This window comes from Anabrus simplex, chromosome 3 (genome assembly GCF_040414725.1).
Source record: "Anabrus simplex isolate iqAnaSimp1 chromosome 3, ASM4041472v1, whole genome shotgun sequence".
In the NCBI taxonomy this organism is placed as follows: Eukaryota; Metazoa; Arthropoda; class Insecta; order Orthoptera; family Tettigoniidae; genus Anabrus; species Anabrus simplex.
Window position 1 is genome coordinate 14,260,372 of NC_090267.1, and position 72,089 is coordinate 14,332,460.

Consider the following 72,089-nt stretch of genomic DNA (forward strand, 5'->3'; position numbering starts at 1 on the left):
ACTTAGTGTTATTTCCCCCTTAATCAAAATCCTCAGTTCTGGTGCAAAACTGAATTAAGTTGTTGGGTACTGCTGTCAAACTAAACCTAAAATGTTTGTTTTAGAAAATCTGTATAAACTTTGCCATCATATAGGTTGGACTAATTCTAAAATTTACTATTGAACTTACGGATGTGTTTATTTGATGAATTATGTATTATGAATAGTGTAGTCTTAGTATTCTTTCATGACATTTATGATATACAGTAAAACCGTGTTAGGATGTTTCTACAGGGGACAACAAAAAAAGAACATGTAAAGCAAGAAAACATACTATGGAATATACGAACAAAAACTATCCAACAGGGATATAGAAATACTAAATAGACTTTCCGATAAGAGGGCATTATTTTTAACAGAAAATAAAAATTAAGATGTCCACCTTTTCAATACAAAATAGCGTTGAAGTAATTGAGTTACAATATTTACTTGGGACTAGTTTCAACGCGGTTATGCGTCATCTTCAGCCACTATTGAGAACAGGTAATTGTACATAAATGAATCAAAACATCCTTCATTAAAGCGTTGCACTTTCAAAACATTCTTGAAATTGAGCTAATGATGTCCATAAGAAAAGAAAAACAACTTATAATCACAAGATAAAAGTCTAGTCAGCCACTATTTGAAGAACACCCAACACCTTTGGTCTCTTGGTTCTATTGCACTTCGTTTGCCATTCGGAGTTTGATGATTGTGCATAATTCCTCTGAATATTTAGGTCCTTCCTATTTTTCCTCAGGTCATATTATCTGTGAGCAGGGTGCTTAGGTCTAGGAAGAATATAAATAGGAATTGTGTGAATTCATATACTCTTTCTGCAAACTTATCATCATCCATATTTTCCTCGAATTCCCTTTTCCATTCTGCAATTCCTGATTTCAATAGATTGACATTTGAGTCTGAACTGGGAAAATTGATGAGAGAGAGAACATTGACAATTCAAAAGCATTGGCAGAAAAGTTCATCTGATGAGATACAAGTCTCAGTCATTGAACACCAGGATGATATTTGCTTATGTGAATACTACTGCCTTTTTCTCACTGAAAATTCTTCAACAAAACTGATGCTGAACTGATTGGGACATTGTGCAGTGTGCTTATTATAAGAAATACTGAACTAAAATTCTAGGCAAACGGTATAAGACTGAATGCATTTCATTCATCAGTGCCTAAAACAGATTTTTTGCAGAGTAAGCTCATTACTAATGTATAGATCCACTGATGTAAACCTCTATGCAGTGACTGATTTGATAAATGCATTTACTGTCTTAGTGAAAATCTTTGGATCTAAGAAGGGAAAATAGCAGCAACCAAATGGTATGGTTCAACGATGTGTAATTGCTATGCTAACTGTATGTACTGTGGATATAGCATGCTTTGGATCTAGGAAGGGAAAATGGCTGCCTTGTAAACATCCTCTTCTATAATATTGTAAGTAGATGTTTCCTTACTTCTTGTAGTTGAGTACGCTGGACAACACCTCACTGTATGATACCAGCTTTCACTGGTGGAATGTTTGTATTTAAAAACAAGCACCCAGCATTCAATCTATCTTACTACAATTTCAATTGAAATATCTAATATTGTAAGAATTGAAGGAAGGTCCACCTTTTCAGTTCAAATTAATATTTGATATGAGTTATACTTCATTAAATACATCATGGGATTTGTTTTGATATTTTAAGGGCCATCTTCAGTCATTACAACTTAAACTGATATTTTTCACAGTAGGAATATAATAACTATGTGCTTAAAACTGACAGCATAAAATAAAGATAATAACATGTAAACTAATTATTATAACATAAATAGTACTAGTACATCAACAAGCGTAAATAGTTATAACCCATATAGTCGCATAAAGGACATGTAAAGGGTAGTTATGTTTATAAAATTTCAGTATAATATCAATCATTAACCCATTAAGGACCAAGCACTGAAATAAACATAGTTATCTGAATATTATAGTATATTTCTCATGAAATTAGATCAGAAAGATCAGAAAATGTGGGAATAAATAGTATTTACAAATATTTTATATTCAGCATAATGTTGCGTTTATGCAGCTTTGGGCCTAGTAAACATCTTCATTTAGCGAGAGCAAAATTGTTGGAAACAGTTTAAATGAAGATGAATATCACAATTTTTGCACTTGTATTGTGCTCTTGCAAAGTCAGCATCATCTTCTAGCTTTGTTTTCCTCTTGGATTATGAAATGTACTATTTGATTACAATGCACTTCCGTGGGTAAAGCTGCCTTTGACGGTCGTCCATAATTAGAATAGTCTCTCCATTCTATGTAAGTTTCTTTATTGCCTTCCCTGTCATCACCACACACTTCATCATCTGTAGTGTCATCACCATCAGATTTCATCAGGGCCAGAGTTATGTATGATCTAAACTGCAGCTGACAGGTTTTTTCATTGTTTGCTAGTCTATGAATTTTCCAAGAATTGATGATGAAACTGTCAATCAAATTTATAAATGGAGGGCACCACCAATTTTTACTCCTAACTCGAATCCTGAAATTGGCAATGCCATTATCGTGCAGATGATTGTATTCACGATTCTCCTCAAATGTTGAAGTTGCTCCAGTATGAAGCAGTATGGTGCAAAGTTTTTGACACAGGTAGTAATAACTCTATAGTAGCTGCTTCATCATTTTCAGAACTTGTGAATTGAAGTGCAGTGAAAATACTTTGAAAGGTGACTTACCACCAGCACTGATTTTTATTTCTTCAATTTTAGCCAATTCTTCTGAGGTGGGTGAAGAAGTTTAGACAGGAGCAACATTTCTCCAGTTTGAGAGCTGCTCCTTCCTTTCTGCTTGCTTTTTAGGTTTCCTTACAACTGACCCTCCAGGTTCATACTCTGGTTCTTGTTCACTACTTACATGTATTTAAAAGGTACAAGCGACATCACATAATTGTTCCTCTTCCACAAGGCAAAGTCTTCTTCATCCGTTACTTCATCAATATCAGGTGAAATATAGACAGCGTCAGTGTTATCTGCATTCACCAAGTCATCGTTATCATCAACATTATCTTCTACTTCTAAGATATCAAAGAGTTCTGCCACAGTCAGTTTTTCTGGCAGATGTGACACATGTAATTAATCTCATAATAGAACCGTATTGAGGACAATATATTAAAATTATAAAATCCTTTTATTAACAACCACCTACTCAATACAATACATTACTCATTGAATTATAAAATAATCATGAGGTGTCTTAAATAATGGAACATGTTTCGTTCGACATAGCGAACATCATCAGCCATTAATTTACAAAGATTAGGTCAGGGCCCTGAGCTGAAATGATAAAAAATGTTAAAAGAGTGACAATGCCGTAATAAAAAGTAAAATGATAACATTAGACTTGAAATTATAACAATATGTACAGATTAACAGCAAATATTTGTAGTGGAATACATTGAACGATGGTAGTCTGTAAAGTTAAAACAATCATGAGGTTGTTAAAGTAAAAAAAAATAGAAATAGTGGATCTTAAAATATATGTCAATGCGTGAAGCGTGGATTAATTATTGACGATGGAGTTCTTTAAATTGAGCAAAAACAAAAGTTGAAATAGAGTTTATTGAATAGTATGAGTCAAACTGAACTAGTTAAAAGGCACATGGCGACAAAACTAAGGTTGATATGACGTGAACTCCAGTAGTTAGGAATTCTGTAGGAGAGCCAAACACAATGCCAGAAGGAAATACAAGTTGAACTAGTCCGTATTTACACGCTAGCAGTAAAATTAATCGTATACAACGCAAGACACCAATGGTGGACTCGTTATAGAGTAACGATAATCTTGAAAGTAGGGAGAGTTCCAGCAAACCAGAGATGGATGGAGCAGATTATGGCACATTTCGAGTTAGAAATCTTTGGGACTAGTGTGAGGTGTTCGCTAGCGTTGGCTGCGTGAAGCAACTGTCACTCTTTTAACATTTTTTATCATTTCAGCTCAGGGCCCTGACCTAAACTTTGTAAATTAACGGCTGATGATGTTCGCTATGTCGAACGAAACATGTTCCATTATTTAAGACACCTCATGATTATTTTATAATTCAATGAGTAATGTATTGTATTGAGTAGGTGGTTGTTAATAAAAGGAATTTATAATTTTAATAAGATGTGACACATGTCGGAAAACAATGAAATCCTAATATAAATACGAAATACGCTATACATAATTCCACAGCAAACAGAAAATGTCTTACTTATAAAATCATTTATTTTTAATACAGGTTAGCATACGGTACATTTCTTTCGATATCGTGTCTTTATCAGCACACAATTACAGCTTCATGCTTCCTCAATGCACACTTCAACAATGAAGGAAGGAACAGAATTGCAAGTACAGTCAAGTGAGCCGTCTATGAATCAGGAAAACATCCTTGTTAGTCCCAAAGTTGCATAAATGCAAATTTCAAACAGAGGCTTCATGTGACTGATTCATTGTCTTACATGTATGTCTATAAAATTTGAATATATAAAAGCAGACAAAATACCTACTCTGTCTCTGAAAAAAGAATTCAGAACTGTGACTGTTTCAATCTTAAGAAATTCAGAAATAAAATGCCATTACATGTATTCAGCATGGACAAATGGTTCAACAATATTTCTAGGATGTTCCTTGAATATATCAATGCTTCAAATTAAAGTTCACTGAACCCTTAAGTCGGGGCAAAGACAGAAATAAAATGTTGCATTAACGCAACGTTGGGCCTTAATGGGTTAATAACATGTGTCAGCATGATTTGATAATAATAATAATAATAATGAATACTGAAGCTAATACTTTTGCAAAAGGTGTTTTATATCACAGCGTGTAAATAGTTACATGATACCCTGTCCTACTTCAATTTTAGATATTTGTTAGACAAATCATCAGGACAGACCACCTCTCTACCCATTGCCTAGCCAGGCAAACGAAGAGGACATTAAGTATTGTACAACATGAACTATGATAAGCTATAAAAGTGTTTCACTTTGGCTGCTTTTACACATACTGCTCTGCATCTAGACTTCATGATGTTGATGACAGTCATTTGTATAGCCTTCGCCTGATCATAATATATACAAGAGATACGCTGATACTATGAGAACTTGGTCTCTCATAACTACAACTTTGAAACTGGATTCCAGTAGATCTAGTATTTGTCTTCCATCCCTGCATGCAAGTACTTGCTTTCTTTATGTACAAAACTCTCTAACAAATATTATTGCTTGACCGATTACCTAGAAGTTAGACCCTTTAAACAACAAGATCTTACTGCTTCTTAAAGGTATGGGTGAAAGAGTGAGCCATTAATATTCCATCTAGATAGATATATATATCCACAAATAAAACAAGGGAAAGACAAAATTTGCGGGTGTGCATCCTCACGGCCTCCAAGATTTGACAACTATATTACGAAGGTTCAACAAATTTAACAACAGAAGGTAATATCCTAAACTTATTTCTCCAAGCAATGAGTTTTCTGGTGTTTCTTCAGGACAAATGATAGCCTGAAAGCCCTTCCGCAGGTAGAACACAAAAATGGTCTTACGTCTGAATGAGTTTTAATATGAGTTCTCAGATCACCTTTTCGAACAAAGGCTTTATTACATACTGAACAGGGATACGGTCTCTCTTCAGAATGAGTTAACATGTGGTTCTTAAGCGAGCACTTCGTAGAAAATGCACTACTGCACAAGGTGCAAGCAAAAGGCCTCTCTCCAGAGTGAGTCATCAGGTGGGTTTGGAGGTGAACTTGTTGGACAAACGTACGATTGCATACAGTACAACAAAGCGGCCGATTTTGAGAGTGGGTTAACATGTGTGTTTTCAAGTGACTGCGCAAAATAAACGTACGATTACATATTCTACACAAATGTGGCCTGCTTCCGGAGTGGGTTAACATGTGTCTTTTAAGACAAGACTTCACTAAAAATGTTTTCTTGCACGTTATACAGTTGTAGGGCCGTTTCATAGTATGAGTTTGAAGGTGGTACTTCAGAGTACCTTTCGTCTTGAATATTCTGCGGCAAACATCACACGAAAACCCCGGTCCTCTTTGCAATACTGCAACATGCTCCAGACTGAAATATACAATAGGAAACATTTACAATTTTTTCGAGAGCAGCACATAAGCGATTACTGAGGCAGAAGGAAAACAAAGACAGGTACCAATTCATCTCTGATCATATTACAACAGTGTTATTTCTTTAATGCTAATTTTCCACCTTCGTAATGTAACGGATAGTGTTATTAGCTGTCGCCCTCGGTGGCCGGGTTCGATTCCCGGTACTGCCATAAATATAAGAATGGCTGGTATGTGGATGAAATGGTTAATGCAGCTCACCTCCAAACGGGGTGTGCTACGCCATATCGGAGTGAGAACAGGACATTTTTTTAATGCTAATGAATGCATGTATGCAAAGGATAATCAGGTGTTTACTATACATTCTGATAGGCTATCCAGCATTGTTTTTATTACTGGCTTAATAGTTTTGCAAATATGTGCATATACTCCTGTCTTGTACATGAACGCTCCAGGTGAGGGTTGTGAATCAAAAGCATATAATCTGCCATGAGCATGCTTTTAACTAAAGACATATAGTAATAGTATATGTAGCTTATTCCACAGTTTTTCTGTGTGCGAGGTATTCAAAGCCTTATTTTAGCTCTGAACAGACACATATTTCAAAAATGTTTAGCTGGCAATTCTAAATTACACTAGTTGAGAGTTAAACTGGAAAGAAATAATGGATTTGGCACTTAAGAGATACCACCTGCAGCATATGCAGTTTGCACCAGAGACAAAGAGAACATGAAGAGATGTGGTTTTGCACACTATTCAGAAATATATATTTTTAATCTGTGGCAGAAATATATCAAATGCATGGTTCTGAACATATACAAGAGCACCATTATGGCACATATGCTTATGACAGCTGCGTCAAATTACACTGTTGATTGCAATCGATTTAAAATAAACATTTCAATCACGATTGCACTCAGCTAATAGAAAATTAACAATGGTCAGTAAAAAGAATCTTTTAGACTCACAAATTTGCTGTCTGGTCTTCAAGAATCTCAGACTACGTGAGTCGATAAGAAGAGGTGGCTTTATTGAGACATAAACCTGTCCATAGTTATTGAAATTAGTGAGACCCTTCACCACTCCACAGTTACAGAATCTGTTCTCCTCCATGGCATTGGCCATTTTTACACTTTCAGATGACCATGCTGTTGGGAACTGTAGGCTGGATGGACTTGGGTTATCTTATTCAAGAGTTAGATGTAACACACATGAAAGTAGCAAGTTTTGTTTGCAGGAAGAATGGCGGAAGCGATGGCTGGAGGACATTTTAAATGAGATAGAGATACCATGTCAGGAATAACATTGATAAACCAGCTTCAGTGGTTGTCAAATGAGGCAAAAGGATGAGGGCAAATTACCCAACACAGCAATGAATTCAGTTCAGCATGATGAGAATGAGAAGTACAGAGTGGCAAAGGGCAGTCTTAATTTTTTAATGATAAAGGTGTGCAGAACCAGAAAAAGTCACAGTGCTAATTCTAAATAGAGGACAATGGAAGCAATTAGTTGGTTTACAGAGGCCTGCAGACTGAAGTCTATTATCCTGGTGTATGTACATTTTCTTCTTTAAAAGATAACACATTATTTACAATTCACCCTTCCTTGGTGTTTTGTCTTCTCTTCCTTCCAGTATCCATCATGTTTATTCTTCACTCCTCAGATCAGCTGTCATTCTCATTCTTCCTTTCAATCTTTTCATCTTTTAAAATCTCTTTCTATAGTTTGCACCTCTCTTATTATACTTCTGTCTAAATCTTCCTTGAACACTTCTTAAAAGCTCATTGTTTAATTTTCTCCCAAAGATAAGTAAATATCCATTTTTACAACCTTTTATCATCCATTCCATAGACATGACCTAAGAATTACAATCACTTTTCTTCTTGTAGTGCTTATATTTTCTATGTTGTGATATATTTCCATATAACTTGTACATTTCTACTGTTCTGTTGTTTTCAATCCATGGTCTAGGGGCAACATGCCTGCTCCCTTACCCAGAAGTCCCACGTTCAACTTCTAGCATGGTCAGGGATTTTTATATGCATTTGAGGGCTGGTTCGATGCCAACTCAGGCTATGATTACAACTACAGAGCCACCTAATGGTGAGATGGTAGAGGTCTAGAAAGCCTACAATACAATAATGGCTGAGAGGTTTCAATTTACCAACCTCACACCTTGTAATCTGCAGGCCTTCAGGCTGAGCAGTGGTTGCCTGGTAGGCCATGGTCCTTTGGAGCTGTTGAACCACAGGGTTCGATTTCATGTTATTTCCTTGGACCTAAGAATATTTGAATGATTCTTGTTCCTAGTACTTCCAGCTTATCTAAACTATAGTTCAAAACTAGACATTCACTTGCATAAAGATATTCTTGTTTCACCACTGTATAGTTGTGCCTTAATTTAAGAGTGTTACGTAAACATTTCTTGTTGTAAAAGTGCTTAGTGAGCCATATGCTTTTTCCACATTGCGTAAACATTCTCGTACAGCACATTCTTATAAACCATTTCCTTGAATTATTTTTGCCAGGTATTTGAATTTCCTTACTTACATTATTCGACCCATATGTGTTATCAAAAATTTTAGAGCATTCTTTATGTTTGTAATACATTTATTTTTTCTATAGAGATTCTCAAACTTGTTTTTGTTGGCTATTTCTTTCAAGAAATTGATTTGTGCTGTTGCATCTATCAGGCTCTCTGAAGGTATAGCAAAATCATATGCAAATGCCAGGCAATTAATTTGAACACCATTTTATTTCTCCCCAATGTTATTGGCAAAATTTAATGTTTTTTTAATTTTTCATTCCAAATTCTTACAATATTTTCTAGCATACAGAATTGGCAATAAGCCATCACTCTGCCATACATCGTGATACTTTGGAACAGTGCCAGTGTTTCCTATATTAAGTTTGGTAATTTAGATTTTGCTCCAAATTCCCATATTGTATTATCTAAAGTTTCTCTATAAACAGAAGGAGGCCTTTTTAAAATCCACAAATGTCAGTACTATCTCAAAGGAGTTCAGTATTCTATGTCAAATCACTGACTTTAAATTTAATATTTATTCTGAGCAAGATCCAGCTGTCTGAAATCCACCTAATTGCTTGTCAAGTACTGTTTCAAATCTGTTCAGCAAGGTTTTTGAGAATACCTTGTAAGTGATTTGCAGCAGACTTGCTCCCATACCATTATCAACATTTTGCTTGTCACTTCTGTTATGCAATGGGTTTTTGAGGGTCACTTTCTATTCTTCCAGAATCTTCTCATCTCATCAAATATTTTCGGAAGATTAACTATAGCTCTTGAATGATTTTCAGTTGAGTCCATTTCCAAAGTTCAGCTTTTATGGAGCCCTCACCATTAGCTTTTTTAGGCTGCTAATTATTTCTTTAATTTCTTCAACACTGGGTGGCCATATATTCTACACTGACTTAGCAAATGTCATGGGATAGTCACCTAATAGCATGTGGGGCCTCCTCTGGCCCTGCAAACTGCAGTGAGATGCCATGGAAGTGAGTCAACAAGTCCCTGGTAGTCCTCTGGACGCAGCTGACACCAGATTGTTTGCAGAGCGACCACGTATGCTGGTCTGTTCATGGGTGCAGCATCCGCGACACAGAGCATGTGTTCCAGTACATCCCAGATATGCTCGATAGGGTTCATATCGGGGCTCCAGGGTGGCCATAGCAGTCGTTGGAACTCCGCTGCATGTTCCTGGAACCAATCCTGGGCGACGTGGGAGTGATGTGGTGGCGCGCTATCATCTTCAAACAGCGCAGAACCGTCTGCACACTGGAAGGCCAAAAATGGGTGGAGATGGTCTCTGAGCAGCCAACATACCGTGTACCATTCAAAGTCTCTTCCAGAACAACTAGAGGGCCCATTCCATACCAGGAAAATGCACCCTAGACCATAACAGAGACACCAGCGCCCTGGAACACACCTTCAAGACAGGCGGGATCCATCGCTTCATGTGGTCTGCGCCATAATGGTGCCTCCCATTGGCAGGGTGCAGTTTAAATTGTGATTCATCTGACCATATCACGTTATGCCATTGTTCCAGTTTTCCATCCCTGGTGAATGGCGACAAATGCACATCGTTGTGCCCGATGACGTTGGGTTAACAGTGGCACCCGTGTGCAGCGCCAGCTTCCATACCCCATAGAACCCATGTTCGTATGGACTATTCACTGGGAGACGTGTCTAGCACGGCCTGTGTTGAACTGAGCTGTGATTAGTTGCACGGTTGCCCGTTTGTCACTATTGACAATCCATCTCAGATTTCACTGGTCACGGTCATCGAGGGTGGCTGGACGGCCAGTCGTTCAACTGTTGTGGACGGCAACACCCACATTCAACCATTCAGGATATACCCTGGACACGGTTGATCGTGTGAAGCCGAATTCCAACACCACTTCCGAAATCCCACTTCCCATCCATCGTGCACCGAGCAGCATACAGCTCACCTGTCACATGCACAGCCACTGCTCACAAGGTCTCCTATACACAGTGCTCCGCTATCCCATCACATTAGCTCAGTCAGTGTATTTTTTCATTTATTTCTGAGAATTCCAACTTATGGTTTGGTTCAGGGCAGTTTAATAGTATTTTACAGTTGTCAATATTGTTTAGGCCAATTCTATCATTTTCATTTTTAAAGCATATACTGGGGGCTTTATAGGTCTTTAATTTACTCTTTAAAATGTGATTGAAGTTTCAGGTATCATTTTTAACTGGACTGTCTTGCATTCAGAAAGTTGTGATTTTTGAAAGGACTTTTAACTCCCATTATTATTATTATTATTATTATTATTATTATTATTATTATTATTATTATTAATATTATTATTATTATTGCAGTGTCTTTCCATTGTTCTTTGAATTGTTCATAGATGTCCTCCTTCTAGAGCATTCCCACTTCTTTCTTGATTCATTCTTTCAATTAATGCATCTTCATGTATTTCATTCCACCATGGTTTCATTTTAGGTTTTGCTAGCCCAAATGTTTTCTGAGCTGCAGCAGTTGTTTCTAGAGGCAGATCTCACAACTTTCCATGTTCAGTTACTTTTAATTCTTGCTGAAATACACCTAATGTTTCTTGAATGATTTGTAGCCTGTAATTTTATTCTGAACTGGAGAATTTGAGTTAAATGAAGATGTCTACTTGAATGAATGAAATACATGCCATTTTCTTTTCAATAATATTTTAATATCTTTTCATTTTTAGTTTATTTTAAGAGGCTGCCTACTGCAAATATTGTGTCCTGCAGAATTTGTTGGATATTCTGCAAGCCAATGACATGAAATTATTGAATATTAATCTTTAAATCCCTTGAATACTAGTTCCACATCTATGGGCACAGGGAAAACTGCATAAGAATCTGTTCAGCGATTCTCGAGTTATGGAATGCTATTCCCATGCCCAGCACTTGATTCCTACTGTAAAAAAATGTGAGAAATTATTGTGATCGAAATTTTAAAGATAGCTATGTGATCTCGGGGAACATTTTTGTAATCTTTTACTGTATAATTCATACTCACATCTTGCGGTTTAGGCAGTGTAAGCCAGTAAAATGATCACCTTGCATCAACTTCTTCCTCTGTGGGACAGTAAAAATCTCATAAAATCCGTTTAGTGGTTCTTGAGTTGTGACACAGACAAATGTTGGGTTTTATATGTGTAGAGGTTATATAGAATGAATTATGGTTCGTCCCTCATGTACTCCATGTTCCTGGTTATTTGTAATATTGAAACCTGTCATATCCTATAAACTGGTTGACGCGATCGTACATGTTGAATTTCACAGAGATCAGTCAAGGTGTTTTCAGACCCTAAACAGAGGAATGTCATGTTATTTGAAGAGGGCAGACCTCCCTCCAAAGGGGAGTTATGGTAAACAATAGAACTTTTTGGGCCTAGAGAGGCGCGTTCTAAAATTTCAAACTTCCAGAATCTAGAATTGACCAGTTTGCTGCAAGGGGCAAATAAGAAGTTTTGCATTTTTGTCATTTTATAAACTAATTTAAATATTTTAAATAGTACCGAGCATGTTGGCCATGTATATAACTGCACGCAGCTGTGAGCATGCATTTGAGAAATAGTGGTTTCAGACCCCAAAGTCGGCAGCCCTGAATATGGTTTTCCTTATATAATTAAGTGTTTTTATGTTCTTGTCAATTGAAACTGTATGCTGCGCAGGGAAAAAGCATTTGTGGGACTCAGCTTACCACTGTCTAAACCATCATAACTCAGCAATTGCTGAACAGGCTTTTGAGCAGTTCTCACTGAAAGATCTCCCAATGCAAGTTTTCATAGATGAAAGACTGAAATGTGGTAAGAGGAAGCTAAGAAGCAACGGTTTTTGCGAAAGAACTTTAAGAAAGTAACTGCAGAAAAACTCTTTCTTGGTTTACTCTGCATGAACCATTTGTACAGCGCAAACTATTCTACAAACAAAATCTCAGCGACCCCATACCGATCATTAAAAGTTCAACCACAAATGCAGTTTTCATGTCCAATTAAGTAAAAAACCTGTGCTACATATGAAAGAGAGCATTGTATTATTCGAGAACCACTTTGGAGATTTTCATGCAGTTTTTGCTCTTAAATAGGGATCTTCAGAGGAAAGTTGTGTGTGGTGAAAGGAAGCCAAGCAGTGATGATTTCTGAGGAACATCTCGAAGGAAATGACACCAGGCAAGTTTTTTATCGGCTTCCACTGCCAAAACCACTAATGATACCTACAAATTACACACCTCAAAAAGTTTGGAATATTGTGGGATGAGGCACATTACATGGTAAGGTGAGTGTAAGTGGTAGAGAACACTGAATACACAAACAATTCAATTGCTTGTTTGAAACATGGCAGAAGTCTGTACTGAGACTGAGGTGAAGACTGGTGGTAGAATATACACTGCAGAACAAGCCTCAGCTAGTGTTTACATTTCATGTGAAATGATAATTTCCCAGTCTGACAGCTGAATTTGTGGCACTGATTCAGGTTAGACACACACAAAAAGCAGTATCACGCTCGTATGGATTACCCATACTGCAGAGCCAGAAATGTGGAAAAGGTACCAAAGATATTGCTGAAAGGCCAAGGGCAATAATGCAATGTCAAGATTGATACATCCGTTTAACAGAGCAGAGGAAACCAGCTACAACCCCTCAACAATTACGAGATGACCTTTTGAGGGCAACTGGAGTCCGTGTATCTGCATAAACTGTATGTAATTGGCTGTATAGTGCCCACTGAAGGTAATTTCAACTGATTCAACAAGGGAGAGGAGATCATGGGCCATCAAATATCTTATCTGGAGATTGGTTGAATGGCCTAATGTCGTGTTTGCAGATGTAACACTACATACACGATGGCAAAGGGTGTGAAAGACGTGGTGTGTTCAAGAGGTGTAATGTTTTGGACTGGGATTATGCATGGCCGTACTATCTTTTATACCAACTGCCCAGCAGTATAACAATGAAATTCTTCGATCAATTGCACAAACCTATAGAGATGAATATGGTGCTCATCATGGTGCATCAGTGAGGAACTTCATGAGGGAGGCGGGTATCAACCAAATTTATTGGCCAGCTAATTCACCAGATGTGAACTGCCTTAAGCATGCATGAGACAAGTTGAAAACACCTGTGTTTGATCATCCATAACCTCTAAAGGCACTACTTGACTTCATTAGAGCTGCTCACATGAAATGGGGACATTCTTTCACAAGACGATGCCAATATACTGATCACAAGCATACCGCACTGTGTCAGAGACCTGAACAATACGAGAGGAGGCTGTATACAGTACTAAGGCACAGTAAAGAAAGAAGAACCTTCCCAAAAATCACAACTTGTAACTCTTCTTCATTATTACTATTTATTTACATTAGATATAGAAAGGAAAAGATTTGAATAGTTTAAAATTCCACGTTGTGTTACACAAAAACCAACATTTCTAAAACTTTACTAATGCATTGCTAACTTGATATTTGAAGCTTTCTTGTGGTTTACTGAAGAGAATAAAAGCTTACAACAGAAAAGTCCAGGAACCACATAGACATTTTTGAAATTTTGACTACAACTGCAGTTTTTGTGTTAGTTAACAGTAGGCATCCTGCACTACATATGGGAAGAGAATTATATAACTCAAGAACCACTGAAAAGATATTTATGCGGTTTTCGCTGCTACCTACAAGATCTATCAGGATTTATCAACAAAGGTTTCTATGTATTAAATATTGAACTGTGGTGAACGGAAGTAGTTCCTGCACAACAAATGGAAGAAAGTAATGTCACAAGAACAGCTTCTCAATTAGAATTAAAGAAGGTTCAACCTATTCAATGCAAAGTGTGTTGTACAAGGTGTTCACAACATATTATTTATTATTACTAGTACCGGTTTCGATGCTTAATGGCGTCATCATCAGCTAGAAATCACAAAGTGGGCAGGGTACATATCATAAGAATTGTATAAGTGATACATGTATTGCAAAGTACAAATGATTGACTGTTTTTACATTAACAGCTAGATGAATAATGAGTAAAATATGATGGCATAATATAACACATAGAGGCGTTATAGTATAATGAGGCAGGTGGGTGTTGTACAATACAATTGGTCTGATGAATGAGAGTAAAAGTCTTATTATAATAATAAAACGATGCGGTAAAATTGTCCACTCTTCTATTGTTGTCAGTGGAGATACATAAGTCCAGGTCGAGTGTTGTGTGTGGTTGGCAAGACCATAAAATATATGTTTAAGGCCGGAATACCTGATGTTGAGTGGTTGAATAAGGTTGAATTTTTTAGGTCGTCTCAGCACAACATAGATGATGAAGCTTAAAAGGAAAAGCTAAGTTAATGAAATGGATAGATAAATATAGGTTTGCGGCCGAATATGATGGAATACGGGACTCGCCTTGTTCAGCGTGCTGGTTGTGTGTTGTGAGTAGAGTTGTGGACTAGTGAGGTGGATGTGAATAAGTTAAGTTTGAGTGGAGGTGGGGTGGGGTGGCAGGGGCAGGAAGAGGAGAGGGGGGAAGGAAAGGAGAGAGGAAGGCAGTGGAAGGGATGGGAAGGCGGAGTTTTAAGCGGGTCAGGGGGGTGGAGTGATAGTTCTGTGCGACATAGGAGAGTGTTGTGCAAAGCGTAAAAGATCAATTTCTTCTTCGTGATTTTGATGCCTCTAAAGACTTCGATTAGAAAGTCGAAAAGGATATTAGGTCTTTCTGAAATTTCATTGAGGTTTAGGCTGAAATTGAAAAATTGGTCTAAATGAATAAAACAGTTTTCTGTAACATAAAGTAAAGGGCCTTTGTTTATGTTCTTGAGAATTTCTAGGTCTTGTTCTATGGTAGTGAAATTATGCTTTGAGTCATGTATGTGCTGGCCTATTGCAGAAAACCTGTTATACTTAATGGCATTGACGTGTTCTAGGTATCTAACTTTGAAACTTCTTCCGGTCTGTCCAATGTATGAGGAAAAACAATTATTGCATTTGAAACGATAAACACCTGACTTTGCGTGGATGTCAGATTTGTTTATTGACTTGGAATTGTGCACTATTTCTATATTTTTATTGTTGGTTCTGTACGAAATTTTAATATTATGTTTCTTGAAGATGTTAGTTACACTGTGTATGTTTTCATTGAAAGTGAAGCTGGCGTATAGGGTGGGGTTAGGTCTGTCTTTGGTTAATGTTGACTTTAGTCTGTGTTTACATTTGTTGATAATGCATTCTATGAATGAGGAATTATATATGTTATATTTAGCGAAGGCACATATGGTATTCAGTTCTTTCTTTAGATTTTCCTTAGAAAACGGTATTTTTAGTGCTCGGTGTACCATACTGTAGCAAGTGGCGCACTTATGTGTGCATGGGTGTGTGGAGTCTCTTCTGATAGTTGTCCCTGTTTGTGTTGGTTTTCTGTAGATATTATATTCTAGTGAGGAAGGCAGTCTCTTAATTGTAAGGTCTAAAAAATTTATTGAGTTATTGGACTCGGACTCCAAAGTAAATTTTATAATAGAATCTATCTTGTTTAAATTGTTGAGGCTGGTAGGTGCATTTACCGTTCTGTCATCTAGAATAACCAGATTGTCATCGACATATCTTGACCAGAAAGGTATGTTTGAGAAGATATTGTTATTAATTGCCATGTCTTCTAGGGAATCTATGTATATCTCCGCCAAAATTCCTGAGGCCGGCGACCCTATAGCCAGTCCATCTTGTTGGTATATACATTTGTCAAATGTGAAATCGTTGTTGTGAATCACTAGTTTTAGGACCTGCATAAAATCCTGGATCTCGAGTTTACTTAGCCCACTATGTGCTTTTAGGTTATTTTGAATTATGGGATACATATTGTTGACATCAAATGAATGAAGGGTGTTAAATGGTTGTATTTTAAATTTGTTCAGTTTTTTGATTAATTCAATAGTGTTTATGACAGATTTTTTGACTGAAATTATAATTTTTACTAAGGAATTTCTGAATGAATTGGGCCAATTTGTATAATGGGCTAGGTCTGTAGTTAATGATTGGGCATACGGGGACGCCTGTCTTATCGATTTTGGGGAAAGCTTTGGCGGTAGGCAGACTGGGATTCATATAAAGTAATCACGCTTTTTCTTGTTCTGTAAAATGGAATGATGTATTTTTTTAAAGTTTGTTTTAGGAGACGTTGGATTTGCTGAGTCAGATCTCTTTTAACTCTGGAGAAGGAGCCATTATTGAAAAAAGTTTCGTTTTTTCAATATAATTGGTTTTATCCATGACAACGGTCGTATTGCCCTTATCGGCTTTTGTAATGATAAGGTCGTCATCTTTAATTTTCTTTGTGAGTTTAGTGATATGTTCTCGTTCTGCAAAGGTTTCTTTGTATACACTATTATTAGTGGGTGTTGTTTTGTTTTTTATGTTATGGATTTTGTTTAATTTCCATTTAACATCCAATCTGACCTCATCTTGTAAGTCTGAAGGCATTTTGTTTATGGCTGTTTCAGATTCTATGACTAGTGTGGTAGCGATATTAACTTTATTTGGATTTGGCCAATTGTGCTTTGGTCCTTTTTCAAGGATCTCGTCTTCCTTGTCTGATAGTTTTATTTTTGTTAAGTTAACTACTGGGGGGGGGGTTAAAATGTTCTATTAAAGACCCTTGGTTACAGGTACTCGGTTTATTAGAAACTTTTGTGGTTGGTCAACATTAACCAAAGAAAGACCTAACCCCACCCTATACGCCACCTTCACTTTCAATGAAAACATACGCAGTGTAACTAACATCTTCAAGAAACATAATGTTAAAATTTCGTACAGAACCAACAATAGAAATATAGAAATAGCGCACAATTCCAAGTCAATAAAAAAATCAGACATTCACGCAAAGTCAGGTGTTTATCATTTCAAATGCAATAACTGTGTTTCCTCATACATTGGACAGACCGGAAGAAGTTTCAAAGTTAGATACCTAGAACACATCAATGCCATTAAGTATAACAGGTTTTCTGCAATAGGCCAACACATACATGACTCAAAGCATAATTTCACTACCATAGAACAAGACCTAGAAATTCTCAAGAACATAAACAAAGGCCCTTTACTTTATGTTACGGAAAACTGTTTTATTCATTTAGACCAATTTTTCAATTCCAATCTAAACCTCAATGAAATTTCAGAAAAATCTAATATCCTTTTCGACTTTCTAATCAAAGTCTTTAGAGGCATCAAAATCACGAAGAAGAAATTGATCTTTTACACTCTGCACAACACTCTCCTATGTCGCACAGAACTATCACTCCACCCCCCTGACCCGCCTAAAACTCCGCCTTCCCATCCCTTCCACTGCCTTCCTCTCTCCTTTCCTTCCCCCCTCTCCTCTTCCTGCCCCTGCCACCCCACCCCACCAACACTCAAACTTAACTTATTCACATCCATCTCACTAGTCCACAACTCTCCTCACAACACACAACCAGCATGCTGAAAAAGGTGAGTCCCATATTCCATCATATTCGGCCGCAAACCTATATTTAGCTATCCATTTCATTAACTTAGCTTTTCCTTTTAAGCTTCATCATCTATGTTGAGCTGAGACGACCTAAAAAATTCAACCTTATTCAACCACTCAACATCAGGTGTTCCGGCCTTAAACATATATTTTATGGTCTTGCCAACCACACACAACACTCGACCTGGACTTATATATCTCCACTGACAACAATAGAAAAGTGGACAATTTTACCGCATCGTTTTATTATTATACTAAGACTTTTACTCTCATTCATCAGACCAATTGTATTGTACAACACCCACCTGCCTCATTATACTATAACGCCTCTATGTGTTATATTATGCCATCATATTTTACTCATTATTCATCTAGCTGTTAATGTAAAAACAGTCAATCATTTGTACTTTGCAATACATGTATCACTTATACAATTCTTATGATATGTACCCTGCCCACTTTGTGATTTCTAGCTGATGATGACGCCATTAAGCGTCGAAACCGGTACTAGTAATAATAAATGATATGTTGTGAACACCTTGTACAACATACTTTGTATTGAATAGGTTGAACCTTCTTTAATTCTAATTGTGAATCTCAGTTCAATATGGAAAATGTTCTTAACTTATAACGAGAACAGCTTCTTGGTTTATGCTGCCTGAACTGTTTAAGATATCTACAAACTACATGTGTAGTAGGAATTTTAAAGCCTAAAAATGTTTACACAAAAAGAAGATTTTTTTTTTGCTAGGGGCTTTACGTCGCTCCGACACAGATAGGTCTTATGGCGACGATGGGACAGGAAAGGCCTAGGAGTTGGAAGGAATCGGTCGTGGCCTTAATTAAGGTACAGCCGCAGCATTTGCCTGGTGTGAAAATGGGAAACCACGGAAAACCATCTTCAAGGCTGCCGATAGTGGGATTCGAACCTACTATCTCCCGCATGCAAGCTCACAGCCGCGCGCCTCAACGCGCACGGCCAACTCGCCCGGTCAAAAAGAAGATAATGGCCAGTTGTTCACTACAACAGCTTTTACATTCAATAATAATGTTATTGGCTTTATGTCTTACTAACTACTCTTTTCAGTTTTCAGAGACACCGAGGTGCCAGAATTTTATCCCCCAGGAGTTATTTTATGTGCCAGTAAATCTACTGACATGAGGCTGACATATTTGATTACCTTTAGAAACCACCAAACTGAGCCAGGATCGAACCTGCCAAGTTGGGGTCAGCACCTGAACCGCCTGAGCCACTCAGTCCCGCCTTTTATATTTAGATCACAAAAACTGCCTATTTATTGTCATCAAAGTGCCCACCACTGAGCACAGCAATGAATATTGTGTGGGGTTAGTGGTTCAGATACTTACTTATTGTCTTCTTCCATACATGCGGTGAGCTGATCAACTGCACATTCTTCAATGAATATTTCATGCTTAACATCTGACGAAGGCTGCAAGTAGGAAATAAGGGAAATAAATTAAGAAGTGTAAACTGATAACAAGAACAAAAAATATAAATAAACAAGAACTGTCACTCTGTCTTCAAAATTGTAAAATAAAATATCAAAAACTTTCCTCCAAGGTAAAAATAATAATTTTATTGGTTTTGAGCTGCCAAAGTACTGAAATTTTGTCCCACAGCAGTTATTTTTATGTGCCAATAAATCTACTGACTCAAGGCTGACATATTTGAGCACATTCAAACATCGCAGGACTGAGCTGGCATCAAATCTGCCAAATTGGGGTCAGAAGGCCAGTGCTCTACCATTTGAGCCATTTAGCTTGGCAAATACAGAAATACATAAATGCAGATGAACGAACAAATGTCAAATCAAGTCATAATTAAACAAAGGGACAGAAACATGAAATGGGACACACGATACGACAAACACGATAGGACAGCAGAGCAAACGGAAGCAACAGAAAAGGAACTGAAAGACTTAGGACAATCTCCACATCCCCACAAAATTCCATCCATTGCCTTCTACTCTGTTGCTCCCTCTTCTCACAGAGATTAGTCTTTCCTGTTTATCCACTTATGAGTTCCCCATCCCGTTCCCACCTTTCTATATATAGTCTATGACTTGTTTCTTCCTTTTCATTACTTGTGTTCCAAAAGGGGTTCAGAATGTCAAGCAGATATACAATGGTCCTTCAATCTCAGGTTTTGCAGGTTTACGACTTGCCTACAATATTTTTCATTCTACAAATGGTCAGAAAATTAAATCATGTAGAATGAACCACATAATCCCATTGGAAATTGGTGAGGTATTCCCATGCCATACAACACAGTTCTGATCAGAACACTATGCTGAATACTACACTCAGAGGTGCTAACTCTCAAAACTTAATGTCTCCAATTTTATATTTTTTCAGGAGAACAAGAAAATTTATAACAGTTAAACTTCTACCTTGATAACTTTTATCAAAATCCCAAATTACAGTGTCTGATTTGCATATTCATACATGTAAATACCAGGAAATGATTAGCTCTTATTTCAATGGTATTTACAAAAATCATCTGGATTTATTAACTTGTTGAAAACACAATGTGGATATATTAAGTTTTGAAATGCAAGGGCAGGAAGATGTGAAGTTTTGTCACAAAATAATATGTACTTAAGGAGAAAACATCATAATTTATTAAGAAAATAATACATCCTATTCAAAAAAATTATATTTGTCTCAAAAACCACTTTCACAATTTATAAAACACTGTTTCAGATTTCTGACTTTCTTTTATTTTCATAGTGTTTTGCTGAAATTCCAATGTCTGATTTGGTAGTGGAACACAAAGCATAAATGAACTTGCTGGTTAAATGTGTACAGCTTTCTCCAATTCAAGGCGGCAGCATAGTTCTGACTGTTCATTTTCAACATTAAGATCCTCTTTCCCAACAAAAGCCACGATTAGCAGGTGGTACCAAAACAAATTGGATTATTTTCTCCGGTCATTCGCATAATGTTTCTGAAGCAGTTTCTCCACATCATGAATTTTTCTGCTTGTAATAATATGTTGGAGTGGAATTTGAAGAATGTCCACTAGTTGCTCAGAACTTCTATATTTCAGTGACATATAGGGTTCGTTTGTTTTGAACTGGAAGTTAACCAGAGCCTTCACTTTGGTGTCATTGTTCACAATATTTTTCTTCACCCTTATCTTTTCAACCACGCTGGTGCCATTCAGTTTCTTATATATATGTCCTAATTTCTTCTTGCTGACATAAAACTATGCCCTCACCCAGGAAACACTATTCCACCTCTGTAATATGCCATGGATATTCATTTCTCAACCAATATTGCAGGGCATGCAGGACATGGTTGTATTTATTCTGCCCAGTGCATCTGTCACAAAACATCTTAATTTTAAACACATCACTCTTTTTTTTTTTTGCTAGGGGCTTTACGTCGCACCGACACAGATAGGTCTTATGGCGATGATGGGACAGGAAAGGCCTAGGAGTTGGAAGGAAGTGGCCATGGCCTTAATTAAGGTACAGCCCCAGCATTTGCCTGGTGTGAAAATGGGAAACCATGGAAAACCATCTTCAGGGCTGCCGATAGTGGGATTCGAACCTACTATCTCCCGGATGCAAGCTCACAGCCACGCGCCTCTACGCGCATGGCCAACTCGCCCGGTCACATCACTCTTATACTGCAAGCTACGCAAATAATAATTTAGAGCTGAGCTAATTCCATTTGATCCATGAGCAGCCTGGTTTTCTGACCACGTGAAAAATGTTGGATTTCAGCAGTCTAATGGAACAAACAGAAGAGGTAGAATTTATATGACACCTCTAGAAAGCCTTCCGGAAGGGTTTTGGGTAATGGCTGAACTTGTAAATCAAAACAGAATGACACCACCTCCGGTAGTTCCTTAGTTTCAAGTATAAGTTGATAGAAGGTATTTGCCCGAAGTTTGTGCACCCTCAATTCTGTCATCTTGACTTGCTTCACCTTGCTATCTGATGCTGTCATAATTTCATTCTTCAACTGAACGCAAATCGAACAGGCATCAGTGGCTAGGCTAGAAACCCAATATTGTACTCCTTCACAAAATTTTGTAAAACATAAAAAACTTTACCATGTACTCGTGTAGCTTGGTTATTGATAAAGAAGGATCAAGGTATGTTCTCTTGCTCTTTCCATATCCATAATATGATACTCTTCTTCCCAGTCATCTTATTCATTTTATTACAGCATTTTTCTTTTCATCGGACTTTGCTGATATATTGTCCCCATCCCCTTCTCTCAGTAGGAACATCACCATTATTTAAAATTCTTGATACTCATAGCACTCTTGAATTAGATGTTCAAGCCATTACAAAAGCAGTTTAGGCAAACAGGAACATTGCAATGAGCTACAGTGCAATGATAATACTTAACACTGATATTTCTTGGTGTTTTTGTCTGAGACTTGCCACTAGGACGACATCGCCGAGGTTCACAAAAGGTAGAAATCATGCCAGCGTTTGGTCCTGACTTATCTTACATGGTAATTTGTAAAATACTGCATGGTTCTTCGCTAGATCACTATTCGTTACACTTCTTCATTTAAATACCTTGGAATTGTTATTACAAGGGTGGTCCGGAAGTCTTTACAGTTATGGATCAGGATCTTCATATTTCTTACGTTTCTCTTCTTTCCTCTCCACTGTATGCATATTTGGATGTTTCCAGTACTTCCTCTTTACATTTCCAACTCCTGTTTCCATTATAAACTCTGAACAGATTATAAATCAGCCCTATACACAATCAGATTCTTCGCTGACCTACTTACAACCAAGACTGTGGCTGAACTAATGACAATGCCATTACAATAATGGGCTCCAGTAATGCAGGGTCTGACAGGTGCAGTATTGTTAGATGTTTGTTGGGATTGTAATAATAACCTCCAAACAATGTTGGGGAAGCCTTGCAAGACTGGAAAAATACATTAATGTTTGAAATAAAAATGTTTTGAGCCATCTGTAAAATAATGGATTTATTAAGTTTTGATCGCAACAAATATGCACATGGAGATAGCAAGTTTTGATTAAAAACATTATATTCTAGAATGTATTTATGATGGAAAATATTGAGTTTCAGTAATAAATAGTAGTAAGGTTCGATGCAGCCCAAGAAACCAAGCATAATTCGACATAAAACAGAATTTAAATTTTTTTGGAGATACCGTGTTATGAAAGGTAACTCTACTCATATTCATAAAAAACCAGAACACCTTAAAAGGCCACGGACAGGAAGTCCATATTCACAGGACATACACATTCATATGTTCTGAAGAAATCATTAACATTTGAACCATGTCGGCCCTCAGGTTCAAGGTCCGCGTCGATATCTCGATGCAGAAACATGACTGGTAAAATGTGCCTGCGACTCTCGTTGTTAAAAGCCAAAGGCAATAGATCAGAGTGACCTGAGCGGCCGTGCAGGATGCCTCGCACAAATATGTGAGAACTGTACTTTCAAATGAGTGAGTTGGAAAGGGGGTGCATTATTGGCACGAGAGAATGTGATGCATCCATCTGAGAAATTGCTGCTCATGTGGGATGAAGTGTGTTGGCAGTGCAGCAGGTATGTACGGAATGGTTCTCAGAAGGTCATAGAACATGACGAGATGGGTCTAATAGTACTCCCCAGACCCCTCCCACCCCCCAAGAAGATCGACACCTCATCCAAATGGCATTGCAGGACAGAGTACGTCCTCCTCGGCTCTGGCACAACAGTGGAATATGTAACACATCATATACTATCAGGAGTGACAGTCTGTCGCTGTTCATTATGGTCTGGGATACCAGCACGTCACCAACCTCTCTGCCCACCTTTGACTAATGTGCATAAACATCCTAGACTGCAATGGAGTATGGAATGATGTCACTGGGGACAGAAATGGCAGCAGATAGTGTTTCAGTATGAATCCAGGTTCTGTTTGTTTGAAAATGATGGCCACATTTTGGTTCGCTGCAGACAAGGGTAGAGGCATCGCACTTACTGCAATTGCACAAGACATACAGAACCAACTCAATGCCTTCTGGTATGGGGTGCTATTCATACAACCACAAATCACAGTTGGTGCATGTCCAGGGCACTGTGACCAGTTTGATCTACGTGAATGACATTGTGTGGCCCGTAGCCTTACTCTTTCTGCACGATGCCGCAGACACCATATTTCAGCAGGACAATGCGCAACCACATGTTGCTGCATGAACACATTCCTTCTTGTTGTCGCAGGATGTCAGATTGTTGCCCTGCCCCGCCCAATCACCGGAGTTGTCGTCAATGGAAAATGTGTGGGATATGGTGAAACAACAGGTGCAGTGCTGGGACCCAATGCAAACAACCAAGGAAGAACTTTGGAACCAGGTGAATGTAGCACTGATGGCTATACCGCAGGATGCCATTCGTACCTTATACGCGTCGATTCAATTGTGCATGGAACAAGTTATCAGTGCCCATGGAGGACCGAGTGCCTACTAGGCAACAGGACACATGCTGAACCTAGATGACTGAAATACTAATTGTTTCAGCATAACATTATAATGAACATGTCCTGTGAACATGAACTTCCTATCTCTAGTCATTCAAAGTGGTCTGTGTTTTATGAACATGAGCATACAGGATATAATACACAGCCCTATGCTCAGTGATAGCGAGGAGTAAACTGACTGCCAATACGAAAGAACACAAAGTCCCTCTCCTCACCACGAGCAAATTTGTCTATGCTGTGCTTATTATTATACCAATAGGAGCAATTAGTCTAGTGCTTGAATTAATTTTCTTGCAGGATTAATGTCAAGAGGAGCCACAACAATGACAACTGTTTATAATTCAAGGAAGGATGCACGTCCCTGTAAGGCTTCGTCTTCCTAGAAGGCAATGCTGACCCATGGATGCCTGCACTCCTGGTCCATTTTAGGCTGGAGTTTGACTTTTGTCATCCATCATATTTGCCATCTGTCTGCAGGCATGGACAGTGAGTGCCTCCTAGTAGAAGGCCTAACAGTTAGCTATAAGGAAACAGGATTCATGATTGTCGACATCTAGCCCAGTCTTTCTATATTGTTTCACGGGGTGGCAGAAGTGTTTGGAAAGAAGCAGAGGACACAAACTAAGATGAACCCCACGTGCATGCAGACTGCCAGAAAGTACGAGGGACCGAGGCAAAAGTTGGTTGGTGCATTTTTGTGCCCTGTTATTCCAGTGGATGCAAAGTTGGATGGAGGCATGACCCAGGTCATGCATACGTGTTTTGCTGAATGGACGCAAATGTCAAAGACCACCTGCCAACTACAGGCCACCCGGGATGGTGCTCCAGATAGCGGACTGCAGCACTGAGGTGGAGGCAGCCTCCCCCCTGGTCTCTGAGGCTCCATGGCCTGCTAGCACCTCCTCCATGATGCTGATGTCTCAACGTGTCTTACAGGACAGACAGGGACTATATCAGGATGTCCGCACCCAGGAGGAAAAGGAAGAGATAGACAGCCCATGCCCTCGAGTACCTAGGCTTCGAAATGGGGAAACACCACAACAAGGTCTCACTCAGCATCGTACAGAGATTGTCACCAAGAAGAAGGTACTAATTCTGCACCAGGAATAAGAACAAGAAGCCGGCACACCAGGAGAGGGCCTACCAGCCACAACCTATAGCTGAGCCCAGGGATCAGTCAAACTTGTGACCAACCAGCAGAAGACCTCAACAGAAAGCAGCAGTGAGTTGAAAAATACATGTCCCTCTCAACAGCTCTCGCCTCCGCTGTATGACCTGGGACCACCAGCAGGTTACCTGTGGGTTCACGGTACGATATAACCACTGTACTGGTGACCATCACCACAGAGTTACTCAGCATCTAGGCGGGCATCGATGTGCACCCGTTGTGCAGGAGGCTACCCAGTGTCTCACGACAGTTGTGCCAATTACTGGGACATGGCACGGGTGCAGAGGAACGAAGCCAACTGGTACGAACCCATCAGTGGCATTAGGCCCCTCTCTCAGCAGACATGCTCTCATTATCTGGGACTGAAAACTTGGTATGAGAGACCCGATTGTCACAGGATGTAACGTCTCTCGTGGCATGGCTCCATAATTGGCAAGGTTTGTGTTTTAGTCATAACAGTGGCCAAGATGCACTGATCCCTTGAGACAATAACACAACGGGATAAGACAATGGACATGACTTGTGCATGACACACTATTTCACTACTAACAACCTCAGGACCATCCAGCTTACATCCTTAATGAATATTGAATTTTCACCACCGCATAGTAGTCTAAATAAATTTTCAAAGTGTTAGGTCATGTTCTGTACATATGGAACAAAAATGGCCAACCAGACACCAGTGAGATCCAAACGTAGAACCACTGAATTTTGTGTTGGTTGCTGTATTCAATTGAGCTATGGTGGCCTAGGTCATATTTATTCTGTTGTTCTGTCTTACTACTGCCATCACACTATAGAGTGTGTGCAAGTCACCTGTTGTGGCCAAGTCATGCCATTGCTGTAGAAAAAAGGCGATCAACAGTGTCCTGATACTGGACTTATAGAGGCGGCTCATTCTGGGATGTGACAAACCTGGTAATCTAAATGCCACTGGTTGTCGCATAGTCTCCAAATCAAATTGGTAGCACCAGGTCTTATTGCCTGTGATGATGATTTCAGAAATTATGAATCTCAGTCGCATGTATCAATGAAATTTTCTGCAATTTCCATCCTTGCTGCCATCTGCACATCAGTCAACGTGCACAGCACAAGTGTAGAACTGATATTCCGATTACCCAAACTGCTATGAATGGTGGTGTTCACACTGTCCTCGCTAATTCGTAATTCCTCTGATATCCTTCTTGGAGACAGTCACCGATTTTGTGCTACTATCTGTCGCACTTACTCAAAGTCTTCAGAACTTCTGCTCACTGATGGTTGACCTGGAAATGACACAAGATTCCTATCCCACCCAAAAGCATTTCGACAAGTCGTTAACAAAATTTGGTCTTCCTGTTTCTGTCGCATACACTTGTACCAACATGACATGTATCTCTATCACCGTTTTTTCCAATTTGTAATAAAACTTGATGGTTACGTTGTTCCACGGCACTATGGGGTTCAATGCTATGTGGTGCTTCTTGAGATGTCTTGCAATCCACATGTGCATGTACCTAGTGTTACCACACGTTGGTCCATTCACCGTACTTTTTCACACACCTTGGATAATAATCCCAAATGTTAGTACTTGCCACAGTTACTCACTACCGATCAATTATCAGTGCAGATATACATCAATGCTGAAATTAACACTTGTTGGGTAGCTATAGAATATTAAAGCAATTTTTCTTACTCTCTTTCATTTGGAACATAACATGTTGTGCCAAATACCTGCAAGTACGCGTTCCTAGTTAGCTCTGCAATTTAAAATTAAATAATTTGCTCCTTTCTCCACAGAAAGATATAATTGCTTATAAACAGACATCCATAAAACTTTCTTCACAGCATTCTGATGATCTACTGAACAGAATTTCATTCAAGTTTAAAAGAGTAATGTGAACATAAGAACATGATTTTAAAACTCCATTCAAAGAACAAGGATGAAAGTGCTGGAATTTTATTTCTTATAATTGAACTTACCAATGGCATGACATCCTTGGATCCTGGATCCTCCGGAATAACTGAAGTCTGAGATTCAACCTTCACAACACTGCCATTCTGAGCATCATGACTTATGCACGTATCCTAAAAAGAAATAACAATTGAGGATTGCAACTAAATTACTCAAAGCAACTACAGGACTGTTAAAGAAATTATAACATTCTACAAAATGAGGAGAAAATCTCCCTCATTATTGAAAACAGGATGTTGATATTTTCCCATTCAAACAGTACTTTTTACACATATCATAGTCCAGTATTCACAAGAAAAAACAAGGCAGATTTGACAGCAGTGAATAAAGTGGCCACTCCCCAAGTTGCTATTGACTGTCAGGTGAAAGGGTTACAATTGGCTTTACATCACATTAACATAGATAGCTCACACGGCAACATCAGAACAGGGAAGTGCTGGGAGTTGGAAGGAAATGGCCATGGCCTTAATTAAGGTACAGCCCCAGCATTTACCTGGTGAGAAAATGAGAAAACATGGAAAACTACCTTCAGGGCTGCTGACAATACAGCTCAAACCCACTATCTCCTGATTGCAAGCTCACAGCTGGGCACTCCTAACAGCGTGGCCAACTTGCTTGGTAGGTGAGACAGTGTATCACAAAATTATTGTCTGTTTGTAGACCAGAAGATTCTATCAGTGCTTTATCATGAGTGGCATGCTGTGGGTTACCGTAGTCACATCCTAGTTCGTGCACCATGGGCAATGACCGAATGGCTTAGTATGTGGTCCTGAGAGTTGGGATACCAGGTGCTAGAGAATGGGAGTGGCATCTCGGACTTATTCTGAACTATGGCCCTCCTTGTGCTCAGGTGGCCAGGACTACGCAATTCACTGGTGGTCCCTAGCCTGTTTAGAGGGGAGATCCTCACTTGGACTATGTGTAAGTAACAGTAGCACCCTGCTTCACATAATTTTTCATCAAGCATACTCAGAAGGTTTTAATCAAGCCTTGGACCTATGGAGTAATGGAGTCTGTAACCCATTTGACAGGTGAGGGACTCCTTGGAAATAACACGGTGAATGAAATGGAATTCCATGGGAAGCTATCAATATTAACCTGCCAGTGGTCGCTATATGAGCAAAATACTCACGGTCATTGAAAATCTTCTGCTCTTTTATACAGCATGTAATTTCGAAGTTGAGCACTGATGTACCTTTGCACTGCAGTTTTTAGAGATGGACGGATGCACTTAAATGCACATCTGTGACCTTGAGAAGGGTCAGGAAGGGAGGAATTATCAGCGACCATCAACGGTGAGCATTTTGCTTCACGCGTGACCAGTCACATTGGCGCTAATTTCGGTGCGTGTTACAGTTTTGCTATTGTTGAATGTTGTTTTATAGTTGAAACAGTTCTTTGCAACTTACTGTATTAATGTGATGTGTAATTAGTGAGTGACGATGATTTCAAGTCGTGACAATTTAGCTTGGTTTGATGAAATTCCTAGTAATCAACTAGAGGGCGAGAACAGTGCCTTGAGTAAGTGAACATAAGACAGATATTGAACAGTCCGAGACAGAAGAACGTGCTGATGCAACCATACCTAGAGAGCAATCTGTAGCTGGCGAACAACATATGTTGGAGGTAAGTGAGAATGTCATGTTTGGTGACAATGTTTACATAGGGAAAGATAAGGTGGCAAAGTGGGGCGGACGCCCACCTAGAAGTAATCCACGCTCAAGTACTCGTGCTGAAAATATAGTTACACATCCTTCCTGTGTAAAGGGCATTGCAAAAGATGTGCAAACTATTTTAGAAAGTTGGGAATTGTTTTTTCATAAGTTAGAAGTAACAGACATGAAAGTAGTAAGAATGATTGCTGGTACAAACAGGTGGGAACAATGGCAGGAGGGTACTCGGAATGAGGAGATAAAGGCTAATTTAGGAATTAACTTGATGGATGAAGCTGTATGCATAAACCGGCTTCATTGGTGGGGTCATGTGAGGCAAATAGAGGAGGATAGGTTACCTAGGAGAATAATGGACTCTGCTATGGAGGGTAAGAGAAGCAGAGGTAGACCAAGACGACGATGGTTAGACTCGGTTTCTAATGATTTAAAGATAAGAGGTATAGAACTAAATGAGGCCACGACACTAGTTTCAAACCGAGGATTGTGGCGACGTTTAGTAAATTCACAGAGGCTTGCAGACTGAACGCTGAAAGGCATAACAGTCTATACTGATAATGTATGTATGTATGTATGTACAGTTATAACCATTTGAGATTTATTAAAATTTGTAATTTTATTTGTAACTTTTAGTGTTCTTTATAATTATTTGAGATTTATTCTTATGTTCATTATATGTGCTAATATATTTATGCCTGAAATCGGTTGGTATTTAGTATGTAAATACGTCATATCATACCGTGAGCATTTTGCTCAACGTGTGACCACTCGCGCTATTTTCGTTCTAACGACCACTGGCAGCTTAATGGTGCTTAAAGAAGAAAGTAGAACTGGCTGAGTCAGCAAAAGGGATGCACCTGGATGTGAAGAGATTATAAAGTGTATCTGATCAGTTTTAAAAAGGGAAGGATAGAGTGACGGGGAGGACTGTTCATCAGGAATAATATTGTACATAACCTAGTTGCTGTTAGGCAAGTGAATGAGCGAATGATTTGGGTAGATTTGGTGGTTGGAGGAATAAGGATGAGAACTGTCTCAGTATATTCACCATGTGAGGGTGTAGATGAGGATGAAGTAGACAACTCTTAAGCAGCATAGAGGGACATCATAGTGAGGGTCAACAGCGAGGACTGAATAGTGCTAATGGGCAATTTCAATGCGAGAGTTGTAAATCGAACTAAAGGATATGAAAAGGTGATTGGAAAATGTGCGGAGATATAGAAGCTAAAAATAACGTGAAGCATTTGCAAGATTTCTGCTCTAGTATGGGATTAGCAGTTACAAATACATTCTTCAAGCACAAGGCTGTTCAATTCAGTACTACAAATGGGAGGGTAGGAGCACCAGATCTATAATAGACTATATCATAAACGACTTTGAATTCAGGAAATCTATCAGGAATGTGACGATATTTCAGGGATTTTTTGATGATACATACAACTACTTGATGTGTACTGAACTAAGTATCTCTAGGCCTGGGATAGAGAAAGTGCAATCTCTCTGTAGACGGATAAGGGTAGAAAAACTCCTGGATGAGAAAATTAGACAGAAGTACATGGATATGATTAATAAAATGTTCCGAACAGTGAGCAGTAAGCAGGTGCAGGGTATAGAAAGAGAATGGGTGGCATATAGGGATGCTGTAGGAGAAACAGCAAGGAAATGTCCAGGAACAACTGTGTGTAAGGATGGGGAAAAAAGCAAATATCTTGTTGGAATGATAAAGTGAGAGCAGCTTGTAAACATATAAAGAAGGCATATCAGAAGAGGCTCCAAACAAGGACTAATGCAGACAGGGAGTTGTATGTAGAGGAAAGAAACAGAGCAAAACAAATAGTTGTTGAATCCAAGAAATTGTGGGAAGAGTTTGGTAATAACTTGGAAAGGCTAGGTCAAGCAACAGGCAAACCTTTCTGGACAGTAATAAAGAATCTTAGGAGGGGAGGGAAAAAGGAAATGAATAGTGCTTTGGGTAAAATCAGGTGAACTCCAAATAGATCCCAGGGAACCACTGGAGAGGTGGAAGGAATATTTTGAAAATCTTCTCAACGTAAGAGGGTATCTTCCTTGTGATGTCTCAAATAACCAGGCTCATGGGGAGGATGGAAATGATGTTGATGAAATTACAATTGATGAAGTGGAAAAAATTGTAAATAAACTCCATTGTCATAAAGCAGCAAGAATAGATGAAATTAGACCTGAAATGGTGAAGTATAATGGGAAGGCAGGGATAAAATGGCTTTACTGACTTATAAGATTGGCATGAAGTGTTAGTAAGGTACCTTCAGATTGGACAAAAGCAGTAAATACACCTACCCATAAGCAAGAGAACAGGTAGAATTGGAACATCTATTGAGGTATTTCATTGATCAGTATAAATGGCAAAGTGTTCACTGGCATCTTGAAAGGGAGGGTGCAATCAGTGGTTGAGAGGAAGTTGGATGAACACCAGTATGGTTTCAGACTACAGTGGGGCTGTCAGGATCAGATTTTCAGCATATGCCACGTAACTGAAAAATGCAATGATAGGAAGAGACAGTTATATCAATTTTTCGTAGATCTAGAATAGCACATGACAGAGTATTGAGATAAAATACGTTTCCTGTACTGGGAGACTATGGAATTAAGGGCATATTATTGAAGTAAATCAAAGGCATTTATGATGACAGTTGGGCTGCAGTGAGAATTGACAGCAGAATGAGTTCTTGGTTCAAGGTACTTTCTGGGATTAAACAAGGCTGTAATTTTTTACCTCTGTTCATAGTTTACACAGATCATCTACTACAAGGTATTCAGTGGCAGGAAGGGATTGAGTTAGGTGGAAATGTAGTAAGCAGTCTGGCCTATGCTGACAACCTGGTCTTAATGGCAGATTGTGCCAAAAGCCTGCAGCCTAATATATTCAAAACTTGAAAATAGGTGCAATGAGTATGGTATAAAAATTAGCCTTTCAAAGGTTAAAGTGATGTCAGCAGGTAAGAAACCCAAGAGAACTGAATATCAGATTGGGAATACAAAGCTGGTACACGTATTTAATTTCAAGTATTTAGGATGTGTGTTCTCCCAGGATGGTAGTACAGCAAGTGTATTGAATCAAGATTCAGTAAATCTAATGCAGTGAGCTAGCAATTGCAATCAACAGTATTCTGTAAGAAGGAAGTCAGCTTCTGGACTAAACTATCTTTACACTGGTCGGTTTTAAGACCAATTTTGCTTTATGGCAGTGAAAGCTGGGTGGACTCAGGATATCTTATTCATAAACTAGAAGTAACAGACTTGAATGTAGCGAGAATGATTGCTGGTAAAAACAGGTGGCAACAATGGCACGAGGGTATATATAATGAGGAAACAAAGGCTAAATTAACAATGAACTTGATGGATGAAGCTGTATGCATAAACCAGCTTTGGTGGTGGGGTCATGTGAGGCAAATGGAGGAAGACAGATTACCTAGGAAGATGAAGGACTCTATTATGGGTGGTGAGAGAAATAGAGAGAGACCAAGATGATGATAATTAGACCGAGTTTCCAATGATTTAAGAGATATAGAACTAATGAGGCCTAATAACTGGTTACAAATAGAGGATTGTGGTGGTGATTAGTAAATTCACAGATGCTTGCTGACTGAAAGTGAAAGGCATAACAGTCAATAATAAAGTTGTATTAATATTATGATTATTATAAAATTGCTATAGATCTTGTTATACATGCCTGTACGGTATGATACATGCTCATAGAGGAAGGTCTAGAATATTTACTGTTATTGTGTAAATGGCTCATCATGGACGGAGCACTACGATATATATTGTTACGGTACTGTATAAAAATAGCTGCTCATAGTAGAGGGAGGCTATTGTGTAACAATAGCTGGTCATAGAGGGAGGCCTATAATATCTATCTATTGTTATTGTGTAATGACAGCTACTCATAGAGGTAGGCCTACAATATCTATTGTTATTGTGTAATGATAGCTGCTCATAGAGGGAGGATATTGTGTAACAATAATTGTTCATATATGGAGATCTACAATATCTATTGTTATTGTGTAATGATAGCTGCTCATAGAGATAGGCTACTGTGTAAAAATAGCTGCTCATAGAGGAAGGTCTATAATATCTATTGTTATTGTGTAATGATAGCTGCTCCAAGAGTGAGATCTACAATATCTATTGTTATTGTGTAATGATAGCTGCTCATAGAGGGAGGCCTATAATATCTATTGTCATTGTGTAATGACAGCTACTCATAGAGGTAGGCCTATAATATCTATTGTTATTGTGTAAAGACAGCTACTCATAGAGGTAGGCCTACAATATCTATTGTTATTATGTAATGACAGCTACTCATAGAGGTAGGCCTACAATATCTATTGTTATTGTGTAATGATAGCTGCTCATAGAGGGAGGATATTGTGTAACAATAATTGTTCATATATGGAGATCTACAATATCTATTGTTATTGTGTAATGATAGCTGCTCATAGAGATAGGCTACTGTGTGAAAATAGCTGCTCATAGAGGAAGGTCTATAATATCTATTGTTATTGTATAATAATAGCCGCTCATAGAGGAAGGTCTACAATATCTCTTGTTATTGTGTAGTGATAGCTGCTCATAGAGGGAGGCTACTGTGTGAAAATAGCTGCTCATAGAGGAAGGTCTACAATATTTATTGTTATTGTACAATAATAGCTGCTCATAGAGGAAGGTCTATAATATCTATTGTAATTGTGTAATGATAGCTGCTCCAAGAGTGAGATCCACAATATCTATTGTTATTGTGTAATGATAGCTGCTCATAGAGGGAGGCTACTGTGTGATAATAGCTGCTCATAGAGGAAGGTCTACAATATCTATTGTTATTGTATAATGATAGCTGCTCATAGAGGAAGGTCTACAATATCTATTGTTATTGTGTAGTGATACCTGCTCATAGAGGGGGGCTATTGTGTAACAATAGCTGCTCCTAGAGAGAGGCATACAATATCTATTGTTATTGAGCAATGATGGTTGGCTCATAGAGGGAGGTCTAGAATAGCTGTTATTATTTTGTAACAATGGTTGCCATAGAGCAAGGTATAGAATGTCTACTATCACCATTTAGCACAGGCTGCTTGTAGAGAAAGACTTATGATATCCATTGTTATTAGATAACAATGAGTGCTCACAGATAGGGGCCTAGAATTCTCCATCCACATGAGATCACCCTTGAGCAATGGCATTTAGATGAATCAGTCCATTTTACAATATTGGCAGATATATGGGTTAACCTGGAGGAATATGTCTTTTCCTTCATTTCTCTTAGAAACCATATGATGATATTCTATTCTTTAGAAAAGTAATTATCTATTCATGCCCTGCAGAGTCCCCCAAAAAATAATGAAATGTACACGTCTCAAATTAGTCAAGCTGCACTATTGGGTTAAAACCCCATGCTTGAGGCCATTGTAATGTAGTTGAAAAGTATACATTTTTGTTCAAAGAGTATATAACACTTTGTATTTTTTAGTTTTGACCAAAGACCTGTTCCAACCACAAACGCTCTCACTTCAATTGAGAGATGTGCTAGCACACATTATGTTGATTTTGTTCTCGGATTGTTTGGTGAGTAGATGTGTGCAAGAAGTTGCATAGTTATGGTATAAGGAAGGGGCTGTATTTTAACCGCATGGTATATCTTGCATAATAAGACATAAGTTTCTTAATAAGCGGAACCAAAGAAAGAATATTTTGAGCTATAGGCAATAAAATGAAGGGATGAAAGAAACAGAAGTTGTGTAGTTTTAACAATAATAACCATCCGAGTACTTCAACAGTGGTGAGGTGTAGCAAATTTCACTTAAGGGATTTGTTGGCCAAAAACCTATTAAACATGGCATGTTCAAATGAGAAGTGCTTGTGAAATATTAATTCATACTAATGTGATTTGTAAAGAATATTTGTAACACCTGTAATAATCTGTTCTTATAATCTGCGTTATGTCGCAGAACATAGATAGGTCCGATGACAATGATGGGATAGGAAATGGCTAGCAGTGGGAAGGAAGTGGCCTTGGTATTAACTAAGGTACAGCCCCAGCATTTGCCTAATATGAAACATATTTAGACCTGCTGACAGTGCGGTTCAAACCCACTATCCCCGAATAAAAAATGAATAAATTATAAAATATTGCATTATTTAATAAATATATAAATAAATAAATAAATAAATAAATAAATGAATAAATAAATAAACATTTTGCACTAGTATGCTATTAGTTCATGTTATTGGCAGGATCAGATTTTCAGTATGTGCCAGGTAATTGAAAAATGCTATGAGAGGAATGGGCAATTGTGTTTATGTTTCGTAGATCTAGAGAAAGCATATGACAGGGTACCGAGGGAAGAGATGTCGCCATACTGGGGGACTATGGAATTAAAGTTAGATTATTAAAATCAATCAAAAGCATTTATGTTGACAATTGGGCTACAGTGAGAATTGATGGTAGAATGAGTTCTTGGTTCAGAGTACTTACAGGAGTTAGACAAGGCTGTAATCTTTCACCTTTGCTGATAGTAGTTTACATGGATCATCTGCTGCAAGTTATAAAATGGCAGGGAGGGATTCAGTTAGGTGGAAATGTAGTAAGCAGTTTCGCCTATGCTGACGACTTGGTCTTAATAGCAGACTGTGCCGAAAGCCTGCAGTCTAATATCTAGGAACTTGAAAATAGGTGCAATGATTATGGTATGAAAATTAGCCATTCGAAGACTAAATTGATGTCAGTAGGTAAGAAATTCAACAGAATGGAATGTCAGATTGGTGATACAAAGCTAGAACAGGTCGATAATTTCAAGTATTTAGGTTGTGTGTTCTCCCAGAATGGTAATATAGTAAGTGAGATTGAATCAAGGTGTAGTAAAGCTAATGCAGTGAGCTCGCAGTTGCGATCAGCAGTATTCTGTAAGAAGGAAGTCAGCTCCCAGACGAAACTATCTTTACATCGGTCTGTTTTCAGACCAACTTTGCTTTTCGGGAGCGAAAGTTGGGTGGACTCAGGATATCTTATTCATAAGTTAGAAGTAACAGACATGAAAGTAGCAAGAATGATTGCTGGTACAAACATGTGGGAACAATGGCAGGAGGGTACTCAGAATGAGGAGATAAAGGCTAATTTAGGAATGAACTCGATGGATGAAGCTGTACGCATAAACCGGCTTTGGTGGTGGGGTCATGTGAGGCGAATGGAGGAGGATAGGTTACCTAGGAGAATAATGGACTCTGTTATGGAGGGTAAGAGAAGTAGAGGGAGACCAAGACGACGATGGTTAGACTCTGTTTCTAACGATTTAAAGATAAGAGGTATAGAACTAAATGAGGCCACAACACTGGTTGCAAATCGAGGATTGTGGCGTCATTTAGTAAATTCTCAGAGGCTTGCAGACTGAACGCTGAAAGGCATAACAGTCTATAATGATAATGTATGTATGTATGTATGTATGTATGTATGTATGTATGTATGTATGTATGTATGTATGTATGCTATTAGTTAATACATATACTGTACATATCAATGCCTGAGAATGAAAGGGTTTTTGCAAGAATGTGTGTGATGTAATCTGCTAAATGTTTACAATTTTCTCCTGAAAAATCATAGATTTTGAATTGTAACCCTTTCATTCTTGGCCATCAATATATCTATCCTTTTCATTTTTTGTTCATTCTCTATAAAGTAAAGTCCTTATCTGGCAACACTAGTTGTGTGGAACTCCTCTTGTTCCTTGCAGCAGAGCTCAGACAAAACTGTACAATGAGACATATAACTTATTTATTAAATGGTAAGGTCAGTATGAAGAGAGCTTGTACATCACATATACTAAGGACTATGAATACCAAAATAAGTTGAGGTACCGTGTGGTGACAGAGAGTAAACAGACTGCATGGTTTAAATAGTGATTTAGCTTGTATACCAATATAGCTGGGTTCTCCTTATATCTAAATTGTGGCAGTATGCTACAGATTGTTTGTCCACTCTTTTTTCCTTTATCCCTTTCGAGAGAATTAACTTGATTGCATTATTATCTGTTTAATTAACATCAAGTAATGATTAGTTACTAACTGAAGCAATAGCCTTTAATTCACAGCCTGCTTTTTCTCCCCTTTTTTGTCCGTGGCTTTACGTTGCACTGACACGGATAGTTCTTATGGTGACGAGGGGATAAGAAAGGCCTACGAGTTGAAAGGGAATGGTCGTGCATGTGCTGCTACCAAATGGTGGAACAAGACACCAATTACACATCACCACCTTCAAAAGTCAAATGTGAACCCTACCCTGACGTACAAAAAACAAAGTGTAAAACAATATAGTACGCACCTCGTATACTTGAAAAGTGCTATTAATATAATTTTCCTGTGCACCAGCTGTATATAGGCTACAAGAAGGCACATGACTGTGTAGGAAGAGCCTTCATATATGGATGCTCGGAATAATTTGGATTACCTAACAAAATTATTAGACTGATATAAATGACCCTGAGAAGTGAGGTGAAGGTACAAGGTATGCTTTCACGAGAGTTTAATGTGAATCAATAGGTGTGGCAAGGTGACCATTGTCCTGTATACTCTTCAACCTTAAATTGGAGAGAGTGATATGTAATATCACAATTAGCCAGAAAGGAACTATGAGGGAGTATTTGACTGACAAAGCAGGGACATTGTATAATCAACAAATACAATATCTGGCTTATGCAGATGATATAGCATTGATGAGAAGAACTAAACAGGATGTAGTAAGAGCTTACAAGCAAATTTAGATTCTGTTGAAGGAAACAGGTTTGTGTGTTAAAGAATCAAAACAAAGTATATAATAATGAGGGGAGATAGAGTGTATTATTGTGATTTAAGAGTAGGGAAAAAGGTTTATCAGAAAATGCAATTTTTAAAGTATTTAGGGTCTCTAAAAGTACTGGAAAGTTTAAGAAATGCCATTAAGATCTTAAACTCGATGATAAGAAATTCCTGATATTCACATTTTTTTCATATTCAAGCACCTAATGAATACAGGGACTGAATTTCTCATGGGATAAGGAGACCACCCTTACCAAGTGCCAATGGCCTCCTGGGAGGGTGGATGAGTGGGTAATAATACAGGGCACTTTCTTGCCCTAGAGGTAGGAAATTACCTCTGAAGGCAGATGAGCCGCTTTAGTGCAGGTCAACGGCATAGGATAGAGAAAGCAACGGGAAACTATCCCATAAATGATTTATTAAGATTTCCCAAGTATCAGCAGTATGATGGAAGGCTCTTTAGAAATTATTCTGTATTAGTCCTCCATTTGGATGTCTGGGTGAGGACAACTGAAGAGATGAAGCAAAGTAAATACAGTGGAGGAGAGAAAAGAATAGCAACATGGAATGTGCAATCGATGATGAAGTGTGAAAAGTTGGAAGATTTGAAACATGAGATGAAAAAACAAAGAATGACATTTTAGGAGTGTCAGAAGTAAGCAGGCCGGAAGCAGGAGACTTCTGGAGTGGCGATATTAGAATAATTAATTCAGGAACATCATCTGACAAACCAGGTCAAGCAGGAGTAGGAATAGTCCTAAATACTGAAATGAGCATATGAATGAAAGGATATGTCCAATTCAATTAAAGATTAAAATAGAATACAAACAGAACCAAGAGATACAATAATAGTACAAATTTACATGCCAACAACTGGTCACGATGATCAGGAAATAGAACACGTATGAAAAAATAGAAAAACCTATTAGTAGAGAAAAGGTGAGGAAAACCTTATCATACTAGGAGACATGAATGCTGTAGTCAGAAAAGGATCGGAAAATAACATAGTAGGAAAATATGGACTGGGAATGATGAATGTTAGAGGTGAAAGACTAATAGAATTTTGTGCTAAAAATGAACTTGTAATCACCAATACATGGTTCAAACACCATAAAAGAAGAAGGTACACTTGGAAAGCACCAGGTGATATCAATAGATATCAAACTGATTACATAATAGTTAAAAAGAGATTTATGAATCAAACAAAATAGACCAGAAGCTATCCGGGTGCTGATGTGGAAACAGATCACAATCTTGTTATGATGAAGAGCAGGCTGAAAATTAAAAGAATACAGAAAAGAAATACCAAATGTTGGCAAATAAGTAAATTTAAAGATGAAAATATTGCTGAGGCATAGCAGCAGAAAACTGATGAGATAACTAAAGCAGAAATAGAGAATACTACAGAAGATTCACAGACTCAAATTAAAAAAGATCTGACAGAGACAGCTGATGAAATTTTGGGGAAAACCAAAATACCACCTAGGAAGGAATGAATCACTAAAGAAATTTGAGATATGATAGATAAAAGGTGGTTCTCAAGAGCTTAACAAGATCGGAAGATAAAAAATAATATAGAAGATTGCACAATGCACAGGAAAGCAAGAGTAGCAAGAGAAAATTATTATGAGGGTACATGCTCAGTGATAGAAGAGAAAACTACTAAAAGGACATGCAGATTATGCATATCAGATGGTAAAGATTTTCTTTGGAAAGATATGTAACAAAAGTAATGCCATAAGTAATGCAGAGGGAGTAATTCTCGATGATGATAGCAAGATTGCAAACAGGTGGAAAAATTACATTGAAACCTTGTACGAGGATATAAATCTACAAGATAATGAAGTTCTTGAGGAAGAAGATGAAGTAACAGAAGATAATATAGGCTTCAACATAATGAGAGAGAAATCTGAATTAGCTGTAAGAAAATTGAAGGACAATAAGGTGCCAAGCATTGATAATCACAAAGCTGAATTCGTAAGGGAAAGCGGACCTCATATGAAGGAGATATTGCTTAAACTTATACAAAACGTCTACATGGAAGGAAAACTACCCGCTGACATTGGTATAAGGATCATGACACTTTTTATCAAAGAAAATGGCAGCAAAACAATGTGAACAATATGGCACTATCAGTTTAGTCTTCATGCATCAAAAATTGTCACCAACATAATATTAAGATGAATTGAAGACAATCTGACTGAAGGCCAGTTTGGGCTTGTTAGTGGTAAGAGTACAAGAGAAACTATACTGGCTTTGAGATTTATACTTGAAAAAAGATTAGAAAAAGACAAAAGAACTTATTTATGCTTTGTGCATATTGAAAAGGCTTTTGATAATGTGTATTGGATAAAAATGTTCGAAATTCTTAAAAACATAGGAGCCTCATACCAAGATAGGAGAATAGTTTGGAATTTGTACAAAAATTAAAACTACAGTAATTAAAAATGGAAATGAACAAGAGGAAACAAACATAAGGAAAAGAGTTAGACAAGGATGTGCTTTGTCGCCCACGCTTTTAATGCATACGTCCAGAATGCACTGAATAAGATTCAAGAGAACTTGAGTGCAGGAATAAGGATACAGAGTGAACAAATAAATATGATTAGATTTGCAGATGACAATGCCATAGTTGCAGACAGTAAACAACATCTCAAACAAATAATAGTAAAAATGGAGCAAATAATAGTTACCAGTAATGAACACAACATGAAAATAAGTAAGACACAGACGAAAGTTATGGTCTGCAATATAAAAGCAGACTCAAGTATAAAAATACTGGTGGGCAACAAAACATTGGAAAGTGTTAAAGATTTTAAATGTCTCGGAAGCAAAATTAGCAAAGATGGAAGAAGCAAGAAGGAAATCAAAAGTAGAATTTTACAAGCCAAATTAGCATTTCACAAAAAGAAATATTTATTCACTACAAATTTCATTAATCTTCAAACAAGAAAAAAGATTATTGAAAGCATATGTTTGGAGTATTGCCCTTTATCCCTTTCAGACCTGAAAGAAAACTGCCTGTGTGAATTTTTGTTTGTACGTCAAAAACGGACTAAAATGCTCTTAAATACATATATTTTTAGTTTATTCTACAAAATAAAAATTAACATCTGAAAAAGAGCACCCGCACAATTGTGCGTGTCAGGACTTACTTCACTACTTACAAAAAAGAAAAATAACCCCAAAGCATGTGAATATACATATGTACATGATCAAATGTTCTATTTTGCAGTGGGGAATAATTTAAAACAATTAAATCTTCGTTCAAACACAAGTAAACGTTACATTTTCTACATTGAGGAAGAGTTTTGCTATTACTGCCCTTTTGGCAGCAGCAGCTTGTCGTCAGATCTGAAAGAAGTCTGGAGGTGTCAAAACGTCACAAACTTACTAAAATGCTCTCAAATACATGTTTTTACAGTTTATTTTACAAAATAAGAACTATCGGCTGAAAAAGAGAGCCTACACAATTGTGCGTGTCAGGACTTCATTCACTACTTGCAAAAAATAAAAAATTAAAAAATTCAACTCAGTACATGTGAATATGTACATGTACATGATCAAATGTTTTATTTTACAGTGTGGAACGATTTTAAAAAGTTAAAATCTTATACATTACACTTCTCATGTAGAGTACGAGATTTCTTTCTCAGTCCTTTTTGCGACAGCAACCAGCACTCCTGCAGGCATTGGCTGTAAGGAAACCTAGCCCGCACATATGTGTGTATCAACATTCAAAACCTCATGGTATTACGTACGATGTTGAAAGTTCACAATTTACGTTTTCTACACAATCTACACACTTCATAGATTATATTCTGATATTCAGTAAAGCTTCTAGATTAATATGCATGCAATAAATAAATACTTACTTTAGGCATTACTGCTTCCCGCCATATTGCTAATGAACTGTATTTTTAAACTCTTCTTCCTTCCCCCTGGTGGTCAAATACTAAATGAAAACAGCTGAAGTACATGCTACGTGTCCCGCACAAGCACTGCAGTCCGGTCTAGCGCCAAGAAAACGTCAAATAAGCTCAGACATAAATAAAATATGAACCCGCACAATTGTGCGTACACGGTCTGAAAGGGTTATGGTTGCAAAACGTGGACAGTTGGGGAAAAAAAAAACAAAAAACGGAGGTTAAATTCTTTTGAACAATGGTGTTATAAAATAATGCTAAAGATTTGCTGGACAGAAAAAATAATGAATGCTGAAGTGTTTAAGGAGGTGGAGGAAAATTATAAGGAGGAGGAGGACTAGACTGACCCTGTTGAAAACAATATTGGAGGGACCATGCCCACAATATGTACAGCAAATCATGTCTGATGTAGGATGCAGAGGAAAGCTATGAATAGAGCCGACTGTGGAACTGCTGCAGACCATTCCATGGATTGAATATTTAAGAAGAAGATTACAGATGGAAATTAAAATTTGGAAGTAATAAAGGAAATAATAAGAGCTGGTAATCAAAGCTATTTTAGTACAATAAAAATGTTTAAGTCAAGAACAATCTCCCAAGAGTCCAAAAGGGTTATATATAGGGCAGTAATTAGACCAGTAGTAACATATGGATGTGATACATGGGTGTTGACAAAAAGGAGTGAAGATATTTTAAATAGATGGGAAAGGGAAGTGCTCAGGAAAATTTATGGTCCAGTGTGTGAGAATGGAGAGCGGAGAATACGAAATATTAAGGAAGTGTATAACTTATATGGGGAACCAACAATTGTTGCAGAAAACAAAAGGAGTACAATTAAATGGATTGGACATGTAGAATGAATGAGTGAAGATAGGCAGATTTGCCAAGTGTTCAAGGAAAGACCGAATGGGAGGAGGCTACCTGGATAACCAAAGAGATGGCAGAAGGATGTGGAGAAGGATCTTTGAGGCCTCGGAATCAAATCCTGGAGGAGTAGAGCACAGGATAGAGAAGATTGGTGGTATGTGGTGTACCAGGCAAGGTCCTCCAAGGACTAGTGCCACGGGGGAAAAAAGGGGAAAAGTTTGAAATAAATTGAATGTTTCTGTATTGGTTCTTGCTCATCCCCAGATGCACCAACATCTTGTCACTATGCTTGCTCCATGTTTGATTTTCTACATCCATACATCAAGAAATACGCAAGATATAAACAAGGTCATGTTCTTACGCCAAGTTGAGGCAGGGGAGGAACATAAATACAGTAAAATTAAGAGAAATGATAGAAAGAAGAGAATCAAGAAAGAGATGAAAAGGGAAGAATGGAGAAAACTGAGGTTATTGGTAAGGGGGAAGGAAGGATGCAAAGAAGAGAAGGTTAAGGACACAGCAGTTAAAGTGGAAATAAGAAATAATGAAGTAACAGTTGCACATAGATTATGATTATTCAACAAATAAGAGTAAACATTCTAGTAATGACGAGACTATGAATTTGAAAAACTGAAGTATGCTAAAGACTGTGAAGGTCAGGAAAAATAATTATCTTCATAGCTGGCAACCATGTACTGTTCAACTGACAGCCAGTGTCTCTGTTAAAAATGTGTCTACATCTATATATATCACCTCCTTTTATAAAATAGTTCACCTTTATTTTGTTAATTACAGAATTCGACATTTAATTATATGATTTCAACATCAGAGAAAGAATGAGAATAAATAAAAACAATGGAAGTAAACATACTTAGAAACAGGTTCCAAGAAGGACATTCCTGGAATAATTAATGAACAAGGGGAGTATGTATGCGAGGATCTTCAAAAGGCAGAAGTATTCAGTCAGCAGTATGTAAAGATTGTTGGTTACAAGGATAATGTCCAGATAGAGGAGGTGACTAATACTAAAGAAGTATTAAAATTTACCTATGACAGCAATGACATTTACAGTACGATACAAAAGTTGAAAACTAGAAAAGCAGCTGGAATTGATAAGATTTCTGGGGATATACTAAAGACAATGGGTTGGGATATAGTACCATATCTGAAGTACTTGTTTGATTATTGTTTGCATGAAGGAACTTTACCAAATGAATGGATAGTTGCTATAGTAGCCCCTGTATATAAAGGAAAGGGTGATAGACATAAAGCTGAAAATTACAGGCCAGTCAGTTTGACATGGATTGTATGTTAGCCCCTGTATATAAAGGAAAGAGTGATAGACATAAAGCTGAAAATTACAGGCCAGTCAGTTTGACATGGATTGTATGTAAGCTTTAGGAAAGCATTCCTTCTGACTATATAAGACATGTTTGAAAAATTAATAACTGGTTTGATAGAAGGCAGTTTGGGTTTAGGAAAGGTTATTCCACTGAAGCCCAACTTGTAGGATAACAGCAATATATAGCAGATATCCTGGATTCAAGAGGCCAATTGGACTGTATCGCGTTTGACCTGTCTAAGGCATTTGATAGGGTAGATGATGGGAGACTACTGACAAAAATGAGTGCGATTATACTTGACAAAAGAGTGACTGAATGTGTGGCTCTGTTTCTAGAAAATAGAACTCAGAGAATTAGAGTAGGTGAAGCTTTATCTGTCCGTGTAGAAATTAAGAGGGGAATTCAAGGCAGTATTATTGGACCTTTATGTTTTCTTATAAATATCAATGATATGTGTAAAGAAGTGGAATCAGAGATAAGGCTTTTCGCAGATGATGTTATTCTGTACAGAGTAATAAATAAGTTACAAGATTGTGAGCAACTGCAAAATGACCTCGATAAAGTTGTGAAAAGGACAGTAAACAATGGTATGATGATAAACGGGGATAAAAGTCAGGTTGTGAGTTTCACAAATAAGGAAAAGTCCTCTCAGTTTTAATTACTGCATTGATGGGGTTGAAGTTCCCTTTGGGGATCATTGTAAATACCTAGGTATTAATATAAGGAAAGATCTTCATTGGGGTAATAATATAAATATGATTGTAAATAAAGGGTACAGATTACTGCATATGGTTATGAGAGTATGTAGGGGTTGTAGTAAGGATGTAACGGGGAGAGCTTATTTGTCTCTGGTGGGACCCCAACTAGAGTATGGTTCCAGTGTATGGGACCCTTACCAGGATTACTTGATTCAGGAACTGGAAAAATCCAAAGAAATGCAGCTCGATTTGTTCTGGGCGATTTCCAACAAAAGAGTAGCGTTACAAAAATGTTGCACAGTTTGGGCTGGAAAGACTTGGGAGAAAGGAGACGAGCTGCTCGACTAAGTGGTATGTGATCACAAAGTTATACAAGGAGTAATTTTAATACCACCTATTCAATACAAAATTATTCCACTATAGTGTGGTTAAATGCACATGGAAATTATCAGAAATTTGAAGGGTACATGTTTCACCCACTATTTATTGAGCATCATCAGCCACAAACAATCTTAAAACACATATGGTCTAACGAGTCATAAAAACTTACTTAAAAAGTATTGCTGAATATTTACAAGTGTTAATACTGTGGATGCAAACTGTTTGCAGTACAAATATATTGATTAAAACAAAACTTATACTAAAATTACTTTGAAAAATTGGTATGTTCGTCTAAAAGTACTAGTCATACATAGTTTTTTTTTTTAAAATCATGTCTGGCACTGAAATGGATCCTCTTGATGAGAAACTTGAGCAACATATTACATTAGGAAAATAGATGTCAAAAATAAGGCGTCAACAGGATAAGAACAAGACGGTTAAAAGATACACCTTGTATAACTAAAATGCTGTCCGCCTTCATAGCGTAACTTTACAACAAAAGGAAAATGAAGGTGAAACATATTAAGGTGTGTGCTGGAAGGTTGGCAGCTGTCCTACACAGGTCTGATGACAATTAAGTTTTAAGGAGCTAAGCATTTTAGTAAAAAAAGTAAACTCGTGTCCTCATCCCGAGGTGGTGCAGCTCTTTTCAGGCACACCCGCATTGGAGGTGAGCTGCATGTACCATATCAAACACATACCAACCCTCCTGCCATTCTTAAATTTTTGGCAGTACCGGGAATCAAACCCGGGCCCCCGAGGATGGCAGCTAATAACACTAACCGTTACACTACGGAGGCGGACAGCATTTTAGTTACACAAGGTGTATCTTTTAACCGTCTTGTTCTTATCTTGTTGACGCCTTATTTTTGACATCTATTTTCCTAATGTAATATGTTGCTCAAGTTTCTCATCAAGAGGATCCATTTCAGTGCCAGACGTGATTATTTAAAAACTATGTATGACTAGTACTTTTAGACAAACATACCAATTTTTCTAAGTAATTTTAGTATAAGTTTTGTTTTAATCAATATATTTGTACTGCAAACAGTTTGCAACCACAGTATTAACACTTGTAAATATTCACCAATACTTTTTAAGTAAGTTTTTATGACTCCTTAGACCATATGTGTTTTAAGATTGTTTGTGGCTGATGATGCCCAATAAATAGTGGGCAAAACATGTACCCTTCAAATTTCTGATAATTTCCATGTGCATTTAACCACACTATAGTGGAATAAATTTGTATTGAATAGGTGGTATTAAAATTACTCCTTGTATAACTTTGTGATCAGCTATTTTTCAATACGGAATAATTACGAGAATAATGGTTTGTAAGTGGTAAGTTACGAGGTGTCAGTGGAGAGATGGCATGGGAGGACATCAGTAGACAAAAGTTTGGATGGTGTCTTTAAAAGTAGGAAAGATCACAATATGAAGATAAAGTTGGAATTCAAGAGGACAAATTGGGACAAATATTCGTTTATAGGAAGGGGAGTTAGGGTTTGGAATAAGTTATCAAGGGAGATGTTCAATAAATTTCCAATTTCTTTGCAATCATTTAAGAAAAGGCTAGGAAACAACAGATAGAGAATCTGCCACCTCGGCGACTGCCCTAAATGCAGATCAGTAGTGATTGATTGATTATTACTATAGAACTAGTTCAAGAACTTGTCGTACATGCTTTCTACATTTACTATTATATTTATCTCCACATAAAAATACTATAACTTAAATACAATGATAAATAACAAATATAAAAATATGCAATAAAGCAAAGGTAGATTAGAGAAAGGTATTCTGTGTAATAAGTCAGTGATGTGGCACTGTGATGTTATAACCCCACTAACAAGACTAAACACCATAAGCATCTCACCTTCTTCACTTTACAGCAAAAGGAAAATGAAGGTGAAGCATATTAAGGTGTGTGCTGGAAGGTTGGCAGCTGTCCTACACAGGTCTGATGACAATCAAGTTTTAAGGAGCTAAGCATTTTAGTTAAAAAAAGTAAACTCGTGTCCTCATCCCGAGGTGGTGCAGCTCTTTTCAGGCACACCCGCATTGGAGGTGAGCTGCATGTACCATTTCAACCGCATACCAACCCTCCTGCCATTCTTAAATTTTTGGCAGTACTGGGAATCAAACCCAGGCTCCCAAGAACAGCAGCTAATAACACTAACCTTTACACTATGGAGGCGGACAGGATTTTAGTTACACAAGGTGTATATAAAAAATACACTGAATGAACCGATATTGCAATGGCAACATGTGGTGGCACTGCAGACATGAACCTCTGAATAGAGAGAATTCTGGAGAAGTGCACTGAAGCATTTAACATATGGACCTGAAGCAGGTTAGTCTTCTGACACCAGTCAAACATAGTGCATGTGACGACTCGTGTCACAGTGCAATGGAAAAAGTATAAAAATAAAGTTCTGTAGCAAATCGGGAGTAGAACGTACAGCCAGCGACTCAACGCCGAGTGTTGGGCGGCGGGAAATAACCTGACACCCTAAAGGAGCCAACGGCTTATGGCGGAGGAGCTCCCTTAGGAGGGTGATGGTCCCTTTGTGGAGGAAATGCCACTAGAATCCATCAGGTAGTGTCTGTACTTCATGTTAGGAGCGGCTACCAACAGCGTCTGTTCTCCATGTTAGGGGTGGCTGAGCCTACACCAGTGAAGGCAAGGGGAAACCACACTGGTATAAATTCCCAGGAAATCACTATGGCGAGGAATCAGAAAGAAACGGCCCCTAGTCCCGGGCAGCCCTTAAATGGGCGAGGGGTGCTAAGAATCTCCCGGCTCAAATTAGTGAATTCCGCAATAAGAATGGGGACTTGGAACGTCAGAAGTCTCTATGCAGCTGGCAAGCTTGACAATCTTATCAAGGAAATGGTTAGATTACCGGGCGAGTTGGCCGTGCGCGTAGAGGCGCGCGGCTGTGAGCTTGCATCCGGGAGATAGTAGGTTCGAATCCCACTATCGGCAGCCCTGAAGATGGTTTTCCATGGTTTCCCATTTTCACACCAGGCAAATGCTGGGGCTGTACCTTAATTAAGGCCACAGCCACTTCCTTCCAACTCCTAGGCCTTTCCTATCCCATCGTCGCCATAAGACCTATCTGTGTCGGTGCGACGTAAAGCCCCTAGCAAAAAAAAAAAGTTAGATTAAGAACACCATTAATGGGAATTAGTGAAGTTCGCTGGCCGGGTGCAGGTAAATGTCATCGTGATGATGGTACATTCTATTACTCTGGTAGCGAAGATAATGATAAAGATCATAGAAATGGAGTCGGAATCTTTATAAATTCTGAACTTACGAAGTATGTCAGCAACTTTGTACCAGTCTCTGATCGAATCATGTTATTACAGCTTTCATGCTCACCTTTTAATGTAAACATCTTGCAGATATATGCACCAACAGCGGACAAAAAGTACGATGACGAAGTAGAAACATTCTATGAACAACTTGGAACTATTCTTAAAGACCTGAAGAAGGATGAAATAACTGTCATAATGGGTGATTTCAATGCAAAAATTGGTCAAGGGCGTCGTTCCGACTTGGTAGGCGAATTTGGGCTTGGTAAATGCAATGACCGGGGAGAAAAGCTGTACGAATTTTGTGTAGAACATCAAATGGTTCTCACCAATACATGGTTCAAACTTCCAAAATGTCGTTTATACACATGGAAAGCTCCTAAAGATGATCCTCAGAATCCTGACTCAACAAGGAACCAAATTGATTACATTCTGATAAATAAGCATTTCAGAAATTCCATCAAAAGAGTCGCAGCATATCCAGGTGCAGATATTTCCTTGGATCATAATCCATTGATAGCTAACGTAAGAGTTCGTCCGAAAATCATGAAGAATAAGCCTAGAAGAAAGGTACTAAATACACCTAATCTGCAAAATTGTGAAGCTCGGCAGAAAATTGCTCAGTATTTGAATAGGCATTTAAAAGAAATCAATACCAATAACTGTGAAACAGCAAATGATTTGTGGAATCAGTTTAAAAGTCGGGTAGAGATACTTCTTCAAAACAAAGATCAAAAGATACATCCAATGAAGAAAAAGAAATGGATGACAGATGATATTCTTGAACTAATGGAACAACGAAGATTAGTAAAAAATGATGCAGAGGAATACAAAAAATTACAACGCCACATAAGGAAAGAAATACGTGCTGCGAAAGAGAACTGGATGAAAGAACAATGTGTGGAAATGGAAATCTTTCAGTCTAAACATGATCTGTTCAATATACATCGAAAATTAAAGGAAATAGCTGGTATGTACAGAAAACGTAACCTTTCTGTACTGGTTGATGCTAAAAACAGGCCTATTATTAATCAAGAAGAAGTTTTAAATACTTGGGAAAATTATCTGATGGAACTTTTCTGTGATCAGAGGGGTGAGGAAACTAACCAACGAGCTAATTGTGAAGGCCCTGACATTCTTAAATCAGAAGTGTTATATGCTGTGAAAGTTTCAAAAAGCAAGAAATCACCAGGTCCAGATAACATCCCTGTAGAACTTCTTAAAATGATTGACGAAGACAATATCCAATTCTTGGTAAAGTTGTTCAATACTATATATAATACTGGAGACATCCCATCTGACTGGCTGTTATCTACATTCATCACGTTGCCAAAGAAGCAAAAGGCATGTAAGTGTAATGATTATAGGCTAATAAGCCTCATGAGCCACACACTTAAAGTATTCCTTCGTGTAATACGTAACAGAATCAAGACTAAGTGTGAACAAGACCTCGACGAAACACAGTTTGGGTTCAGAAATTCGTTTGGTACAAGGGAAGCATCGTTTGCGCTAAATATCCTAATTCAGAACAGTCTAGATCAGGGATGGCGAACCTTTTCCAACTAGTGTGTCATTTTAAGTCTGGTTTATTATTCTCAACTGTTGACTGTGCCACTTGTTATTTTCCTTTAAGGAATGCCTACAACCTACAACACCCCTCCCACCCCGCAAGTTCCTTTCCAAATTCACAATTATGTTTCATAATATGTTATTTATTTAATTTATTTACTGATTTATTTATATATTTATGTATTTATTTATTTATTTATTTATTTATTTATTTATTTATTTATTTTGTAAATACATTTGATTGCATCTTCCGTGGTCGTATTTTACAAATACTCAAAAAAATTAAATATGTAAGTTTTGAGAGTACATATTATTATTTGTAAATAAATAAATAAATAATAATTTCCCTTTGTAGCACACTTCGTCATTAAATATTGTTACCGAGCGAATTGGCCGCGCGGTTAGGAGCGCGCAGCTCTGAGCTTGCATCCGGTAGATAGTGCTTCCAGTCCCACTGTCGGCAGCCCCGAAGACGGTTTCCCGTGATTTCCCATTTTCGCACCAGATAAATGCTGAGGCTGTATCTCAATTAAGGTCACAGCGGTTTCCTTCCCACTCGGAAGCCTTTCCTATCCCATCGTCGCCATAAGATCCATCTGTGTCGGTGTGACATAAAATAATTTGTAAAAAGATAAATATTATTAGATATCCAAACACGAATATTGCCAATGGACTTCACTTCCTCCACAATTTAACTAATTTCCATCTCATCACATTTCCGCAAGGAAATCAGAAAGAACAGCTATCCTTGCTTTTAAGGTCACATCCATGCTTTCATCAAAACATACTGCATACATCTGAGAGTTATCCAAATTAGTTTTCAATTCCTGCGAAACTTCTTCACTCATTCTTATTATTCTATCCTTGACAGCAGTTCACTTGGCTGGCATTCCTTTCATTCTCTTGAGTATTTGTTGTTTGTTAGGGAAGTTTTCAAATAATGTGTCGGACATGGAAGTTTATTTCAAGAACTCACCGTCAGAAAGCGGTTTCCCATGCATGTTGTAGGCCTACTATGTAGCGAGACAGATGGAAACAGCCGCATTGATATTACGGTATTCCTCGGCCGAAAATATGATACAAAAGAACTAGTTTGTTTTGTGTAATGTTCGATATTTTGTGACACGAACTCTCTTCTTTCTTCATTTGGCATGGAACAAACATTTGAATCATTAGTCTCGAAATGGCGCTTTACATTAAATGTGAGGCGTACAATTGTTTTCGAACACAGGCAACATATCTTTCTAACAGTCTGAATTCCCTTGTCCACTGTTCTTGAAAAATCCAGTCACTACCTTTGTTAAGTTTCTGTTCTTTTCGGCACCGAAAACTTGTTTGCGAGGTCCGTATACAAAACCACCAGAAAACGACACTGTTATCTCAGTTGACTTTCGGACCTATCAGTGAAGCAGTGTTTCATATTGCACATCCGGATGGAACTAATATTTAGATTTTCGATATTTATTTCTTACACGTGAAACACTATATGGTATGTATTGTCTGAGGTACAAGACGTATATAAAACATTATTATGTTCATGTGGTGTGCCACCGAAATCGTGTTCGCGTGTCACCTTGTGACACGCGTGGCATAGGTTCGCCATCCCTGGTCTAGATCAACAGCAAGAAGTGTTTGCTTGTTTCATTGATTTTGAAAAGGCATTTGACCGAGTTCAACATCCAAAACTTGTAGAACTCCTAAAAGATATAGGAGTTGACAGCAAAGATATCCGCATTATTGAAAACCTTTACTGGAGACAAAAGGCCGTTGTCCGAATCGGAAATCAAACTACAAACGAGATAGCCATCCAAAGAGGAGTTAGACAAGGTTGTGTTTTGTCTCCATTGTTATTCAACCTTTACTCGGATAAAATTTTCAAAACAGCTTTAGAAAATCAACAATATGGAATAAAAGTAAATGGCGGCATAATTAACAACATAAGATATGCGGATGATACAGTCATCCTGTGTGACAATTTTGAAGGTCTCCAACTCCTGCTCAATAATATCAGTGCAGTAAGTGAGGACATGGGACTAAAAATAAATGTAAACAAGACCAAGTTCATGATCTTCAGCAGACGTGCCAATGCTGAGGCAATCTTACAACTAAACAACCGACAGATTGAGAGAGTAACCACTTTTAAATATCTGGGTGCCATTGTCACTGAACAACTTGATCCTGAGAAAGAAGTGAAACAGAGGATAGCAATAGCACGAAAAATATTTACAAAAATGAAATCTTTCTTTTGCAATGACTACTTAAATTTAAAACTCAGACAGAGGATGGTCAAATGCTATATATGGTCAGCCTTGCTATATGGTGTGGAAACATGGACTCTCAAGAATATATCAGTGAAACGCTTGGAAGCCTTTGAAATGTGGATCCACCGTAGGATGCTCAGGATTTTGCACGACTAACGAACCAAGAAGTACTCAGAAGGGCAAGAGCAAGTCGGGAACTCGTTCAAACAATAAAATTCCGGAAGATCTCTTACCTTGGCCACATCCTTAGAAATGACCGTTACCTCATCTTACAGCGGATGTACAAGGCAAAATACAGGGTCGAAGAGGTGTCGGGAGGAGGCAAACATCATGGCTTGGAAACATCAAAGAATGGACTGGAATTCACAGTGTTGAAAGACTTTTCCACCTAGCAAGAGATCGTTCTGCATTCGCCACAGTGATCGCCAACGTCAGGGGGAACTGATACGGTACTATGAAGAAGAAGAAGAAGCAAATCTGGAAAATCAGTGATGTAGACACACGTGATATGGTGCAAGCATACAGAACAGACACTGTAAGGAGAAAATGTGTTCACAACTTCTCCTGACACATTCAGAATGGACAGGAAACGTTTGTTGATGCGCGACATCCTGGTCAACAAGCTGAAGTACGGGAAACATTGAGCAAGTGTGACAGATGGTGGCACAAAATTGGCAGTACCGGGCGAGTTGGCCGTGCGTGTAGAGGCGCGCGGCTGTGAGCTTGCATCCGGGAGATAGTAGGTTCGAATCCCACTATCGGCAGCCCTGAAAATGGTTTTCCGTGGTTTCCCATTTTCACACCAGGCAAATGCTGGGGCTGTACCTTAATTAAGGCCACGGCCGCTTCCTTCCAACTCCTAGGCCTTTCCTATCCCATCGTCGCCATAAGACCTATCTGTGTCGGTGCGACGTAAAACCCCTAGCAAAAAAAAAAAAAAATTGGCAGCTGTCTCTGAGAAGGACATCAGAGGAATTAGGGATTAGCAAGGACAGAGTGAACACCATCATTCACAACAATCTGCGCAAGCGGAGAATCTGTTCTGCATTAGTGCCGCGCTCATTGACTGACGAGCAGAAGGCAACTGAGATGGAAACTGCTGGAGATTTCATTGATATGCGTGACTGTAGTGTTTGTACACAGATGTCCATAATCTTAGGGATCTTCAAGATCCACAGAAAAACATGGAACATGCTGAAAATGTGTGCAATAAAAGATACCCTGGCAGCAATTATAATAATAAGTATGTTATTATTTTTACATCCCACTACTTTTTCTGGTTTTCGGAGATGCTGAGGTGACAGAATTTTGTCCTGCAGGAGTTCTTTTACATGCCAGTAAATCTACCAACATGAGGCTGACAAATTTGAGCTTCAAATACCACCAGACTGGGCCAGGATCAAACCTGAAAAGTCGGGGTCAGAAAGCCAGTGCCTCACCGCCCGAGCCACTCAGCCTGGCAGCAACAATTTGACTCTTGACACTGTGTTACTGATATCAGGTATTCAGGAAAACTAGACATGGACAGTGTGTGGTGCCCCTACACCGGTGGCATACCAAAGGTGAATACAGGTATGAAAACCTTGCACAGCAATGCAGGATGCACAAAGGCTTCCCACACTCTGGATCAGGCAAGCTCACCGTTCCTGGATCCAAACATGATGGGCAAGACACCAAATCTGACAAGTTATGTGCTGCCTTTGTGTGAGGGAATGCATGTGGCGGGTTGCAGAGCATCTGTAGCACCTCTCAAAGCTTACGATACACAGTCTGCTGGGAGGTATGTTACCCAGAGGCTGCTGCGAGGTCTCTACCTCGCAAGTGTGGTGCTGGTTAGACATCTTCAGGCACCTGGGACAAGATAACGATATTGATGCTGGGTTGTAGCACGTGCCTATTTTTGCCATCTTGACAAGCAACCACTGGACTGCACGCCACACAGTCAGTTTACAGTGGACTGGGCTGAGTGCAGTAACAGGCAGAGCAAAGCAACATAATTAAAAATTCACTTTTTTATGCAGAAATTTTCCCTAAAACTAAGACTTCATTGTGGTGTTTTCATTGAGACTTTCTATATTGACAGTAACTGGACACACTTATTTTACTGCTAAGAGATTAATTCTAATCACTACAAAGTAACAAGAAATGACACTTACAAATGAAGTATGTGCTGTTCCTTCAAACCAGACTGGTTCCTCTTTGATTTCTACTTCCACATCCATTTCATACAGCAAACAATGTATTTAGTTACTGGGGTTGTAAATTATCTTCACAGACACTGCTCTGAAACATGAAACAGAAAATTTCTTGTTGATGTTGTATCAGTTCATAGAGAAAGCCAAAAAACAAGCCTGTATTCTTGATATCTTGATCGTAGCCACAGGCCCTCAAGTTCCACATGAAATACAAACCACAGAAACATGACTTTTCATTTCACAAACACAAAGCGCACAGCATTGGCTAGGGTCGAACTGCAGTCCCAGTGACTTCAGTACCTGTTAATACCCAGGTCTATATATTGGATTGATACAGCTCCCTTTGGCACTCACCGTGCCAAAATGTTCAGATCTACATAACTATAACATCCTACAGACATTCCAATCTGTTTGCTTCTTCCCATCATTCTTATCCCATAACACATACCTAGAAAACTAACTGAATATGTTTCATCAATCTGATTTTACTTAGGATGAATTTTCCCAGATTGTACCCTCCCATCAACTTGATTCACTATTTCTTCCTTTGTGACCTTATCTATCCATCAGACCTTCAAAAATGTCTGATAACATTACATCTCAGGGTTCAATTTTGCTTTCTAACTGTGGCAGTTCTTGTCTACGTTTCACTTACATACAATGCTGAGCTCAACATTTCATGTAAAACTAAACTTGAAGTTTTTCAATTTCTTGAGCACAAGATAAAAGTTTATAAAATATACAACACTTTTAGCAGCTCATTTCCTCTTCGTACATATACATACTGGTTTGCTGTACGAAGACCATTTTTCAGACATTCTTTCAGAAACCATAAGTCTAATACCTAAGTTACTGAAATAAGCACAAAGAAGTAACATATCAGGTCTCAGGTCATATGACATCCAAAGTAAAATCAATAAGATATGGCTAAAGAACAAAATAAAAGAATTATACAGAAAGAAATCCTTATTAAACTTGCAACCGTATAGAGTACACTTAAATGTAACTCATTTAACAACCCCATTGGAATGGAATTCCATCCAGCAGCATGCCATTGAGAAACTCGTCAATCAACAACTGAACATTTTTCACACAGTTCATAGGCAGTTCTTTGCAGCATTCTGAAATCCATAATTTCCCGTAAACATGTCCTTTTGCCTCTATAATTATCCATGTATTCTCACACAAACCCACCAACAATAACATTATGGCCGATATTTTCCCGTGTAACAAAAGCAATATCAATGTCATGATCACTACTTTCACTCGCAAATTCTATATCCTAGTCCTTGCTTAACGAAACTAAACTTTCCATATCATTTGGTAAAACATCGTTAATTTTTGAATTCTCAATCACAAGAAAACATTTAGCTGCCAAGATGTCACCAACAGAACTTGTTGGTTTTTCAGACGCAATATATCATATGTGATTGATAAAAACTCGATAGATATATGTAATAAATGAAAGATAGATGCTTCGTCTATAGATATATCTTGATACATTTGTAATAGTTCAAGAAATATTCACCAGATAGAAGCACAAATCAGAACCTGCTACGTGTGTGCAATGTATGTCACTCCATGACAGACAGCATTGGGGAGTCTGCATGCAGTGTATGACACTCAGTGTTGAGTGATTGAAACATATGAAATCACAATTGTTAACTAAGAAAATCCTTGATAAATAACACTATTAAATTAACAGAACAATACTGTATTATGATTGGAGATATGTCAGAATTGCACTGTACAAATCCCATTGAGCCTTTTATTGTTCAAAGCACTGGCCCAGGATCTCCCTACAAAAATCAAAGAGGGAGCACAAAATGTAAACATACTTATATACGCGGATGGGCACTAGCTGCTGCAAAACGGAATGGAGCTTATCACAAAATGGGCAGATGACAACGAGTTAAGGATGAATCTAAAGAAGACAGAAATAATGGTATTCAGTACAGAAGAATGCTTATCGAAAGGAGACTACATCTTATGTGGAGGATATACATTAATACCAAAAAACCACATCACATATCTAGGGATCACACAACAAGTCTCCTGGACGAACTTCCCAGTATACATAAAGAAGAGACTAGCTGCTGCACTTAGAAGCATAAGTGACACCAAACATCTACACAGAATGTCATTGGAGATGGCCATGAAACTTTTCTACATCAAAGTGCTACCAACGCTCACATACGGATTACAAGTAATATGGGAGTACCTATCACGTAAACGGCTACAAGAACTGGAAAGCATGAAACCAAGAAACCTTAAGAGGGTTCTAGGGGTATCTAAATGTGCCCGATTCCACTACTTATATGTTTTAGCCCAGGAAACCTTCTTGATAGACGATTAAAGACTGCAAATATTTTTACGGCAAACTCCGGCATACAAGGAACTGTTAAGATACCTAGGAGAGAAAAAGGACTCGATCGACGAAAGTTTTTACAGAACAGACACACTGATAAATAAGAATTGGATGAAAGAGGAATACGAGCTGAGACATTTGGTGACAGGCTTTGCAATATACAGCTTTCACCATTGTATCTGTGACAAAAAATCCCACCAGCGGGCCAGGCAGGAGTGTGTATGTGTACTGTGCAATGAATAGTGTGATACATATCACGAATGAAGTGCAAGAAAAGAACAGTTTCTCAGACTCAAATTTGCTCTGAACAAAGTTCTCTTTTAGTGAAATGTAATTTACCTGATGTATTTAATATGCAAATTTTGCACATTGTGCACAAGAAAATTTATTATTAAATACACATGGATTACAATTTAGAATAATCACCGAATAATATTTAATGTAGACAGCCTACTGATGGTAGAAAGTAAATGTATTTCTTGTCTATTATGAAAAAAATGTACTGAAAAATAACACTTTCCGCACTTTATTTCTTATGATGTAGGCCTACCCTATGGTGTTAAGTTCTTTATTACATCTAGAAAATCAGCAAATGGCAGTGATTCGAACTTAGCCATGAATACTTCTGCTTTTTGAAGATCCTCACATACACACTCCTCTTGTTCATTAATGATTCCTGGAACGTCCTTCTTGGATCCTGTTTCTGCCTTGAAGTACCTATACATACCTTTCCATTTTTCACTAAAATTTGTATGTCTGCCAATTATTCTTGCCATCATGTTATCCTTAGCTGACTTCTTTGCTGGATTCAATTTCCTAGTAAGTTTCTTCAATTTATCCTTACTTCCACAGCCATTTCTAACTCTACTTCTTTCCAATCTCCAACTCCTCCTCAGTCTCTTTATATTTCTGTTATAATAAGGTAGGCCTTTACAAATCCTTACCACCTTCAAAGGTACAAGCCTGTTTTAACATTCCTCAACAATTGCTTTAAACCCATCCCAGAGTCTGTTTACATTTTTATTTGTCGTTTTCCACCGATTATAGTAACTTTTTAAAAACTTCCTCATGGCTGCTTTATCAGCCATATAAACTGCCTTATAAACTTATATATAAACTTTTAACACCTTCCTTTCTATCATATTCATTTTTAACTACGAGAGAAACAGCTTCGTGATCACTAGTACCATCTATTACTTTGGTTTCTCAATAGAGCTCATCTGGTTTCACCAGCACCACGTCCAGTATATTCTTCCCTCTAGTTGGTTCCATCACTTTCTGAATCAGCTGTCCTTCCCATATTAACTTATTTGCCATTTGTTGGTCATGCTTAATGTCGTTCGCATTACCTTCCCAAATGGCATTTGGTAAATTGAGATCTCCCACTACAATCACATTTCTTCCCATACGGAAATAAGTTAGAAGCTGCGGATACAATTTAAAATGAATGAAATCGCAATTCTTAATTAAGAAAATCCTTCATAAATAACGCTATTAAATTAGCGGAACAATACTGTACAACGACTGACGATATGTCAGAATCGCACTGTACAAAACAATTGAATAGACATACCTCTCACTTCGAAACCAAAGCCGGATAGAATGAATAACATTTCCAACTAATTTATAACCATTGTAATATCCTTGCTTTATATGGATACATACGCGGTTTAATTCACCGATCTCCAGCTAACTTCTGTACACCAGAAAAGGAGAGAAAGAGTCCACTTCATTGAAAAAGATGGATCGTAGCCCTTATGTGAAAGTTTCGTTACTCTAAAATAACTGCCGAAGCACATCACAATTCTGGATTTAAAAAATACTCAATCATCGCTTAAACATTAGGATATTTATAAACAAATATAAAAGTAAATGTACCTCTAGGGGCGGTGGGTTGGTTCCTGGCAAGTTTATTGAATACATCTCTCTTCCACAGTCATTTTCAGGCGAGAATAGCAACATTTAAAAGTAACATTTTATGTAATAATCCTTGCGTACCCCTTTCTATATTTCTATCACGAGCTGTATTTAAATTACTGTATCGTATATAAATTAGAAAAATGTAGATGAATCACTCAACAGAATAAGCATACCGTAGGCTATTGATCTTCATTCGTGGTATCCTTCTTTACCAACCCACACTTGGGCCCGTAGCTGTTTTGAGTTTTTATTTCTTCTCTTCTTTCTTAATCTGTTTACCCTCCAGGGTTGGCTTTTCCCTCGGACTCAGCGAGGGATCCCACCTCTACCGCCTCAAGGGCAGTGTCCTGAAGCTTCAGACTTTGCGTTGGGGGATACAACTGGGGAGAATGACCAGTACCTCGCCCAGGCGGCCTCACCTGCTATGCTGAACAGGGGCCTTGTGGAGGGATGGGAAGATTGGAAGGGATAGACAAGGAAGAGGGAAGGAAGCGGCCGTGGCCTTACGTGAGGTACCATCCCGGCATTTGCCTGGAGGAGAAGTGGAAAACCACGGAAAACCACTTCCAGGATGGCTGAGGTGGGAATCGAACCCACCTCTACTCAGTTGACCTGCCGAGGCTGAGTGGACCCCGTTCCACTTTTCAAATTTCGTGGCAGAGCCGGGAATCGAACCCGGACCTCCGGGGGTGGCAGCTAATCACGCTAACCACTACACCATAGAGGCGGACTGAGTTTTTATTTACTGCCCGAAAATGAAACACGCCCAAAACACTGTCGGTGACAAGATTTGCAGTATTTTACTGCGGCATGGGAATAAGCGAGTTTCCACTTCTTACAGGAGTTGTCTTGTCTTGTCTTGGGAGTGGTATACCCAGCCACGTTCCATTAAATCAAGTATTTAAAAAAAGGAGATGGCATAGAACGAGGTAATAAAACGTAAGGAGAGAATATGTCATGTAACGATACATCTATTAATACAACACAGGAGAAACACAAGTTCACAAGGTACTAAGCTGCACGTCACAGCAATCGAAACTTGGCGACTTTCTACCAATCACATACAAGACAGGGTCAACACTTAAGAGGAATAGAAAGGGACCTAACCTACAGGAATATTATGGTAACCGAAAGAAAATTCGAGATAGCACAAAACTATATTCGTGGGAACAAGAGTCCACACTTCACTTAAATTATAACCCGTATAAGTTATGCCAAAGGATATAAGTATAGAGAAGGCGAGAAAAAAAAAAAAAACGGAATGAGATCGTATGATTGTGTAACGATATTATTTACCTACTGTGGGCGACTTATCCTTTACTGAAATGGAAGCTGCTGCTTGATTTAGGATTGCCAGAAGTTCATCACGCAACGTGATGAGCATTTTTGACCAATGTGGGTCGTCTTCAGCCGCTCGTACATATGCAGCAAGTTTGTCAGAAGCGACAGGAATGAGGTCCACAAACGAGGGCAAAGCCCGTGACTTGGCAGGCTGCGATGTCCCAGCCGACTCAACTGGTCTGGAAGGAATCGAAACTTTCTGCTCGGATACGGAGACTCTAGGAGCTGTTTGAGGTGGGATCACGGGAGGCATTTTAATCATTTCACGATAACGCTGAACATCATAACCGGGCGACCTATCCAGACGCGGGGGTGGAGATGAAACTACCGCCGTAAATTTACGTTTTCTGGGTAATTGAGGTTGAACAACCTGAGGAGCACTCGGGAGAGGAGGGAATTGTTGTAGAGATAAAAGTGGGCTGAATCTATTTTTGTTCGAATTTAAAAAAATAATTAGAGGAGAAAGACATGCCCTCGAAGGCCTGCTTTTTCCTCAGTTCCTGTTGTCTCTTATGTTCCGGACATTGCAGCGATCCGACTGAATGTTCCCATGAGCAATTGAGATATGGTTTGGTCAAGGTCTGACAATCGGTTGATTCATGCCCCTGGGCGCAATTAGCACATCTCGGGTGTTGAGCCCTACAGTTTTTTCTCGTGTGGCCATATCTTTGACATCGCCGGCAGATCGTTGGGGGAAAAACAAATGGTTCCACCGGCGTACGCACACGATAAATTGAAATGAAAGCCGGTAAGGTCTGACTTTGAAACGTTAGTTTAATGGTACCCGTCGGAAGATAAAGAACCTTGCCCTCCTGAACTGCACGACGTTTCATGCGCTGAGCTCCTACAATGGGGGTGGTCGATTCAGCTACCTGACATATTTCCTCCATGGACAAATCCTTATCGAACCCACGGATCACGCCAATCTTAAATAACGCTGCGGAAAGTATAAACGCTTTCAGGTGTTTTCCCTTTACGACCGGGTTGGTGAGGAATTGGTTAGCTTTATGTCTATTCTGGAATTCAATCTGTATCCTCTGGCGACCACGCCTAGCAATTTGAGTGACACCTTCAAATTTTCGATCATAAAAAATTTTCCCTAACGCCATGGGACGTATGCTACCCAAATTCTCACTGGCATCTAGGGCCTCCACGAAGACAAAATATGGACCTATATGGTTATCATCATAGAGCTGAGTTGCCGGTTTTAAGGAAAATAAATCAGCATTGATTGTTGAAGCATTTTTACTATTAGTTGGAGGGGGTGCAGGAATCACCAACGTTTTTTCCGTCGAGAACTCCCGACTATCCACTTCAATTGCTTCCTCCTCCATTCCCAGAACCCCAATCGACGCCGCCACGAGGTCGGGAGGGAGTTGGGAAGTTAAAACATAGAATAATCACAACCGCTCACCGCTCCCAAGGAAGCACCGAGAACAACACAAATGAACACGCACACCAAACTGAACCTACGCACGTACGACACTGTATAACGCTAGAGCCGCTCGTCACACGTCCACTCACCACGAGAACGTACGTGAGACTGCCAACATCTGATCTGTGTGGTGTGGCTGAGCGAGTAAATGTGTAAATGCCCTTACAGGAGTTTACTGTTCGCAATCCAGCTCCGTGGCTAGTGTCATGCACTAGTGATGGGTCGTTCATGAACGAACTGACTCTTTTGAACGACTCATTGGAGAGAGGTAGCTCTCTCTCATTGAGAGTCAACTCTTGTTAGAGCTAGCTCTCTCCTAGCAAGACCAACTACAACCTATCAGATCTTAATGCAGGATCCAAAATGGCGGAAACATTGGGCTCACTGTCTGCTGAGGAAAGCAGCTGGGCATTAATTACTAACTAATATATAATTAACGCCGATAACGTTCATAATATTCGTAAAGAAGAATTAGTACATTAAATATAAATCATGTTTCTATAGTTAGAAAATACGAAACGGTTTAAAATAGTATACCAAAATCGGAAAAGTATTCAACCAACTTACATAACCTACAATGCATACCAAACCAATGCCCACCACAATAGTGCAGGTCTATATGCCTACTAGTTCAGCGGGTGATAAAGAAATCGAAAGAATATATGAGGAGATAGAAGATTTAATTCAATATGTAAAAGGTGACGAGAATCTAATTGTGATGGGAGACTGGAATGCAGTGGTAGGCCAAGGAAGAGAAGGTAGTACAGTAGGGGAATTCGGATTGGGACAAAGGAACGAAAGAGGAAGTCGGCTGGTTGAATTCTGCACTGATCATAATTAGTCCTTGCCAATACTTGGTTCAAACACCACAAACGACGGCTGTATACGTGGACGAGACCTGGAGACACTGGAAGGTATCAAATAGACTTCATTATGATTAGGCAGAGATTCAGAAACCAGGTGTTGGATTGCAAAACTTTCCCAGGAGCAGACGTGGACTCTGACCACAACTTGTTGGTCATGAAATGCCATCTGAAGTTGAAGAAATTGAAGAAAGGAAAGAATGCAAAAAGATGGGATCTAGACAAGATGAAAGAAAAGAGTGTGAGAGATTGTTTCAAGGAACATGTTGCACAAGGACTAAATGAAAAGGCTGAAGGAAACACAATAGAGGAAGAGTGGAGAGTCATGAAAAATGAAGTCAGTAGGGCGGCTGAAGATATTTTAGGAAGGAAGAAAAGATCAACAAAGAATCAGTGGATAACTCAGGAGATACTAGACCTGATTGATGAACGACGAAAATACAAGAATGCTAGAAATGAAGAGGGCAGAAAAGAATACAGGCAATTAAAGAATCAAGTGGATAGAAAGTGCAAGGTAGCTAAGGAAGAATGGCTGAAGGAGAAGTGCAAGGATGTCGAAGACTGTATGGTCTTGGGGAAGGTAGATGCTGCATACAGGAAAATCAAGGAAACCTTTGGAGAAAGGAAATCTAGGTGCATGAATATTAAGAGCTCAGATGGAAAGCCACTTATAGGGAAAGAAGACAAAGCAGAAAGATGGCAGGAGCATATCCAACAGTTGTATCAAGGTAACGATGTAGATAATTTGCTTCTGGAACATGAAGAGGCTGTTGATGCTGATGAAATGGGAGACCCAATTTTGAGGTCAGAGTTTGACAGAGCTGTGAGTGACCTAAATAGGAACAAGGCACCTGGAATTGATGATATTCCCTCTGAACTACTGACTGTCTTAGGAGAAACCAGCATGGTAATGTTATTTCATTTAGTGTGCAGTATGTATGAGACAGGAGAAGTCCCATCCGATTTTCGGCAGAATGTTGTTATACCTATTCCCAAGAAAGCCGGTGCTGACAGGTGTGAAAACTACCGCACCATTAGTTTAGTATCTCATGCCTGCAAAATTTTAACACCTATTATTTACAGAAGAATGAAAAAACAAGTTGAAGCTGAGTTGGGAGAAGATCAATTTGGCTTCAGGAGAAATGTAGGAACACGTGAATCAAGAAGGACAAGCCCACGTACATGGCATTCGTAGATCTAGAAAAGGCATTCGATAATGTTGATTGGAACAAGCTATTTATGATTCTGAGGATGATAGGGATCAGATACCGAGAACGAAGAATTATCTACAACCTGTATAAAAATCAGTCTCCAGTGATAAGAATCGAGGGCTTTGAAAAAGAAGCAGCAATCCAGAAAGGAGTGAGGCAAGGCTGCAGTTTGTCCCCTTTCCTTTTCAATGTTTACATAGAACAGGCAGTAAAGGAAATCAAGGAGAAATTTGGAAAGGGAATCACAGTCCAAGGAGAGGAAATCAAAACCTTGAGATTTGCCGATGATATTGTTATTTTATCTCAGATTGCAGAAGATCTCGAGAAGTTGCTGAATGGTATGGATGAAGTCTTGGGTAAGGAGTACAAGATGAAAATAAATAAGTCCAAAACAAAAGTAATGGAGTGCAGTCGAACGAAGGCAGGTGATGTAGGAAATATTAGATTAGGAAACGAAGTCTTAAAGGAAGTAGATGAATATTGTTACTTGGGTAGTAAAGTAACTAACGATGGCAGAAGTAAGGAGGACATAAAATGCAGACTAGCACAAGCAAGGAAGAGCTTTCTTAGAAAAAGGAATTTGCTCACTTCAAACATTGATATCGGAATTAGAAATATGTTTTTGAAGACTTTCGTGTGGAGCGTGGCATTGTATGGAAGTGAAACATGGACGATAACTGCTCAGAAAGAAAGAGAATAGAAGCTTTTGAAATGTGGTGTTACAGAAGAATGCTGAAGGTGAGATGGATAGATCGAATCACGAATGAAGAGATACTGAATCGAATTGGTGAGAGGAGATCGATTTGGCTAAATTTGACGAGAAGAAGAGATAGAATGATAGGACACATCTTAAGACACCCAGGACTTGTTCAGTTGGTTTTTGAAGGAAATGTAGATGGTAAGAACGGTAGGGGTAGACCAAGGTATGAATATGACAAACAGATTAGAGCAGATGTAGGATGCAATAGTTTCGTAGAAATGAAAAGGTTAGCACAGGGTAGGGTGGCATGGAGGGCTGCATCAAAACAGTCTATGGACTGATGACTCAAACACGCATACCGAAGTATTATCAGTAACCTCAAAATGGTCACCATGTATATTCCTAACCCATTTATCTCGTAAAAGTTTGTCCTTAGGAAACCTAAAATTTGTAGTATTGGAAGATCCATAATTTGATCGACAACCAGGCACAGGACATTTACGACCCATTGTACTTATCTAACACATTTGTGCACTCCACCAAACCAAACTCATCGAAGCAGCAACACATTTCATGCGGCACTAATAACCTCTGAATACATCTAAAAACATTACTAGCACTTTAAAAATAACTAGGTAACAAATAAAAGGACACTGAAACACCACTTAACACATAAACATATTCGGTGGATAATTAACTTGCGAATTCCAGTAGCAAGATAACCTCAACGAACTAGACACGTGCTGAGCATACACCAAACTGAATGTAAACATGGCCCTACATGCCGGATACGCGTAGCCATGGCCATCTCGATAGGTAGTTCTGCCTGCTACACTTGACAGTTCCATAGAGATGACGTCACACTTTTAGTGCTTCGATATGGAGGCATAAATATTGTTTTCATGGTGGTTTGGTAGCACGTTGTTGTTATTTCAACATTATTAGAGGTGTTCGTCGATGTTTTCAAATGGCAACTGTACGAGATCTGTTTTCAGCAATAGTATGTGTTTGCTACAACAACATTATAATTTGAGCAGCCTGATGCTAGGTTAAGTGATAGGTTACGTAAACTTACTGAACTATTATTAATTGTCTAACATACTTTAAAGTTTGACATTTCATTATTTAATTATGATTAGTATTGTAATGTGTTAGTTTACGCTCCTCTTGTGCAATATGGGGCGAAGGTGTAGTGTGTATGGTTTTACGTCCAATTACGCTTCAAATAAGGAAGGGGTTATCTCAACATTTACGCTTCCTAGCGATAAGGAGATGTGAGATAAATGGCTTCATGTTATGTACCGAGCTAATTTCGAACCCAGTAAATATGCCTGTGTATGTATCGAACATATTTCTAAAAATCCATTAATGCGGGTAGACACGGCAAAAAGACCAGACGGTTCCGTTTTAACTGTGCCCAGGGGAAAGCCAAAATTAACTGACGATGCTGTGCCAACAATATTTCCTGGGCAGCCGTTATTTATATCACAACAGAGTAGAAAGCATTATGATTTTTCTTTTAATATTTTGAAATTGAAAGTTGAAGAACCTGGCCAATTTCTGTGACAAGCGTGGGTGTGTGGTTTACAATTGATGAGTGTTGTATCCAAGATCTGTCATATTTTAGGAAACTTTTAACAGTTATTCATAAATAATTACGGTCATAATAATATCATGTGCTCAAACACGCATAAAACAATTTTGAGAGATAAAATTTCCCATAGTGACCATCATCGTACAGTCCATTTTGCAATAAGTGCATATATTTGTATGTAATTCCATTAGATAACACTTCTTCACTGTTATGCGTTTATGAGCTTATTATTGTATTTCTTCAGCCATATTACGATAACAAGTCTCGTATCAGTGGTATAGGACTTTCATGCGGTCACGAAGATTTAGCACTAAGCGCGTGACGTCACTACTCTTGGTAGCAGGCTTCTGTATCAAGATGGCTGTGGCGTAGCTCAATGCGGCGGCCATTTTGTGACGTATCGATATGTGCCTTCAGGTCTGATAATATTGTAGTTGGTCTTGCTCACGGCCAACTCCAAGTTCCGGCCTGCTACACGTGACACTTCCATAGTGATGACATCAGTTTTTTAGTCCAGCGATATGTAGGCACGAGTCTTGTTTACATGGTGGTTCCGTAGCACGTTGTTGTTATTTCAGCGTTATTCGAGGTGTTCGTTCGTGATTAAAAGTCATAACTGTATGAAAACGCATCAGTAAAGGACGTATTTTCAGCAATAGTATGTGTTAAATACTATAGGATTCTAATTTGAGCAGCCCAATGTTAGGAAGTATTGCTAGGTTATGTGATAGGTTATGTGTACCCACTGAGCTATTATGAATTGTCTAAAGTACTCTAAAGTTTATAATTTAATTATGATTATTACTATAATGGGTTAGTGTAGTGTATGCTCCTCTATGCAAAATGGGGCGAACGTGTAGAGTGCCTACATCCAATTACCGTTCAAAAAAAGACGTGGTTATCTCCAACATTTGCGTTTCCTAGCTGTGCCAACTATATTTCCTGGGCAGCCGTCATATATGTCTCAACCAACACCTGCCAAACGAAAATCTCCAGAAGAACGAGACAAGATATCGAATTATGAGGACGTGTTGGGTAAGTTAACAACCCTAAATGTACTTGAATTTTCAACCAAAATTGATGTCACTTTAGAGACAACAGTTCGCCTATTGAGCATTTAATGATTTGTTATGGAAGGCTACATGTTAATTCAGGCCTTGATATCTGATTCAAAGATGTATGTTTAGACAGTGGAAATCGTAGATATCTTTCTTTCAATGATTTGATAATCGAAGTTGAAAACCTGGTAATTTCTGTGACAAGTGTGGGTGTGAGCTGCAGAGTTAATGAGTGTTGTGTCGAAGATCTATCATATCATGTCATTCATAAATAATTAATAGCATTATGTGCTCAAATAAGTGTAATATAAGGGCATTTTAGAGACAGCAACAGTTTGCCGAGTGACCATCATAATACTTTTCAAATTGCGGAAAACTACACATTAACTCAGACCTTGATATCTCATGCAGTGGTAATTGTAGGGATGTTTCTTTCAATGTTTTGATAATGAAAGTTGAAAAATCTGGTAATTTCTGTGTCAAGTGTTGGTGTGTGCTGCAGAGTTAATGAGTGTCCAAGATCTATCACATCATGGCACATATTTTTGCTAACTGTCATTCATAAATAATTAATAATACTACATGCTCAAGTGAGTGCAATGCGTAATATAAGGGCATTGTAGAGAGAGCAACAGTTTGCCGAGTGACCATCACAATACTTTTCAAATTGTGGAAAGGTACACGTTAACTCATACCTTGATACCTCATTCAGTCGTAATTGTAGGGATGTTTCTTTCAATGTTTTTATAATGAAAGTTGAAAAACCTGGTGTGGTTTCCCATTTTCACACCAGGCAAATGCCGGGGCTGTACCTTAATTAAGGCCTCGGCCGCTTCTTTCCAATTCGTAGGCCTTTCCTATCCCATCGTCGTCATAAGACATATCTGTGTCGATGCGACGTAAAGCAAAATAGCAAAAAAACTGGTAATTTCTGTGACAAGTGTGGGTGTGAGCTGCAGAGTTAATGAGCGTTGTGTCCAAGATCTATCATATCATAGCAAATATTTTCCTGGCATTCATAAATAATTAATTAATAACACTATGTGCTCAAATAAGTGTAATATAATGGCATTTTGGAAACAGCAACAGTTTGCCTAGTGACTATCATACTACTTTTTAAATTGTGGAAAGCTACATATTAACTCATACCTTGTTATCTGATTCAAATATATTTTTAGACAGTGGAAATTCTAGGGATGTTTCTTTCAATGTTTTCAATGTTTTGATAATGAAAGTTGAAAAACCTGTGACAAGTGTGGGTGTGTGCTGCTGAGTTAATGAGTGTTGTGACCAAGATCTGTCATATTTTGGAAAATACGTTTCTTAAATTATTCATGTGCTCAGACAAGCATAACATAATTGCATTGTTTTGAGAGAAAACCATTCGCCTATTCACCGTCATCGTACAGTACAGGTGAGTAGCCTTCAGTCGAACATTTTACAATATGTAATATATTACCTTGAGTGCATATATTTGTGTATTCGTATGTATACTTTTGATCGTGTTCCTTCGGTGTTTTGTGTTTATAGGCTTATTATTGCATTTTCTTTGTCAAATTATGATAAAAATTATCGTATCAGCAATATAGGAATTACACGCGACGACGGAGAGTGAGCACTATACGCGTGACGTCACAACTGTTGGTAGCAGGCCTCTATATATCAAGATGGCCGTGTCTTGCTCCTAGCTCCTCGAGAGATAGTCGTTCAATTACGAGTCGACTCTTGCATGAGCTAGCTCTCTCCTTGCTCCTTGAGAGCTAGTACGAGCCGACTCTTTTATCAACTGCAACTCCAAGAAAAAGCTAGCTCGTCACATCGACTCTCGTTCATTTCTAGCCAATAACATGCTTCAGATAATCACGTGACATACAGAAGCCGCTTTTGTCCAGCCCCTTCCCGCACTCAGTCAGTGCAAGTGCACTGAGTGCAGCAGGAACAAGAGCAGGAGTGCAGTGGTTGTGGTGTGTCTGTTAAGTACGTTATTGGTGCCATACTTCTGGCAACTTGCTGAAACAATAAAATAAAATAAACAACACGTTATTGAGCAATACTTACCAGTTCACTTTCTGTATGCACCCATAATTGAAGGATGTACTGTAGATCCATTAAGAGCAAATACACGACACCAAGTTCAGGTTAACTATCCTCAACTAAGCACGAACAACAGTCACTATCCAGAATACAGAATATACCACCCGGCAAGTAAAAACGGCGTGGTTTTATTCTGTCTGAAATAATTAAGAAATACTCTGACAAATCCTCACCTGTTTCGTAGTTATGAACATATTGCCGAAATCATTTGGTTTTACGGCACAGTGGATAAAATGATATACCGTAGTTTTAAATCTAATTAAGGGAAATAAAAAATAACGGTAATTTTGGCATTAAAATATAGGCCAAATAACTCATGCCAAAGTGTATACCGCAGTATATTTTCAAATAATTATTTATTAACGTGTAGTCGTGTAAGGAGTCCGACTCCTTAGCTGAATGGTCAGCATTGAGGCCTTCGGTGCAGAGGGTCCCGGATTCGATTCTCGGCCAAGTCGGGGATCTTTATCTCTTCTGATTCATTCTTGTGGCTCGGGAACGGGTGTTTGTGTTTGTCCCAACACTAACACACCACAGAAACACACAATATTGATTACATCCCTCCGCATAAGGTTAGCGTCAGGAAGTGCATCCGGACATAAAACAGGGCCAGTCAGGCTGAGTGGCTCAGACGGTTGAGGCCAAAGAGGATAGTAGGCGCTGGCCTACTGACCCCTACTTGGCAGGCTCGATGCTGGCTTAGTCCGGTGCTATTTGAAGGTGCTGAAATACGTTAGCCTCGTGTCGGTAGATTTACTGTCACGTAAAAGAACTCCTGCGGGGCTAAATTCCGGCACCTCGGCGTCTCCGAAAACCGTAAAAGTAGTTAGTGGGACGTAAAGCCAATAACATTATTATTTATTACAAAACAGGGCCAAATCCACATGTGCGAAACAGTTCGCAGCCGCGACCCCACAAGTGTGGGAAACGCGGTAGAAGAAGAAATAGTATAATCGTGTAAGGAGTGCTAATATATCGAACATATACGTCTCCTACTGTGTAATCGTTCTTGAAAAAAATAGAAGTGAGTGTGCCATACTGTACGCGAAAAAAGGAAGAAAATACTGTGCGTACCGTAGTAAGAGATTTTATACATGGTGGTATGTACATTTGTGCTGATCGCATTTGTGATCGCATTTAATCAATTATGTTTCCTACGCTGCATTATTGAATGAAAGAATCTGTTGTTCTAATGCGAGCGAAAAACTTCCTGTAGCTCCAGTCGATAGAGGATATTCTGGTGACATCTGTTGAGTGAAATGTAAACTACGTGAACAGGAATAGAGACTCGTCTTAATAGACTGCCGGGATCGAAAGTAAGTATTGCCAATATCTCGACCATACTTCCCATACGGTGCATTCAATCTTGCAAGACATCATTTTAAGAATAGAAGTTAGGCAAAGTAATATGAGATGTCATCCATTAACACTGTATGTTTGTGATACGTTTCTTCGTTACTGTATATAAAGATTTAACATTGGATGAATTGCCAATGTTGCCAGCAGTGTATATATCATTTGTTTTATTTCCAGAGGAGTAGCGTTCCAAACTGGACATTGTGTTGCCATCTGTTGTGCGAAAGGTGAACTATCTCGCGCTATCTCGTTCCTACAAATAAAAACGGAAGTCATGAACAATCTAGAAAATGTAAAATAACACTTTGTTGCTTTTCCATGAATAAATAACTCATGTCTTAGTATGTACTATAGCAACTTACATCGCATTATATTTTTAAACGATTATTTATTAACGTGTAAGTAGTGCCATATCTCGAAGATATGTCTCGTTATTGTGCATTCAGTCTTAAAAGACATTTTAAGAAGAATGGAACTTAGGTAAGGCTATATTAGATGTCATCCATTAATAGCCTACTGTATATTTGTGATACATTTCTTCGTTACTATATATCAAGCTTTATCGTTAGATTAATTGCCAATGTTGCCAGTAGTGCATATATTAGTTGTTCTTTTGTTTTATTTCAAGAGTAGCTTTCTAAACTGGACATTGTGTTGCCGTCTGTTGTGGGAAGTGTAAACTATTTGCGTTATCTCGTTCGTTCCCGACAGTCATACAGAGCGGCCGAAAGTCATAAAGAGCCGTCTGCCCTAAACCGGAAGAACGAATGAACGAACGAACCTGCAGGCGGAGAGCGCCGACTTCCTCGGCTCTCACAAGCTACCCGCTCTCAAGATTCGACTCTCAGTTAGGAGCGGGAGCGAATGAGCTAGCTCCCTCAAAGGAGCTAGTTCGACCCATCACTATCATGCACTTATTTCTAGACGCTGACAAAGAGCAACCACTCGGGTCTGCTCATAGAGTTAGTAAATAATACACTAACTAGAGGTAGCATTGGCGCTGCAGTCCCGTGCGAAATTGAACGAGCGCGCTGTTTGGCAAAAGCTGGATTGTTTGGCACTGTCACTACAGGACCTTCCCGCTAAATTCAAGTATATACTTCTCTGAAGGAAAATGCCAGTCTTATGTGCAGCTTATGGCTGCATAGAGAGGTTCATAAAAGGCAGCGGCGTATCATTTCAAGGTGCGTTTCCTTAAAATTCATTTCCGTGCGCATAAAATAATACTTTGCGTGACACTTATTGTCATATGAATTGGCCTACTTAGGCTGACTTCGCGACTGATTCCCCTATCGGCGTGAATGAGATTCTTTGGATTTTTCCTTGAAGACTTAAATTAATATT

At 38.5% G+C, this 72,089-nt stretch overlaps 1 protein-coding gene across 1 annotated transcript; it reads right to left on the reverse strand.

The window, feature by feature from the left end:
- Positions 1–4,604: 4,604 nt before the first annotated feature.
- On the reverse strand, positions 4,605–58,645 carry LOC136866944 (oocyte zinc finger protein XlCOF6). The gene is made up of 5 exons (XM_067144033.2): positions 58,371–58,645; positions 54,767–54,893; positions 27,763–27,867; positions 19,514–19,596; positions 4,605–6,131 (listed from the first exon to the last, which is right to left on the reverse strand). Exons 2-5 carry the CDS (start codon positions 54,830–54,832, stop codon positions 5,507–5,509), a joined length of 879 nt encoding a protein of 292 aa, XP_067000134.2. The 5' UTR covers positions 54,833–54,893; positions 58,371–58,645; the 3' UTR covers positions 4,605–5,506.
- Between the last annotated feature and the right edge of the window lie 13,444 nt (positions 58,646–72,089).

Coding starts and splice junctions, on each gene's coding strand:
- LOC136866944 (XM_067144033.2), bottom strand. CDS start 54,832: ATGGATGTGGAAGTAGAAATCAAAGAGGAACCAGTCTGGTTTGAAGGA. Junction 27,868..54,766: donor GAACAGCACATACTTCATTT/GTAAGTGTCATT, acceptor ATTTCTTTTTAG/GATACGTGCATAAGTCATGA. Junction 6,132..19,513: donor TGTATGGAAGAAGACAATAA/GTAAGTATCTGA, acceptor TGTATATTTCAG/TCTGGAGCATGTTGCAGTAT.